This window comes from Herpailurus yagouaroundi, unplaced genomic scaffold (genome assembly GCF_014898765.1).
Source record: "Herpailurus yagouaroundi ecotype Mexico unplaced genomic scaffold, PumYag 215, whole genome shotgun sequence".
NCBI lineage: Eukaryota > Metazoa > Chordata > Mammalia > Carnivora > Felidae > Herpailurus > Herpailurus yagouaroundi.
In genome coordinates, this window is record NW_024412446.1 from 6,966,419 (window position 1) to 7,035,600 (window position 69,182).

Sequence of the window (69,182 nt, forward strand, 5' to 3'; positions counted from 1 at the left end):
TGGCAGAGGCAGCACCACGCACTAGCGGCCTCACACACTCCTCACACCCACTCACTTGCTGAACCCTCACCCAACGTCCAGACCTCCTGAGGTGCAGACATTCATGGACCCGCCATTCCAGACACCCCGGGCCCTGATTCACACGTTCACACTCAGACCCACACACCCACACACCAGGCTTCAGACAAAGGCACTAAGCCCCAGGGGAGATGTCCAGAGCGAGATGTGTCCAGACCCCAACCAAGACAGGTTCCCAACTCCCAGGACATCCTCGGATGGCGGGGCCAGGATGCAGGCTTCTCCCCTCCTCTCACTGCCCCTGGCAGGGTGGGGTTTTCAGGACTCCCTCCTCCTCCCCCCGCCCCCCCCCCCCAACATGAACACTAGGTTCTTAGTTCCCGGCGCCAAGGGAGGGCCAGGCGTGGGCAGCCAGGGGGCGGGGCAAGGACGCCAGACCCCGTGTGACCCAAGCCAGAGTCTCAGAGAGCAGCTTCCGCGTCGCTGGGGACGCAGAGAGCAGAAAACTGGCGTCCAGGGGCCCAGCCTGGTCCCGGCTCGGCTGCCCTGACCTCCGACGTGGTCTGGAAAGAGGCAACGAGGTTAAAACCTGCCACCTTCTCCCCACTCCATATCAGAGGCGACGAACCATATACTTTGAGGGACGGTGGGTCCCAACTCCAAGCAAGGTCCTGGCGACCCCACCAGCCAACCGGCTGCAGTGGAAGAAAGACCTGGACGTCGGTAGCTTTGATGAATGTTTGTTTAAGCCGGGTGGCAGGTCTCCTCGGGACTTGAAAACCTTCCTTCCCCTAGGCACAGAGCCCTCATCCTCTCCCCAACACTCCCTTGCTGCTCACTCCAGGGCCAACCTTCCCACCCGGGACCAATGAAGTTGGGGACCGGACTGCGAGCAGAGGGGGACCGGGGGCAGCAGGGTGGGGTGCCGGTCCTCCCGCGACGAGTCTGCGGCCATGGGGTGGGCGGGGGCTAAGCAGGACCGCAGGCCTGGGAGGAAGACCTCTGGGAGTGTGCAAGGGGAGAGTGCAAGAAAGGACTTCGAGGAGGGCAGAGTCTCTAGCCCGGGACCTCAGCTGCTGCAGCCCAGGTCAGAGCGAGTAGCCGAATATGGGGCCCCGGACCCCCCGAGTTTCTCCCTGGAATTGTACTCTAGATTCCGACTCCAGCGCGGCAGCGCCAAGGTGGAGGGAGGTGAACGACGTCCCAACCGGGGGTCCGGCCGCCATCCGGCTCCGTCCCTCCGCAGTGAGGACGTAAGGTGCCCCGGAACGGGCAGCAAAGTCGAGCGAAGTTTGGCGGGCAGCAGGGAAGGCGGGACCGCGGGCGGCCGGCAGGACCAACGGGACTCACCGCCCCTTGCCCTCTCCCCCTTCCTGCACGCGCCCCGGCGCTGCTAGACGCCTGGAGAGCGGCGAGGTAGCGGGCGGGTGAGCGCGTGAGTGTGTGCGGGAAGGGGGTGGCGTGATGAATTGCAGCAGAGAAATCCCATTAGATCCGGGGAGATGATTAAAGGCGAGGTCTTGGCCGGGCGCGAATGGCGGGAGCCGCGGCAGCTTCCCGCCGGTGGAGCCCGTGCCCCGCCCGGCTCGGCCGGCGCGGGGGCCAGCGCAGCCGGCGGAGCGCGGTGCTTGCGCTGGGCAGCCAGATGCGCGGAGCTGGGCGGCGGTACGGTCCTCTCTTCCCACCCTCGGGAACCCGCCCCCGCCCCTGTCCTGCCACCGGACGCCGGGGTCCCTTACCGTGAGCCAGGAGCGCCAGCAGCGAGGGAAGGAGCAGCAGGGCTACTGAGGGCATGGTGCTGGTTGCGGCCGCGCCCCGGGTCGGAGCTACGGTGGGGAAGCTGGGGGCTCGGCGGGGCGTAGGCGCGGGGGACAGAGCGGGGTCTTGCCGGGTAGAAGGAGCGGGGCCGCCGCCGCCGCCGCCGCCAGCGCCTGACAGAATCAGCACCACGGCCAGCGCCTGGCGTCGGCGCCGGGGATCGCCGCGCGGGGCTGGGGGCGGGGGCGCGGGAGGAGCGGTTTACCGTAAAGTCTCAAGCAAAGGCGCAGAGGACCCGGCGGCGGGAGCACAGGCTCCCGCGCCGCCGCCAGCTCTGGGGAAGAACTACCCTGCTAATGTGGGCACACGGCCCCCTCCCTTCCGCGCTGCCCACGCCCAGACAAGCCTGCCACCCTCTCCCCTATTAGCAGCCTGCCAAGGAGGTGGGGTTCCCACCTGATTCTCTATGAGAGAGCAACCCCCTCTCCACCTCACTCCACCCCATCCTGGTACCTGAGGGCGCCAAGGGTGACCTAGGAAGACATCCTCGAGTGAGGCAGCTGGTGAGACCCGTGTGCCCTTGTAGCAGCTCCGTCTTGGGCTGATAATGAAGATGGCTTTTGAGCGTACAAAGGACAATAAATTATTACTTTGCGCTCAATAAATGCCAGGGCTCCAGGCAGCTGCATCAGCAGCAAACTGTGCTCACAGAAAAGCTTAATTATCCTGATATTATAGTTAAAAGCCAGTGGTACTCGCGTCCTGGGAAGACATTTTTCACTTGGCAGGAGGCAACTTGGGCCAACCTGTGGGCAGCTGAAGGTAGTATCCTGGGTCCCCTTGCAGCGCGGGGTCTCCAGGACCCTGCCTTGGCCACTTCCCACCTACCCCACCATCCACAGGACCAGAGAAATCAAAGTGATGGCCAGTGAGCAGACCCTTCATGCCTGTCCCCACCCAGGTTCCTGGAACTGGTGGAGAAAATAGGACAGGCATAGGGGGTGGGGGCGTTTCCATAGGGCTATTTTAGACAGAGACTTGAAGGAGGCTCAGGGGAGTAGCCAGGAAGGTTGTACCATTCAAGGACATGGAAAAATAAACTTCCATGGCTCTGCTTGGGCTGAGGAGCTCCAATGAGTCATAGGGCAGCAAAAAGGGCAGTCATAGCTGTGTCATCCCTAAGACTGATGTTTAGGCCTATGGGTTTCTGGCTCCATGGATAGCTTCACTTGAGGAGCCTCAATGGACACAATGGGACATGACCCAGTGACTGATGATATTCCTTGTAGAGGAAGAGGGGGGCTGAACTCCCTGTGACCCCCAGGGAGAAGGAGAGCTTTTGGATTAGTTCTCTTCACATGAACTTGGATTTTCCCCAAAGCTTTCACCAGTGCCCTTCCTGACTTTGTCCTAGAAGCAGGCAGCAAGCCTTCTACCGTTAGTCTCATTCCTCAGAGAGTCTTTTGATCCTTACTACCTCCATAGTCTTCCAGCTCAGCTCATCAGATTCTCTCCAGATCCTCTTCCTGTGGGCTCCGGGGAGTTGCCTTGAGCCATCGTAAAGAATCCCAGGCAGCAGGCAGACGGTGTGTGGAATTATCTGAGGGAGTCACTGGGAGAGGACTGCTGGATCGTCCTTTCAAAAAGCTGAGAAAAAAGAGGGCGGTAGCAGAAGATTGGCAGAAGGGAGGAGTTGACAAAAGGATCAGAGGTAAGTAGAGGAAGCCAGGAAAGGGGAGAGAAAAGGGGTTGTCAGCAGAGGAGGGAGGTGGAAGGTTCTGTGGCCACAGGAAGTTTGGGGATATACTGGCAAATGGCATGAGAGGCCTCCTTTTCTCTTTAAAGGTATTCCTGACCTCCTCCTTGATTTCTGGGCCTCTCTGGACTTAGCAGCTTGGGAAAAGGAGGGTGAATCCCAGGGATGAACCTTGTATGGCAGATGATTCATGGGGTTTTGGAAACTGGTGGTAGGCTTACCTCCTGGCAGCTGGGCTGGGCACTACTCAGAAGAAGAAGGGTAAGTGGGGCCACCCAGGAACTTGCTGTGTCTCCTTCCCTATTTCCTAAACTAAGGTAGGCATTCAGGAGGGGGTCCAATGAACACTACAAGTCCCAGAATGCAGCACTCTGCCCTGAGCTCAGAGGATGGGTATGTACTGCATGATGGGAAGAATAATGCTCCAGGGTTGTCTCTCCCTCCTAAAGATGGTCAACGTGGCCTCTGTGCAATGGGTTCCCGGTTAGGTTGAGGTGGAGGCTGGGCCAGACTGGGAAGCAGTGGAGTTTTTATCGAGCATCCTGTCTATGCCCTCCAAGGGACTCATTTTGCCCAGAGCTCAGCATCACCCACAAATTGAGGACCATAAGATGCCCTAAGGGATATTCTGCAGCTCTATGCTGCAGGCTTATAGTGTACTTAAGTCATACACATGTTTGAAAGTGGCAGCCTGGAGACTTGCAGGGCTCCCTTCACTTGTCTCATTTCTCTCACTCTCTGTGCCCTCCACCTGGCCCTTTGCACTCAGATGACCCTAGTCTATGTAATCGCTTAATTGTCTGTTTTCCCCATTAGTTGTCAGCTCTTTGAAGGCACAGAACATATCTGTCTCCTCCATTCTCAACCAAGCTCAGCTCCTAGAACACAGTAGTTGCTTAATCGATGTTTGTGAATAAATGATGCTGCAGGGGTGGGGGTGGCGGGGGGGAGTGTCTAAAGGCCAAGGCAGGTCATTGGTGCCAAATGAGCTGTGAGATGGTGAAGAAGGGGACAAGTTCTCCTTTTGGGGGAGGGGAGGTCATGGCAAGCTTCAGGCAGTGGGCAGGTGGACTGAAAACAAGTCTTTTTAAAAAAATTTTTAATGTTTATTTATTATGATTATTTTTTAATATGAAATTTCAAATTGGTTTTCATACAACACCCAGTGCTCATCCCAAGTGCCCTCCTCAATGCCCATCACCCACTTTCCCCTCCCTCCCACCCCCCATCAACCCTCAGTTTATTCTCAGTTTTTAAGAGTTTCTTTTGGTTTTTAATTTTTTTTTCAACGTTTTATTTATTTTTGGGACAGAGAGAGACAGAGCATGAACGGGGGAGGGGCAGAGAGAGAGGGAGACAGAATCGGAAACAGGCTCCAGGCTCTGAGCCATCAGCCCAGAGCCTGACGCGGGGCTCGAACTCCCGGACCGCGAGATCGTGACCTGGCTGAAGTCGGACGCTTAACCGACTGCGCCACCCAGGCGCCCCTTATTCTCAGTTTTTAAGAGTCTCTTATGGTTTGCCTCCCTCCCTCTCTTTTTCCCCCCCTCCCCCTCTCCCATGGTCTTCTGCTCAGGATCCACATAAGAGTGAAAACATATGGTATCTGTCTTTCTCTGCTTGACTCATTTCACTTAGCATCACACTCTCCAGTTCCATCCACGTTGCTACAAAAGGCCATGTTTCATTCTTTCTCATTGCCAAGTAGTATTCCATTGTGTATACAAACCAAATTTCTTTATCCATTCATCAGTTGATGGTGAAAACAAGTCTTAAATAAGTTTTAGGTTTCAGTCAGTGGAGAGGAAGAGGGAGGACAGCCAAAGTTGAGGGAGTGGCTTAGGTAGAGGCATTGTGGTAGAAAATGCAAGATAGTTTGGGGTCAGTGAGAAGACTGGTTCTGGGGGAGCAGTACATCCTTGCAGAGGTGTGAGAGGAAGGGTGGGAGCAGGCCTGAGGCCAGGCTTTGTGGTCACCTGAGCTGCAGGACATCCTTGGTGGCTATACTGAAGGGTTTACCCCATCACAAAGGTATCTGCACCCGAACAAGGGAGTCTAGAATTATTAAGGTGGGTTTTCAAGCACTATAGCAAGTGGTAGTAACTGAGAGGGGCTCACTGCTGATTCAGAAGGCTGGAGGGTGGGGTCTGAGTTACAATGGCTATGTTAGGACTGAGGACCAGAGAGAGGGAAGAGGGGCTCTCTAATCCCAAGGACCTTTGCAGCCTCTGCCCAGACAGTGCCAGACATCCAGCCCACATCCCCGGAGAAGCCAGCTTCACTTCCCCACTTCCACACAGCCCATCAATTTGCAGGATCACAGGCACACTGGTGACTTATTCTGAAGTCTCTCCCTTCAAATGGATGACACTTGCTTTCTGAGTGAGAGGAGAAGAAAATTAGTCTCCTCCAAGATAGCTTTCAAGGCAGAGGAACGCCTTCTGTGGAGCCAAGGGGGTTTGGGGGCTTCAGAGAAACAGGGGCAAGAGGCTGCAGAGATTCCCAGGGGCACAGATCTGCCTGCTCGCCTCCACCCACTCCTCGGAGGGGGCTCCCAGACCTGGCAGGATCTTGAACATTGTGGGATACCATGCTCTGGCCAGGCTTCAAGGAGTATCCAAAGTCAATTCTTTGAATTTAGGGGTAGAAGGAGAATCCTACCCTGGTAAATGGGGAGTCCTGGTTCCTGGGCATTTCCTCCCACTCCAGGAGCAGGACCACACCAGCTGGTAGCAAGAGCCCAGGGTGGATGGAGACAGCAGCATAAAGTGGTTTGATGCGAGCTGCTTTCCATCTCTAAACCAAGGCCTCCAGCCTGCCCACCCCCAGCCAAGGCCTTTGATCCTCCACAGCTCCATAAATGTTTAATGCCACTGGCTGGGCAGAAATGAGGCAGGTGCTGGGACAGAGAGACTGGGAATAGGACTTAAAATCCACAATGTTGGCTAGGTTATTTTCACGGAGGAGCCCTGCGATGGGTGGGAGGAAGCCCTCCCCCTCTGTGTGACAGGAGAAGTCCCAAGGTTCAAGTTTGTGGCACTAATAAAGGAAACTCTTTGAAAACCCACCAAGGGGCTGAAAATAAAATGAATAATCAATTGCAAAAGCCCAATCCCGAGTTTGATTGAAGGAGAAAGATGGAAAGTTAAATGACAATCAAATGCAAATACAGCTCAACAAACACCACAGCAATTACCAGGCGCAGGAACCACATGGTGCTTGCAGGCAGCAGGGGTTGGCAATTTGGAAGCCTGGGCCTGTGCAGAGGTGATGGGCGTGGGGCCATTTTAATGGACAATTAAATAGATGCAAAAAACCCCTGCATCTATTTTGCATATACTGCTAATGAGTGGGGATCCAGAATCCTGGCATCCAGAGGGAGGTTATGCCAAGTTCCGGAGCTGCCTCTGCACCATTTCAGAACAGAAGAGGCCCGGAGTGCTTGGGAGGTGAGACCAGGGTAGGCACAAGGATCAGAGGACCTTGAGAGGGTCACTCAAGTCTCACTGGAAACTCCACACCAGCTGCTGCTGACCGTATGAGGGTTGAAGTTGAAGGGAGCCCGTGGGGCCTTGCAGGAAAGGGCTCAAGGTGTTGGCCCTCCAACAGCCCAAAGGCCCGGTGAGAGCAGCCTTCTCCTCTAGATTTGCATAATGTTTTGCATCTCATTTGAATGCTATTAATTTGGTGTCAGGCGAGGTTGGCACGGTGTAGAAAAGAGAACATCTGGCCTTCTCCCTCCCCTCTGTACCCTGAGGCTCACCCTGAGCCTAGCCCTCCCTAACTTGGGGAGAATGAGGTTTCCACTTGCGCCACCCACCGCAATGTTCCTTGGCACTTTGGAGAGTCCCTTGGTGAAGCCAGCTCCCAAAGGCCAAGGCTGCCTGGGCACTGTGGCCACCTGCAGAGTTATACTGAAGGAAGAAGAAAGGGTCCCTCGAGGTCACTCTCACCAGACCCAGAGTTACCAGGGGAGGGTGCTGGCAGTCTTCTCCCCGAGCAATCAAGATGGTTTGGCTTGGAAAGGGTCCAAAGATAATAAATCGGAGAGGGAGGGAACAAAGACAGGTGATAATCCCAGAGAAATATAGAGGGCTCTAGAAATAAAATTCCCTGAACTCAATATTTCTAGTGCTTGAACTTACATAAAATACATCTGTCCAGAGACATTGGGTTAATGGTGGTGTGGCTCTGGGACTGGGGGCCTGGTACCAGGATGACGGCCATGTGATGAGGGAGTGGGTCACCAGTAAGGTGAGCCCCTGAGAAAGGGGGAGAAAGCCTTTTGTGTATCTTGAGGCTGCCCCTGGCAGCTGGGCCTCAGAAAGCTACAGTGAGCTGGAGGATGGGGGTGGGAAGAGCAAAGCTTCCCAGGTGTCCCCAAAGGGGTCTTGGTTCTTTCCTATATGGAACCAGTTAGGATGCCCAAGTGACTTCTTGCCTGGGTGGTCTACCCTGGAACCTTGGTCAGTAGATGTGAGAGTATTTATGCCTAGGACAAACAAGGAGGAGGTGCCATTGACCAGAAGGTGGTCCTCCTTCTGTCAGGGAGAGACCCTCTCCCTTACGGAACCCTGGCCAACTCCATCCACTTCTGAGAACTCGGGCAGAATGAGGGTGGGGGAAACATGAACAAGTATCCCAGCCAGACTGACCTCACACCCCTGTCCCAAACAGCACTCACTCTGGGTCAAGCCATGGCTGGGGGCAAAGGAATACTCCATACCCTTTTCATGACTGCGACAAGACTGGGGGGTTGCTTTGAATAATGTGAGATGATAATTGAGTTTTTCCTTTGAGCAAACCCAGGCATGAAGCTTTGGAATTAGATTGCCCACGTAGGGGCACCTGGCTGGCTCGGGTGGTAGGGCATGTGACTCTTGATCTCGGAGTGATAAGCTCAAGCCCCACGTTGAGTGTAGAGATGACCGACAAATAAAATCTTAAAAATAAATAAAGAAGGACTGTCACATGCATTTAAAGCAGATTCATAAAACATTAGTATATTCTCAGTTGGCCCCTGAATCCGATGGGCTATTCCTGACCTCTAAGAATAAGAATACTAGCACCATTTATTATTTACTATCACTGGGCATGGAGTTGGGGTAGGTCCTATGAGGCAGGTACGTTATTGTCCCCATTGTACAGATGAGGACACTGAGGCCTTAAGAGGCTTAGTGATTTGCAGGTAGTTCATGGTGAAACCAAGATATACTAACAAGGCAGAGCAGAAAGGCACAGGTGCTGGTGGGCCTTTGCAGGGGCAGGTGTGGGAGGGACCTCAGGCTCCCTGAATCTGTGGGCTCTGTCCTGAGTTCACCTGCAGGGGGCCTGTACCTAGATTCTCTCCCTTGATGCAGTCCGGAGAGAGTAGGCTGCTTGGAATAGGCGAGGGCAGGGCTGGTCACTTATTAACTTATTCATTAGACAAATATTTATTAAGTATCCACTGTCCTAAGTGCTGGGGACACAAAGGTGAGTGAAAACAGTCACTGGCCCTGCGGGCTCGGAGCTCACAGTCTAGAATGAGAGACCTTACGCAGAACCACCTGACTAAATATAAACTGACATATCAGGTGCTCAGGGGAGGTTCACGGGGCTATGGAGGCCTACACTGGGGGTTGACCCGGTCAGGGAAGAGCACCTTGAGGAGGTGGTGATTGAGTGGAAAGCCACAGGATGAGTGGGTGTTACTTGAAGAGGCAAAGGAAGTACATTCCATGCAGAGGGAACAGCATGTGCAAAGTCCTGGAGTTGGCAGGACTAAGAGATGATTACTGTGGCTGGATCACAGAGAAGTATGTGGTGGGATGCAGCTAGAGAAGCAGGCACGGGTGTAGGGCTCCAAAGCTCCAAAGCTCAGGGCTCCCAACCTGCCCGTGTGTCCATCCATTCATCTGTCTGTGTATTCCCTCATCCTACCCAGCCACCTACCCAATTTGTTCATCACCTGCTTACTCACTGTTTACTGAATGAGGGAACATTTTTTGTGCCAGGACCTGAGGGGAATATGGACAGGCAGAGCTCTCAAGGAGCTCCCAGACCAGGGAGGGGAGATAGAGTCTCAACTCACTGTCCTGCGGCATTGTTTATCTCTATGAGTGCTTAATCAGGATAATAAAGGCCCTAGAGGCTGTCTCCCATGGTTCAAGCCTCCTAAGGCAAGGCAACATCATCTCCTCCATGGGGATCTTGCAGCCACATGGCTCCTCCTGACATCTAATCTCATTCCTTTCTGCTACAAAAGTAGCCCACTTCTTACCACCCCCAAGGTAGGGAGTATTTCTGATGTTTGTTTTCATTGACTCTTCTTTTGGGTCTCAGAGGCTTCTTAGGCTCAGGAGAACACAGAGAAATGTGGTCAGGTCTCCCCCAGATATCAGAATCTACCTCCAGACACTTCTTTTTCTGGACATGAAAATAGGACAGAAACCCCAAATGTCCCTCAATTCTAGCTGTGCATTTCTACCCTCCACTCCTCCTTGAACTACTTGTCCTCTGCTTGTGACATCACAATGGTCTCTATGGCAACTGACTGTGAGGTCACCAATCCTTAAAGCAACAGAATCTGTGGGGCCAGACAATGGCCTGGAGGAGAGAGGGTGAATACAAAATGGGGGTCCAAGAGGGAACCCATCTCCTACTGGGCAAGGGCCACCCAAGACCTATGGGAGGGAGGAGGATTCCTCTTTGAGCCCCTTTGCAGAGAGGGGTAAAAACAGTTTCTTGGTTTTGTCCCTACACGGACACTGAGCCCCTCCAAAATTGCCCATGAAGGGAGAACTTCATATAGTCTGACTCAGATGGGCTACGGAGATTGATGGGGTTGCTGAAGAGCGTCTTGGGATCACTGACTTGGCTCTTTGGACCGCTGGGAAGTGCAGGTAGGAGAGGTTCTGGTCTCAGCCCCACTGGTTCGGAGGGTCTGACCAACACCTGGCATGTGTTTGAGCCTTGGCTTCCCCATCAGGGAAGGAGTGGAGGTACTAAGGAGCCTTGTTTCTTGACTTACAGGATAAGCAACAGATTGGCTTAACGCTATTGGGCCTGTCTTCCGTGAGCGAGTGGGGGGATGTTGCTGTGAGTGGGGAAGGGTGGAGGTAGGCACATGCGGGTGTTTTGGGGTAAGCTGGGATGGCTGCTGGTTACTCTGAAGCCATGTTAGTGGTCCGCAAGAGCGAGACCCACTGGAAAGGGAGACACTGCTCATCAGGAGGCTGAGGGGTGTAAATGCTCAGGCTTGGAAGTCAGGTCCGTGTTCAAAGTGATCCCAGACTTATGCTTGTCTTGGGCAAATTCCTGAGCCTCTCTGGGCCTCCGCTTCCTTACTTATTAAAGGAAAATCATGCCACTTGCCTTTCGGAAAATTATTCCGTAAGATATCCTGTAGGAAGTCTTGGCATAGAGCAGGCACTCAATAAATGGTTGTTTTATTCATTTTTCTATCCCCTTAGCCTAGGGTTTTTGCACATTATATGTGCTTCGTTAATGCTTGGGACTATAAGCACAGAGTGAAGAGTAGAGGACAGTGCTTAGAGCGGGGGAAGTCAGTGGGCCTGGGTTCAAATCCTGGTCCTTACAGCCTGGCACATGTTAAGTGTGCAGTGGATGGTGGCAACGGGGCCCAGTCTTGAGTGGGGCTGTTTCTGCACCTGCCACACGGCTTCTGTCCACTGTCAGCTTTAAGGAAGCGAGAGTTAATCCGTGGCGTGTCCAGAACTGGAGGGTGGGTGAGCCTTAAGACAGGGGCAGAAGGATGGCAGCCTCCCCGGGAGAGGTCACCACTGTCTGGATTCCTTCAATGTGGATACTCAGCTCATGCCAGCCATAGGCGCTGGGGCCCCAGCTGGACTGGTGGTCTTTGAAGTCAGGGCCAGGCAGAGTCTCACTCATCTGTGAAGCCCAGGCCAAGGCTTGGCACATGGCAGAGGTCCTGGTAGCAGCAGTTAAGGTCAATGGAGTTAGGTGATGTCTTAATAACCACATACTGGCTAACATGTTCTACGTACTCCCCATGCCAGGCTCTGTGCTAAGCTCTTTGCATGTTGTTGAGCCCCGCAGCAACCTATGAGATAGGCGTTATTATCCATATTTGTTTAAAACGAGGAGGGGCGCCTGGGTGGCTCAGTCGGTTAAGCGTCCGACTTCAGCTCAGGTCACGATCTCTCGGTCCGTGAGTTCGAGCCGCGAGTCGGGCTCTGGGCTGATGGCTCAGAGCCTGCAGCCTGCTTCCCATTCTGTGTCTCCCTCTCTCTCTGCCCCTCCCCCGTTCATGCTCTGTCTCTCTCTGTCTCAAAAATAAATAAATGTTAAAAAAAATAAATAAATAAAATAAAACGAGGAAAGAGGGGTGCTTGGGTGGCTCCGTCGGTTAAGCGTCCGATTCTTGGTTTTGGCCCAGGTCATGATCTCACAGTGCGTGAGTTCGAGCCCCACATCAAGCTCTGTGCTGACGGCATGGAGCCTGCTTGGGATTCTCTCTCTCCCTTTCTCTCTGCCCCTCCCATCCCCCTCAAAACTAAACAAACATTAAAAAAAATGAGGAGAGACAGAGAGGCTAAGTAACACAGCCCAAGCCCCCACAGCTAGTAAGCAATGATGGGACTGGGATTTGAACTCAGGCTACCTGACTCTTAACTCCCATGGTAACCCAAGCCTCATGGGTCCTGTCCATCCATTTTGCCACATCTGCCACCACGAATTTCCTCCCCCACTGTCTTCTCCCAGCTGAGCCTCGATCCAGTGCAGCCCAGAGAATGCAAATTCTCCCCCCACCAGCCTCAGCCACCTGCCTCCCCCTGTACTGAAATAAAGCTGTGGCTGCCACGGCCGCCGCCACAGCCGAAGCCACCACCGGATCCCTTGCTCATTTCAAGTCCTCCTAAAGCTTGTTGAGTTCTTAACTTATTAAAGATAAGCACATGGAAATAGGGAGCAAATCTCTTTATTTATGACATAATCTCCAGCCCAGAAAAGCGGCAGGAACAGTGTTGCCTATATTAGGGAACCAATAGGAAAAAAAATCAATTAGATCCGCCAGAGCGCTTCGCTATTAACTTTCTTCTGATGTTTCTCTTAAGGCTGGCCGTGGGGGTCCCTGCCAGCCGCAAGCTGGAGGAGAGAGGAGAGCTTTGCAGGAACAGAGGAAGGGATGTCTCCGGGAAGACAGCAGACCGGGCTCCCAGACGGGCCTGGAAGTCTGTCCATCCCGGGTCTCCTTCACTGCTCTCCAAACCTCCGCCAGGAAGTCCTTATGTTGATTAAACCTCCATGCTCCTTGCTGCATGTCAGCTAGTGGCAGCTTGTTATTCTTTGCTTCGTGCAGACCTGAACCCCAAGTCTGATCACATTTCCTCTAGATCCTTAGAGTGGAGGATCCTCTTGTTTCTGGAAGAATGCTTTTCTGGAGGGGCTCTCGTTGACTGATCTTTAATAGAGTTGTCTTCTGCTGGGTAACACTGCTCAGGACCTGCCGCCACCCCGACGAGGCCTTCATGTTCATCCACCTGCCTCCGGGAGCAACTTCTAAGCTGTCTCCGAGACAATGGGCTCTCCCTTGTTCCTGAGAGCCTATAGCAAGGGGGACGTCCTGATTCCCATAGTAACCCAGGTTTCGTCTCCTTAAAGGCAGGGGATAATGGCTTGTGCACTAGTTTTTCCTCAAGGCCAAGCAGGTAGCAGGCGCTCAATAAATATTCATTGAATCAATAATTATGATAATAGCAACTCCATCGATTGAATGCTTACTCCGTGCCAAGGCTGAGCAAGGCAGGTGGTTTTTTTTTTTTTTTTTTTTTACCTAAAGTAGGACCTTTCTGCTTCTCCCTGAACCAGAAGAGGCTTCCGGTGTTTTGTTTTGTCTTATTTTTTCAGCCAGAGGCAGAGGGAACAGAAGCTCTGAGAAGCAAATATTATAATCCCCATTTTATGGAGGAAACAGATGCAGAAAGAAACAACTTGTCCTGGCTCGTAAGTGAACGATAGGCTCTCTCCATCCACGTTTAGCCATTGGGAAGTCCTTCTTGACTTGTTTCAAGTCTTGTTTCAGTAGCCCCAGTTCCTTCTCGGTCCCATGGAAGCAGAGAACGGCCCCACCTCCCATGCGGATTTGCCTCAGTTTAGGACTGTCCACTAGCTCTTTGCATGGAGGAATGAATATTAAACACCAAGCCTCACAGAGGCCAGCCCTGCGGGGCAGGCAATGAACCAACCCTCCTCATGCCTGTTCATTATTATAATTAATATTGAGCCGCGCTTGGTGGTGACCTCGCCCTCACCAGGTATTTGGGCTATTTTAGAAGCTTATTCAGATCAATGACAGACAGCTCCAAATAGATAAACTCACTGCCATCCAGACGAATCAATTGTAACACTGCCGTCACAACAAGCCCAAGAAATCAATCTGATTTCAGGCGACATGGTAACTCAGCACTGGGCAAGCTGGTTTTAATTTCCGTGTGGCTGAGACCCAGCTTCCTCTGCGCACGGGAACACCCCACCCTCCCAGCTGGTGTTCCAGGTACACAGGTGCCCGGGCGGGCCCTCAGAGGACCCAGGCCAGGGAGGCAGTCACAGGGAGGACAGGACGCTTAGGAGGCCGTGTGACCTTGAGGAAGGCTCTTGAACCCCCAGACCCAAGAGGAGCTGACTCAGACCCGCTGCTGGGATCCTTGTTTTGCTGGCTTCAGCTCCGATTTTTCCGCTGCCCTCTGCAAAAACCAAACCTGGAGGCCTTTCTGGGCCGCCTCCCAAATCGGGGAGCTGTAGAGGTGGTCTGCCTACCTCAGGCAGCAGGACAACGGCCCTTCTTGATCCTGGAGATGGAATCTGTTCTAGCAGCGCAGCAAAAAAGCTCCCCAGAACAGATACAGCCATTTACCGGGTGCTTACTTTATGTCCAGGCACTATGCTAAGTATTTTACACGCCATCTTAACCCTCACAACGGCCCCAAGAGATGGGGAGCCATTCTCCACATTTTGTAGAAGAGGAAACCAAAGCTCAGAAAGTTAAGCAACTTGTCCGGAGTCACACAGCTTATAAGTGATGGAGTCTAGATTTTTTTTTTTTTAATTTTTTTTTCAACGTTTATTTATTTTTGGGACAGCGAGAGACAGAGCATGAACGGGGGAGGGGCAGAGAGAGAGGGAGACACAGAATCGGAAACAGGCTCCAGGCTCCGAGCCATCCGCCCAGAGCCCGATGCGGGGCTCGAACTCACGGAGCGCGAGATCGTGACCTGGCTGAAGTCGGACGCTCAACCGACTGCGCCACCCAGGCGCCCCAATCTAGATTTGAACCCAGATCTGTTAGACTCCCTTCCTCACGCCTTAGCCACCAACACGGTCTTAAAGCTGACGCCAGAGATGCCCTCCTTCTCCGCCTCCCTGGATCCTGTCAGGTGAAATGAAGCCATTGCCTCTTCCTCCAGGCTGCCGGGGAAGGGAGACTGTCTCAGGAATTCTCACAATCAGCAACCGTTCCCTGAACCTCCACCCCGATGTTCTAGGTCCCTGAGTTGAGGCTGTTGAGGAGACGGGAGGGTCAGGGGGCCAAGCTGGCCACCTTCCCACACCACACCTCTCCCCTTCCCTCCCTCAGTCCTGTTAATGTATCTAGGTGGTGAGGAGCTGGGCCGGGGACGGGCAGCAGTGTGTTCTAAATGGCCGAGGTCAGGGCTTTTCAAATCTATTTTAGCTAAGAACCTCTCTAGTGGGGAGACACCTTACGAGGAAGGCGAGGATACCAGCAGATGAAAATGGAGCTGGTCAGATGGAGAAGGGGGCCTGGGAGCCCTCCGTCTCCGTCCTTCTCCCACGTCCAGCCCCACAGCAGCAGCCCTTTCCCCCCCACCCCGCCCCAGGTGGTTCCATCAAGCCCTGGGCCTGGCTCCCTGCGCATCAGGTTCAGCACCTTCTGTCCTCCCCGAGGGGGGGCAGGGACGTCTGGATTCTGCAGCCTAGCAATGGAGGGCGACACACAACACCACACAGCTAGCAAGTGACAAAAGCAGACTCAGATCCAGGCCTATGTGGCTGCAGAGGGCGGTGATCGCCTGCCGTCTCTCTTTGCCAGACAGCGGCTGCCCCCCTGTCACCCCCTGTCCCCTGTCCTGCATAAAACCATCAGCCCTTCCGCCCACCACCAGATACAGAACCTGGAAAGGCACTCAAACTGTAGCAGGAGAAAAGGGGATTAGACATTGGCAAGGACTTCCTGACTCATTAGCTTGGGTTAGCAGTGCCCCCTCTCCGGAGGGGCTTCAGGCAGGGTCTCAGTTCAGCCGTCCCCCTGTGGCTCCCACTTCCTGAAAGCTACTGAGAGACAAGATGACCTCTGCTGTGTGTGGCTTTGTCTTTTTTTTTTTTTTTTTTTTTTGCACAGCTAATAGCTGCACATGGTTCCGAAAATAAGGGGACGGAAGCCTAGTCAGTGAAAAGCCCCTCCCCAACCTGCCCCCCACCCTCCAGTCTCCCAGTTGCCCTCCCCGGAGGCAAGCACACATTATGTGTTTCCTGTCTAGACATATACAAGCAAATAGGGACCCATATTCTCTTTCTTTAGTCCTATTTTTAATACACAAGATGTAGCACACTCTGCTCGCTGTTTTGTGCCTTGCTTTTGTCACCTGACAATATATCTTGGAGATTACTCCGAATCAGTACATAAAGAGCTGCCTTACTCTTAGGTGTCTTTTTACGGTCACGGGCTTCTGGGGAGCTCAGAAGTAATCACATCTGGTTTGATTAGCTTCACATTTCCATTTACGACATCCCCGCCCAGAGAGGGCAGGGAAGCTCTCCAAGGTCACGCAGCAAGGACTGGGGCCGCGCGCCGGCTTCTCCCCCTCCCCTGTCCCCGGCTCCTGCCCCCAGCCACCTCGAGGCTGAGCGCGGCCCAGGGGCCCAGGCGAGGGAAGGCGAGGGAGCCGGGCGGCTCTAATTGAAATGCTGGCCGCGCGGCGCGGGCTCGTTCGCAACAGGCACCTGGCGGTGCGCGGCGCGGAGCGGCCGGGCCCGGGGCGCGGGGTGCGGAGAGGACCGGCGGCGGCGCGGCGCCACGTGGGGGCGGGCGGGGCCGCCGATTCCCCGGGAAACCCGCGCCGCGTGCTTCCCGGTAATGAGCTCCCGGGGCGGAGGTGAGCTTCCCCCGCTGCTCACACGGCAGCCGCGTGGCACCAAAGGAGACGGGTACTTTTTTTCCCTCCGTGCCTGACAGCTCATTAGAAGAATTAATTTACTCCGGCGTTTGCAGTTTAAAGGACATTATTTACTGGTTAATTGTTGTTATTACAAAATGTTAAATATCATTATTTATTTCCCAGGCCCTGACAGCTTCTCTGACAGGAATTTATTAGGTGAGACGCTATCACCGGTGGGCCCCGCCCGTGAGGGGCAAGGTGAGGTGGCAGGTTCGCATCCCCCCGCCCCCTGCCCGCCCGCCGCCGCCCGGCCTAGGTCTGCGCCCAGAAGAGGCGCTTTGAAGGTCAGGAAGTGAGGGGCTGACTCTGGCCCACCCCAGGACAAGTGGCCATTGGCTCCTCCTCTCCCATCTCTGCCCGCTGTGGTGGCGGTGGGGCATTGGGGGGGGGGCAGTTGGTGGCCGACAGGGGACACATTTGCATAAGGTAGCAATTTGGGGGTCAGGATGGCAGTTGCCAGAGGTCTGGTGGCCAGAATGAGGCCTGGACTTTGGGTCTTGCCCTTCAAGGTTACTCCAGAAACACAAGTATTCAGGCCACTTTCTTGAAATGCAGAGAATTTAAGAGCTGGAAGTGGGAAAGGAGGTGAGGGCATTTGGATCCCATACTGGTGGCCTCCAGGCTGCAAATAGGGTCTATGGATTTGTGGTTGACCTGTTCAGGAGACTTCATATAAAAATCTTGATTTCTGGGGGCCCCTGGGTGGCTCAGTCGGTTGGGTGTCTGACTTCGGCTCAGGTCACCATCTCACGGTTCCTGGGTTCCAGCCCTGCAACGGGCCCTGCGCTGACAGCTCAGGGCCTGGAGCCTGCTTCGGATTCTGTGTCTCCCTCTCTCTCTGCTCCTCCCCTGCTCACACTCTGCCTCTCTCTCAAAAATAAATAAAGATGAAAAAAATTAAAAAAAAAAAAAAACCACCTTGATTTCTGGCTGCCTTGAAAAATAAAGTCTCGCCACACTTGACCCACAGTCTTGTATCAATTGACAATGACCAGCTGGTAAGGGACATGCCTGCTACCCAGCTACGGTCTCTTCCACTCTTTGATTCCCTCTCGGCGGGTATTTGAGTTTCCCACTCCTGATCTGATCTAGTGATCACGTATAGATGAAGGAGTTGAGTCCAGGGCGGTTAAGGCTCTGATGGCCAGGACCACAGCCCAGCCCACTCTTCACCACACCATGCACCCCCCACATCTCTCTGCTCCTACCTCCTCTGGGTCAGGTTTGGAGTGAGTTTGGGCAGGGAGCTCAGGTCTTGGGGCAGCCTCTGTGCCAGGAGTGAGAGACAGCCCGGTGAGACTTTGCAAGGATCATGGGTCCAAAAATTGCATCGATTTGTTAATTCAGGAAGTAGTTTCTGAGGACCTACTATGTGACATATGGAAATGACTTGGATACAAATCTTGCCCTCAAGGAATTCGGTCTGGTGCGATTGTGTGCGAAACAGGCACCCGAGATTACAGTACTGGGAGAGGTATGAGTGTCAGAAGCATAGGGCAGCTCGGAGGAAGAAGGGGGACCAGTAGGTCTGGAGGGGATCCGGGGAGGAGGCTTTCCAGGGGAGGGAATTAATACCCCATGGAGCATGTTCTAGGCTGGGCGGGCTGCCTGTGTCCTCATACACAGATACTCATCATCTCCCGTACCTCTCATAACATGGTCAATTAAAAATGTCTGTCATCCGTCGATAAACAGTGGTTCTGCCAGGCCTCAGAGAGCCCCCTTCCTGCCATCTACATCCTCCCGCCCTGTGGCTGTCTGGAAGCTGCTCCAGCTTTGGGGACCCAGTCACTTGCCTACAGTCCATCAACCATCACCCACGTCCCATTGCCAGTCTCTGGGGCAAGGCTGATTACCCTCCTTTTATAAATTAGGAGCCTGAGGCAGGAGATAGGAGACAGGAGCTGGGGGCAGATGGAGCTGATGGGCCCAGGGAAGGAGGGAGAGGGGACTCTTGTCTGAGACCCAACATCCAGTCCTGGCAAATATGGATCTTTCGGGCTGACTTCAAACAATGGCCCGTTAGGTCTTCAGCCCCCTCTTTTCCTGCCCAGGAACCTGATGGCAGCGGGTAGCCTCAAGAAAAATTTGGAGAACTAAAGGGAGATGAAAAATACTTTGAAAAAGTATGAGAACGGGCTCAACCGAGCCATTACTGTTGCTATGCTGTAAATTATTACAAAGTTATTTCTGGCTGGCAGCCTGGTTTATTTTAGACCCTACCTCATTTCTTCCAGGTTATAGGCCCTAATTCCTTGCCTGATGAGACAGAAAGAGACTAGCACCTATTGGAGTAAATCCTGAGCAGATTCAGAAGCTATAACGACAGCTTGAAGGATTTTACAGATTCCCAGAATATCAGGGCATTCTGCCCTTTGGAGGTCTTCTCCACCAGCCCCCTCATTTTATTTTATTGCCATATTAAATTTTTAAAAATTGTATCCGTATTTTGAACAGGTAATCCGTGCCCAAGGTGCAAAATTCAAAAGATGTAAAAGAGTGCCTGATGAATAGTCTCTCTCACTCCTCAGAGGCGGCCAGTTTTCAATTCCTTGTGTTTTAATATATATATATTTTTTGAGCAGATTTTTTGAGGGGGACCAGAGGGAGAGAGAGAATCCCAAGCAGGCTCTATGCTGTCAGCACAGAGCCTGGCAAGAGGCTCAATCTCACAACTGTGAGATCATGACCTGAGCCGAAATCAGGAGTCAGACACACAACCAACTGAGCCACCCAGGCTCCCCTTACTGCATTTTAAAATAGCATTGTTTTGGGGCGCCTGGGTGGCTCAGGAGGTTAAGCGGCCGACTTTGGCTCAGGTCATGATCTTGCGGTCCGTGAGTTCGAGCCCCACGTCAGGCTCTGTGCTGAGAGCTCAGAGCCTGAAGCCTGCTTTGGATTCTGTGTCTCCCTCTCTCTGACCCTCCCCCATTCATGCTCTGTCTCTCTCTGTCTCAAAAATAAATAAACGTTAAAATAGCATTGTTTCTTTTCTGTTCGTGTAGAAAATACCCTAACTCCTGCAGAAGGAAGTAAAAATCACATAGAGTCCCACTGTTTCGGGTTGAATACTGTTGACATTTTGATGTATAATCAGCAAGACTTTTCTCTTTGCATACACACATCTCTAGTTACAAATTTGCATAACCTGAGTTATTTATTTGTTTACATTAAATACAATTCTTCAAAATAACAGCCTGAGAGGGAGGATACATGCTAAACTGCTAATAATGAGTACTTTGAGGAGAGGAATGGGATTGGGTTAGGATTCGGTGGGGGGCGGGTGCTCTACCTCTATTATCTGAAAATTGTTTTGGAATGAAAATATATTCGTATATGACTCCGCCCACCCCATATTGCAGAATCTGATTTTCAATGACTGCATCAGAAGGCTACTATGTGACCAATCCTTTATGACTGTGGTTTTAGGATGGGTTTGCCATTATCAACAAAGCTGGGATGGACATTTTTGTAGTTTTTAAATTTTTATTTAAAAAAATTTTTTTAACATTTATTTTTGAGAGACAGAGATGAGCACGAGCAGGGGAGGGGCAGAGAGAGAGGGAGACACAGAATCCAAAGCAGGCTCCAGGCTCTGAGCCAGCAGCATAGAGGTCAGCGCAGGGCTTGAACCCACGAACTGTGAGATGGTGACTTGAGCCGAAGTCGGACGCTTAACCAACTGAGCCACACAGGTGCCCCATTTTTATACAGTTTTACACACTTGTCCAGTGTTTCCTTGGAGCAGTGTCTTTTTTTTTTTAATTTTTAAATGTTTATTTATTTTTGAGAGAGAGAGAGAGACAGAGAGACAGAGAGTGAGTGGGGAAGGAGCAGAGAGAGAGGGAGACGCAGAATCCAAAGCAGGGTCCAGGCTCTGAGCTGTCAGCACAGAGCCCTACGCGGGGCTCGAACTCACAAATGGTGAGATCATGACCTGAGCTGAAGTCGGACGCTCAACCGACTGAGCCACCCAAGCGCCCCATCTTTTTTTTTTTTTAACTTAAAAAAAATTTTTTTTCAACGTTTATTTATTTATTTATTTATTTTTAAAGTTTTTTTTTTCAACTTTTATTTATTTTTTGGGGGGACAGAGAGAGACAGAGCATGAATGGGGGAGGGGCAGAGAGAGAGGGAGACACAGAATCGGAAACAGGCTCCAGGCTCTGAGCCATCAGCCCAGAGCCTGACGCGGGGCTCGAACTCACGGACCGCGAGATCGTGACCTGGCTGAAGTCGGACGCTTAACCGACTGCGCCACCCAGGCGCCCCATCAACGTTTATTTATTTTGGGGACAGGGAGAGACAGAGCATGAACGGGCGAGGGGCAGAGAGAGAAGGAGACACAGAATCGGAAACAGGCTCCAGGCTCTGAGCCATCAGCCCAGAGCCCGACGTGGGGCTCGAACTCACGGACCGCGAGATCATGACCTGGCTGAAGTCGGACACTTAACCGACTGCGCCACCCAGGCGCCCCCTTCAGCTTTTTTTATAAATTTTTTTTCAATGTTTATTTTTGAGAGAGGGAGAGAGAGAGAGCACAAGTAGGGTACGGGCAGATGGAGAGGGAGACACAGAATCTGAAGCAGGCTCCAGGCTCTGAGCTGTCAGCATGGAGCCCAGTGCGGGGCTGGAACAGTGAGATCATGACCTGAGCTGAAGTCGGAGGCTTAACTGACTGAGCCACACAGGTGCCCCTCCTTGGAGCATTTTCTAAGAGATGGAATTGCTGGGTCAAAGAGAATGTACACTCTAAGGCTTTTTGATACATCATGTCAAAATCCCTTCCTTCTGGATTGTTCTAACATCCCATTCCACCAGCAGTGCCCACTCCCTATCCCCACTTCCCACTGATATGCTCAGCACAGCACAAATGAAAGGCTTGTGAGATAGTGGGGCAAGATCATGGGACGCCGGGGTGGTTTCTTCTCTGGGTGAAGCTTAGGAAGGGGCAGTGTGTGATTTGCGAAGCTTGCTCTGGTGCCTCAGAACCGTGGGAGGTGGGCAGGAGCCCGCAGGGGACCTCAGTGGCCAAAGGGGAAAGGAGGAGGGGCAAGGAAAGAAGGTAGAACCCTCAGGGGCGTCCACCTGTCCAAATCACAAGCCTAAGAGATGTGTCTGAATCCAGATCCTTCCTCCAGGCATCCAACTATAGGGGGAGTGCAGTGTGTCTTAGAGCTCATGGCATGGCTGCGATGCCTTCTCTTAGAGCTCTTCCAGCCCATGACAGTTACATCCCTCAAGTTCAAGTGGCACATGGAGGACCTTCCAGGGTCACACATCTCCAGCTCCTGCCTCTGAGTGTCACAGTTACTCTTTGATTCCACGTGTTTGTTGTGCCCAATTCTGTGGGTCTTACCTGCAGATTTTGCACCCTTAGACTCTGGTTAAGTTGACCCATACTATTCGGAAAGCTTCAAGAGGAACAAGAAGGACTGGAGACCCACTGACTGATTTAATGCTGAAAAGATGGCATTCTGAAGGTGCCCCCTCCTCTCTGGAGCCCAGCATCTCCCCAGTGGCCGAGGTTTCCTCTTGATGGGGCGACAAGAGAAAGCCCAAGACTGCATCTCATTGGTGAGATGAATAATACATTTGAAGCAACTCACAAACTGTGTTTGATCCGCCTAAAGCTTCAACGGTTAACGTATTTCTCTTTATCCCCAGCAAGGGAGGGCTGGGAACTGTCAACATTTTTCTTTCTGCCTAATTTGTGCCTTCTCCATCAAGAGAAAAGCAGGGGCCAGGGGAGGGAAGGAGGCAGGGAAGGAGGGCGACACATTCCCTGAACAATTCACTGAGTCACAGTACTGGGGGGTGCTCCCGAGGCCTGGGAACCCCTGGGATCACCGGATCAGAGCAGGGGAGGGAGGCTCTGGGGTGAGGGGCTGTGCTGTGGGTGCTGAAGCTCTTTGAGGCCTGTCTGCAGGACTGTGCGCCCCTAAGAAGTTGATCCGGGGGAGGACCCATCTCCAGCATTTCCCCCTCCAGTGGGAGACCAGAGAGGGAAAGCTGAGGCTTGTCAGCTGCCAAGCACTGGGTAGTAGGGAGTAACGACATTAAGCGCTGACACTGACTGAGCTCAGAGGCCAGGCACTGTGTCCATGTGTAACTGACATGCTTTCAGTTTTCTTCACGTTGCTCTGAGGGGTGACCTTAAGTTCTAAGGATCTCATCCAAGGTCCCACTGCTAGTCCGTTTGGGGCTGTCTGGCCCAAAAGTTCACGTGCTCAACCACAGTGCTCTTCTCCCTCTTACGTAGTCTCCGATACTTTGCCAAACTTGTCTCCTGTTCTGGAGGGGAAGTAGAAAGAAGTGGTTAACCTCGCACCATGCCTCAGTTTCCCCATGTATAAAATGGAGATGTTAACAATAGTACCAACTTCACAGGACTGTGGTGAGGAGCGTAGGAAACACCATGTGCATTTGCTTTTACTCCCAGCTTATTTCACTCCACAGTCAAGTTGCAATCCGTTTCCCCCCCCCCACCCCCACCGCCCCTCCACTGACCTTGAGCCAATTCCATCCTCCCTCTTGGGACTGCCTATCACTACTCTGTCCCGCCAGCTTGGGGCCCCACTGCCAGGGTCCCCACACCCCCTTCTGAGAGGTCCTCTCCTTCCCAGGACTTGCGACTTGCCGATTTTCACGGCTCTCTTTTCTGCAGTGGCCGCTGGAGGAAACGCCCATCCCCTAGGTAGCCGACAGCACACTTTTGCTGGAGGCAGAGCACAGAGAGAGAAGTCTTCCCTGGGAGGAAGCAGAGCACATCGTCCCCACTGGGGAAGGAACAAGGGATGGAAGAGCGAGAGAGATTTTCCTAATAACTGACAATGTGTCTCCACCCTGAGCCATTCATTCCCGTACTTTCTCAGGCTCCTCCTCCCCCTGGGGAAGCTATTCATCGTGTCCACTCTCCAGCCCTCCAACTGCAGCGTGGACTGGGATTTCTGCAGAGGAGCAAAGAAACGCAGGAGAATTCCCGAGTGTGGGACAGGGGGAAGGAGTCGGCCAAAGCAAGGACCAGAGCCCGATTTTGGAGGGGACCTCCTCAAAGCCTGGATGTGTGAGAGGGGGCGTCCTGGGGAAGCGAGACCTCTCCCCACAGGGCAAGGCAGGCCCAGTGGTCCCTAGCAGCCTGGCCCTTGCGCCTGCCCCGTGCCCCAGAGCCCTTCTGTTCAGGCCTGGCATCCCACGGTGGTGGCATTCTGCTCAGCGGCTCGGAGCACAGACGGGAAGGCGGGCATTGCCGAGAATCGATTTGCGGGAGCAGCGGGGGCTTTCTCTTCCTCCTTACTTCTCTGCTCTTTGATCTCCTGTCCTTCCTCTGCAGTCCCGTTTTTCTCCTCCTTCTTCCCTTGATCTCTCCCTCTTTCTCTCCCTTCAGCCGAATCACAGCAGCTCCCAGAAGGGGGGGTGGGGAGCTGCAGTCCTTTGTCCTCTCGCTCCTCCTGACTCGCTGCCCAAGGTGCCAGCCTCCTGCCCAAGTCCCGAGAGGTGAAAGGAAACCCACGCACGTGCACATGCACGCGCACCCACAAAGCCAGAGCTGAAGCAGAGGGGGAGCAACCACAGAAGAGAGGGAGACGCGAAGAGAGAAAGACAGGGACAAGATTCGGGGCGTCGGAAAGCCACTGAGAGAGATGGGGAGAGTCAGAGACGACGAAAAAAGAGAATTCAGCAAATTAAAATTTTTACAACCATCCGGCAAGTCTGCAAAAATGATCTTCCCTGCGGTCTTTCATTTATCTCATTATCTGACTCCTAATGTGCTTTTTCCCCCCTTTCTTTTCTCGCCACACTTGGTGCAAAATCTTATTAGCTTTTTTTTTTTTTTTTTTTTTTTTCTGGCAGGGGCTTCATATAGTCTTTTTCATTACATTTCCTAATAAAAGCAATCACTAGGAAGGCACGGCTGGGGGATTAAAAAGCCACCTCAGCAGCCGCCTGGCCAGCAGAACCATGACTTGTTTGTGCTGCCAGGGGATCCGGCCAGGCCCCGCGGGCTGGGTCAGGGAGACCCAGGTTGTGCTGTGGAACATTCCAGGGCTGGGAGAATGGTTCTGCCCCGGCAGGTTCACAACTGTATAGGAGGTGTGAGGACAGAAGCCCTGTAGGAAGTGTGGTTCCTCCCTGGAACCGGTTCACAGCAGGAGTGACAGCAACCTGCCTGACCCCCAGTGCTGTTTTGATCCAGAGAAAAGAATATTTTGGGCCTTTCTCTCTGGTCGTTGGCCCAGCACATTCTTTTGAATAGCATCAGTGATAGCAAATCCTCACCTTTTGAGACTAGATTTGATTTTGTTATCCATGCTTTTTTTTTGGTGGTAAAATTCACATAACCTAAAATTTACCATTTTAACCACTTTTTATTTATTTATTTATTTATTTAAAAAATTTTTTTTTCAACGTTTATTTATTTTGGGGACAGAGAGAGACAGAGCATGAACGGGGGAGGGGCAGAGAGAGAGGGAGACACAGAATCAGAAACAGGCTCAGGCTCCGAGCCATCAGCCCAGAGCCTGACGCAGGGCTCGAACTCACGGACCGCGAGATCGTGACCTGGCTGAAGTCGGACGCTTAATCGACTGCGCCACCCAGGCGCCCCTTAACCACTTTTTAAAAACTTATTTATTTTGGGGCGCCTGGGTGGCTCCGTCGGTTAAGCATCCGACTTCGGCTCAGGTCACGATCTCATGGTTTGTGAGTTCGAGCCCCGCGTCGGGCTCTGTGCTGACAGCTGGGAGCCTGGAGCCTGCTTCCGATTCCGTGTCTGCCTCTCTCTCTGCCCCGCCCCTGTTGGCGCTCTGTCTCTCAATAATAAATAAACATTAAAAAAATTTTAAAAAACTTCTTTATTTTGAGAGAGAGAGAGAGCACAAGCAGGGGAGGAACAGAGAGAGAGGGAGAGGGTGAGAATCCCAAGCAGACTCTGCACTGTCAGTGCACAGCCCGGTGTGGGGCTCAAACCCACGAACCGTGAGATCATGATCCGAGCTGAAATCTAGAGTCAGATGCTTAACCCACTGAGCCACCCAGGTGCCCCCCATTTTAACCACTTTTTAAGGGTACAGTTCAGTGGTGTTAAGCGCGTTCACATTGGTGTGTAACCATCAGAACTGGCCGTCTCCACAACTTTTTCATTTCCAAACTGAAATTCTGTACCCATTAAGCACTGATTCCCACACTCCATTCTCTTAGCCCCTGGCAACTGTCAACCTATTTTCTGTCTCTATGAACTTGACTACTCTAGGTACCTTGTATAAGTGGAATCATATAGTATTTATCCTTTTTGTGACTGGCTTTTTTTTTTAAGTGTATTTTTAAAAATGTTTATTTATTTTTGAGAGACAGAGCACAAGCATAGGAGGGGCAGAGAGAGAGGGAGACACAGAATCGGAAGCAGGCTCCAGGCTCCGAGCTGTCAGCGCAGAACCCGACGCGGGGCTCGAACCCATGAACTGTGAGATCATGACCTGAGCTGAAGTTTGATGCTCAACCGACTGAGCCACCCAGGCGCCCCTAAGTGTATTTATTTTGAGAGCGACAGAGAGAGTGTGCAGGGTAGGAGCAGAGGGAGAGGGGGACAGAGGATCCGAAGTGGGCTCCACACTGACAGCAGAGAGCCTGATGTGGGGCTCAAACTCCTGAGCTTCAAGATCATGACCTGAGCCAAAATTGGATGCTCAACCAACTGAGCCACTCAGGCGCCCCAAGCGACTGGCTTATTTCACTCAGCACAATGTTTTCGAGGTTCACCCGTGTTATAGCATGTGTCAGAATTGCCTTCTTTTTTTTTTTTTCAACATTTATTTATTTTTGGGACAGAGAGAGACAGAGCATGAACGGGGGAGGGGCAGAGAGAGAGGGAGACACAGAATCCGAAACAGGCTCCAGGCTCTGAGCTGTCAGCCCAGAGCCCGACGCGGGGCTCGAACTCACGGACCGCGAGATCGTGACCTGGCTGAAGTCGGACGCTTAACCAACTGCGCCACCCAGGCGCCCCAGAATTGCCTTCTTTTTTAAGGCTGAATGATATTCCATTGTATAAATATATCCCATTTTGTTTACGTCACGCTCTTTAAAACACAGAAACATTTCTATCCGTATAAGGAAACTGAAAAGAAACAAAACCCCACCCAGATACCCATCACATTAATGTCACTATTCTCCCTCTTGTGTGTTTCTCTCTTATGCTAACAGTTATATCTCCACCCCCTCGGTGAATTGTCGTGTCCTCCAAGGGCGGGTTCACACCACTCTGAGCTAGCAGCATGATGGAGGATATGGTGCTTGGAAGGAGCCAAACGTTACCAGGAAACAGGTGTGATAAACACCTTAAGGCAGAGGAAGGAATCTCTATCAAGCAATATGACATTTTATTGCCTGGGTTATAAACTGGCCATGAAGTATTTATCAAATTGCCCTCCAGGATGATTTATGCCACATAGCGAGTGTCAGTGGGTTAACTACAAGACCTCTCAAGTGGGTGACTTTGTTTTGTTTTGTTTTTTTTTTTTTTAACGTTTATTTATTTTTGAGACAGAGAGAGACAGAGCATGAACGGGGGAGGGTCAGAGAGAGAGGGAGACACAGAATCTGAAACAGGCTCCAGGCTCTGAGCGGTCAGCACAGAGCCTGACGCGGGGCTCGAACTCACGGACCACGAGATCATGACCTGAGCCGAAGTCAGACGCTTAACCGACTGAGCCACCCAGGCGCCCCTCAAGTGGGTGACTTTGAAGAGAACGATAGTCATTTGGGAAGATTTGACTTAGTATGTGTTAACATGAAGATACAAAACAATCTGATTAAAAGTGACTTTTAAAGGTCTTGCTGCTTTGGGGATCACTGAGGCCATCCCTTGGTTAACTGCTGAGTCCCTTAGGTGCTCTGCCAGGACTGGTGGAATTGGTCCCGACCAGCACTTCTCAGAGACCAGAAAGCATCACGGATTTAGGAGACCCGCAAGAGAAGGCGTTATTGCAAAAGTGTGCACACCAGTATCTACGGAACCACAGCCCGCTGCCAGCAGGGGTGCTTCAATCTCAGCCACTGGTTCGGTTAATAACAACAAAGCCTTGGATCTCTGTGGTCCTTTGGGAATCTTGTACCTTTTATTTTGTTCCCACTCTCTTCTCTCAGTCTCTGCCACTCTCTTTCTCTGGCCCAGACCCTAGAAGTTAGCAAATTCCGCTCAGGGAAGAGTAGAAACCCAGAGGTTACAAAGACCACCTTTCTTCCATCTTGTGTCAGAGCCCCTGAAACAAACTGCGATTTCACTACTTTTCCTCTCTCTACATGAGCAGAAAGTATTTATTTTCCACGTGGCCTTAAAAACTGGATCTTTTCCTTATTCTCTCTCTCTCTCCCTTCCTCATACACACACGCACACACACACGTGCACACACCCTCTCTGTTCCACTAATATCAGCCTTTTCTAGATCACTTCCCTTTCTCTTCCTGAGAAGCTGCCCCCTCCCTTCCATCAATGCTCCAGGGGGCTTTTATTTTTCTTTTATTCTCAGCTCTCTATCAATCAAGGGGAGGGGGGAACACTTTATCTGAACCCTTAGTGAGCAACAGCAGCAACCAGCAGCTGCCAGGGCAGTGGGAACTTCATTTCCGGCGCTGACGTTTATAAATGTGGCACAGAATACCAGCAGGGACCGAAATAAATCAAACAGCTTCTCCAGAGGTCCCTAGGGGCTGCTTTAGAATTTCTTCCCATTGGGGGTCATGTTCCTTCTCTTTCTTTGCAGGGGAGGGGTAGGGAATGCTGTGATTTGCAGCATGGAATGAGCCACCTCCTTGCCCTTCTTCAGAGAAGCACTGAGCCCGGGACGCAGGATGCTCTGGGATGAGAGCATTGGACCTGTCTCTGGATGGGGAGAAAGGCTTGGGGCCTGAAGTCCTGGGTGGGGGTTGGGATGCTGCCTCTGTCACCTACTAGCTACCAGTTTCCTTGTCTGCAAAATGGGGGTAAAAATGCCTTCCCTGCCTACCTCGCGGGGCTGTTGTGAAGGTTGAATATCTATAAAGTGGGCGTCATGAAACTTTTGATAAGCTTATGCAATGTGGCGAGGGGTTATTATTGAGGGGCAATGACAAGGACCAGGGTTGTCCAGGAAGCCTTTTGGATGGGTTCCAGGCAGACCTTCCCCAGCCCATTCCACAAACCTTGGCTTTTTCCTTTCGTTCCAGAATTCTGGGCAAGGAGCTCTGATAGTCTGTTCCAAACACAGCTGGACTCCTCCCAAAATGTTTTCTAAGCCTTCTTTCTTCTGCTCCTCTAAGTACTAAGAAAATAAAGGTGGACAAGTATGAGAGCGGTAGAGAGAGAGGGAGAAAGGCAGAGAGAGGGAGAGAGGGGTGGGGGTTGGAGAGACACGGAGAGAGACAGAGAGAGACAGAGAGAGGGCTGCCAAGGACGAGGCAGGAAGAAGGAACAGTTGGCTGATGCCAAGCTACTGTGAGCTCGGCATGGATCCTTCCAAAGTTCTGTATGAGAACCCTGCTCAGAGATGGGACCCAGCGTGGGCTCTACAATCTCACCCCTTTTATGCTCCCTAAATTCCAGATGCTGCCTACCACCTTTCACCTGTTCCCTGGCCTTTCTGTGGATTTTGATCCTACCCTGGCCAAACGCTGATTGCGGTTGGGAGCTTCGATGCAAGCAGGATGCTGACAATGCCCTGAGCCCCCTCAGGACAGCAATTACCTGTACAGCATTTTCTTCTAAGCCTTTTTCTGTAACAAGATTCCACCCAGCTTCACTCCCCAGAGGCAACTTGTGTTGCCAGTTTCTCGCTGTACTTAGAGAGAGAAACTGATTTTCTTTAAATATTTGTTCAACATTTGATTTAAAGAGGTTAGGCACTACAAAGAAGAAGGATGAACAGAGGACCACGTTTCTCTATTGTTCTGAGCAATGCAGCCCTGATAGGCAATTGCATGCTTCATTCTTTAAAACAAAAGCTTGTTCGTAAGCAGGACCCGCTTTCAGCTGAAGGCCGTTAACTTTGGAGGTCATAGCCTACACCTGTATCTTATGAAAATAGTCCTCCTTTCAAACAAGTATGGGGATTCCCTTGAAGCCACCTGGGCCCCCAAATTCTATCTTATTCCGATTCACGATGATGCTTTAGGGTCACATGTACACCGGCCCTTCAGCCAAAGTCTGGCTGGTTCACCCCTAAATCTGGTTCTCTGGTAGCTGTTATGAAATTCTCACTCTTGCTGCCCTCTGGGGGAGGTAGTCACTCTTTGTATCCAAGGAGGAGGGAACAGGGGAGTGTAAATGGAGGAGGTACTGGAGAGCCGATGTATGTTGGGTACCAGTAATCTGATTGCAACTGAGGTTGGAAACCTGGTAATGTGAGGCTGAATTATTTGGACCGACTATCCCAGTGAAATCAACTAAAAGGGCTAGATAAGATATCAAAAATATCTTAAAAGCTCCAATGGGTTGATAAAATACCAAGGAATTAAGAGGCCAACATGGAAGAGAGCATCTGTCAATCCTAGTAAATCTGAACTTTCATTTTGATCACCTGGGAGAGTGAGTGGGTTAGAAGCCCTTGCTCAGTGTCTCCATGTGGTGGGGAATCTCATAGAGCATCTTCCCCTCAATCCACTGAGACCCCAAAGGACTCCTGCATGATCCAGAGGACCTCAGACCAGGCACTCCATTTAGATAGCTTGGGACTGGTGGTGCCCCTTGTATCTGATGGAAGTAAGCACAATCTTCTCCAGAGGAAAGCCCCTTTGTATTCTGAGTATTCCTATCTATTTGGAAGAACACGTAATAAATTAATGTGCAATAAGCAATAATTTGTTCAAATGCAGTTACCAGAACATGGTTAAAGATAGACAAGCTTAGAAGAAAATAAGGTTTCACGTTTCTCGTAGAGGCAAGAGATAAATGAAAAATACCTGAGAAGACTTCACACGTTAGACCGATCGGACATGGACTATAGAACAACCATGCTTATTGTGGTCAGAGAAATAAAGGACAAGCTTGAAAATACTTACATAGAATAAAAAATTACACAAGGGAACAAAATAGACTTAAAAAAACCCAAATATCAATTCTAAGCGAAAATGAAAAAAAAATAGCAACTGCAGTTAAAATCCAACGCATTAATTTAAAAGCGGCCACGATGCAGTAGAACAGAGAATTAGCAAAGTAGAGGATAACAGTGAGGAGTTACCCAGCATGCAGTGTGGAGACAAAAAGGGGAGTGGGATGGAGAAGACAGTAGATACAGTGGCCAGAGGCCTAGTATATGTTTAATTAGCATCCCAGAAGAACAGAAAAGAACAAATAGGGGAGAGGCAAATATTTGAGAAGAGATAATGGCTGAGCGCTTTCCAGACCTGATGGAAGCCGCTTGTCCACAGATTCAAGAGGCCAGTGAATCCCAAGCATGAATATCCTGTCTAAATCAGCAGCCATAGGAGAGAGGAGGGAGGTGTACAGCGCTGTGATGTCTTTCCGGCCCCAGTGGGCTTACACGTTCCATAAAATACTCGATTAGGAAAAAGAGGACTAAGGCTCCCACTAGGAAGCAGAGCTTTGTGGCTTTGGTGCCTGAGATTCCCTCCTCCCTTAGGCTCCCCTCCCCCTTCTACTGCCTCGAGGCCTCTCCCCCAGCCAGGTCCTGGTAGCCTACTATTTCTCTGCAAAGGCCCTCCCTCATACCCCTCTGTCTTGATTTCAAGGACAGGAAGGAGGCCCAAGGCAGAAACAGAAAAAAAGAGTAGAATAAGAACCTGAGAGAAAAGCCGAGTAAGGGAGATGAGTCTTACAGACATTAAGACTCAGGATTTGGGCCAGACTGGCTTTGGAGGCCAGCCTGGAGGCAACTAGTGGGAGATGGGGAGCGCAGATGATATAGGAGTTGCTATCTAGAATTTCCCTCCCCTTCCCTTTCCTCCTTTCCCTCAGGCTTCCCTCTGATTCTCTGCCTCCGTTGACCTTACGTTTGGCAGGATAGTGTTGGGGGGACCCGAGCTCCACATTCCCTAATGCACAGCAACATCAGGCTGCCCAGGTAGGAGAGGGAAAGACCATAGCTCCTTGAAAACGGGGGAATATTAGAGCACTGAATCCCTGGAGCTGGTCTTCCTGCGTGCTAGTGAATTTGGGTTGCTATTTGTCACGTTAAACCAGCCCAATCCATGTGAAGGCCACCTGACTCTTCCTGCCCCCATTTCTCACTGCAAATTCCAATCCCAGGGTGTCCTGAGAGCCAGGCTAGGAAGCATGGTAAAGCCATGGAAGAGTCCCTCCAGAAAAGGGAGGAGAGGCTCCTGACAGATGTCTCACATGTTGTTTCCGTCCTAAACACACCCTCACCGCCAAGGGGCAGAACGGGGACGCCAATTCTCAGCACTCTTTGATTTGCTATTTTCCCCTAACGTCTACTAAGTTTTAGTGGGACCTCTCCAAAAGCACAGTGGTGGACGTACACCCACGCAGACATGCACAGGTATCAAGATGCCTCCTTAAGGAGCACCTCGGTATGTCCCAGAGCACCAGCGTCAGATGGGTGTGCACATGTGCACACATATTTGTGTATAGCTGGGATAGCAAGACTTCGAAACAAGATTGAGAAGATTCCAGTATTTGGGGCGCCTGAGTGGCTCAGTTGGTTAAGTGTCCCACTCTTCATCTCGGCTCAGGTCAGGATCTCACAGTTCGTGAGTCTGAGCCCCACATCGGGCTCTGCACTGAGGGTGCAGAGCTTGCTTGGGATTTCCTCTCTCCTTCCCTGTCTCTCTGCCCCTCCCCAGCTCTCTCCCTCTCAAAAGAAATAAAAAATAAAAAAAAAAAAAAAAGAGAGAGAAGATCCGAGGATTTGCTTTTTGTCTGACATCTTAGCGAGGCTGCAGGGGTGATGGTACTCTCTAAGCTTCTCAGTGCTGCCCAAGGACGACAAGAAAAAGATGCTGGAAAGTTGTCCAAAAAAGACAAAGACCCAGTGAGCGAATCTGGGGGCAAGGCCAGAAAGGAGAAGTGGTCCAAAGGCATAGTTCAGGACAAGCTCGATAACCTGATCTCATTTGACAAATGACATATACAAACTCTAAGGAAGTTCCCACCTATAAGCTTGTAGCTCCAGCTGTTGTCTCTGAGAGACTGAAGACTCAGGGGGGCGGGGGTGCTGGTCCCTGGCCAGGGTTGCCCTTCAGGAGCTCCTTGGTAAAGGACTCGTTTTTTTTATTAATGTTTATTTTTGAGAGAGAGAGTGTGCATGCATGTGCAAGAGTGGGGTGGGGGGCAGAGAGAGAGGGAGACAGAGGATCCGAAGTAGGCTCTGAGCTGTCAGCACAGAGCCCAACGCGGGGCTCGAGTTCACGAACCATAAGATCATGACCTGAGCCGAAGTTGGATGCTTAACCGACTGAGCCACCCAGGCGTCCCTGGTTTCAAAGCCCAGAGCTCAAGTCACTTACACCAGAAACAGCAAGGGTGGAGATGTGCCAGCTGCTGGTGAAGATTCATGAACAGATCCTGCCAACTGTCCACTTTGGAAAATAAAACTTTATTAAGTAAAAGAAAAAAGAAGATTGCAGTGTTCATCTTCAGAGAAGTTTTCCCTTAGGACAATGACAATGCTTCTTTCCCCTCATTAAAAAAAAATTTTTTTTTTTAACGTTTATTTATTTTTGAGACAGAGCATGAACAGGGGAGGGGCAGAGAGAGAGGGAGACACAGAATCTGAAACAGGCTCCAGGCTCTGAGCGGTCAGCACAGAGCCCAACGCGGGGCTCGAACTCACGGACCGTGAGATCATGACCTGAGCCGAAGTCGGATGCCTAACTGACCGAGCCACCCAGGCGCCCCTCTTTCCCCTCATTTTTACTGCATTTCCCTTTGTCCTAGTAGGGTCTGAGGTGGATGCTTCCTTCCCAAGCTAAGTAGTGATTTAGTTTTTTACTCACAGGACTTTCTTCCTTACCCGGAGACTGCATAGCAATGGGATGCTTGTATCTTGGGGATGCAGAGTTGACTGTAATATCTGCCACTTGACAAATGCAAACACAAAAGGATGGCAGGAAGGAGAAGCCAGGGTCTCTGGTGTTGTATCCCCTCTACCTACAGGCCTGAAGATGGGCTCTGTCAGCCTTTGATAAACCTCTCCAGGCCAGCCTTGATGAGACCTCCCCACCCCGAACACCCAATACCAGATGGCTGGCGAGCCGCGCAAGTCCAGGTGCCTATGGCAGCCAGAAAAACCTACCATACTTTCAGCAAACGTGTATGGGTGCCGGGGCGCCGGGGTGGCTCAGTCGGTTAAGCCTCCGACCTCGGCTCAGGTCATGATCTTGTGGTTCATGAATTCGAGCCCCACATCGGGCTCTGTGCTGACAGCTCAGAGCCCGGAGCCCGCTTCAGATTCTGTCTCCGTCTCTCTCTGCCCCTCCCCCATGTGCTCATGCTCGCGCTCTTTCTCTCTCTCTCTTTCTCAAAAATAAACATTAAAAAAAATATGCATGGGTGTCTTCTCTGTCCTAAATGCTTTCTCCGTGCACGGAATACTCTGCGGCCATCAGGAATAATGTTCCGGCTCCATCTGACTCATGTGGGAGCCACGATACAGGAAATGGAAACAGCAAGGTGCTGTGTAGTGTGCTACTTCTGAAGTTAAAAAAAAAAAAAAAAAAGAACGTGCAGTTTCTTTCTTTTTTTTTAAAAAAAATTTTTTTTAACGTTTATTTATTTTTGAGACAGAGAGAGACAGAGCATGAACAGGGGAGGGGCAGAGAGAGAGGGAGACAATGAATCTGAAACAGGCTCCAGGCTCTGAGCTGTCAGCACAGAGCCCGATGCGGGGCTTGAACTCATGGACCGTGAGATCATGACCTGAGCCGAAGTCGGACGCTTAACCGACCAAGCCACCCAGGCACCCCAAGAACGTGCAGTTTAAATGTGTTTGCACACCCATCGAACGTCTCAGTACTGCATGGGATGAGGAGAACAGAGTGACTGAGGGTAGGGTGGTGAGGAGACGCCCTCTTCACAGTGTTCTCTGCTGAACAATGTAACCGTTGCTCCGTATGTGTGTATTACCTGTGGAAAATGACAATCAAAAGCAGACCCCTTCCTCTTCGGGAGCTTCGGGGGAAAGGCAGACACGCAAACAATTACAACATACTTGGCTCATTGTTATCACGGAGACTAGACAGAGAGGGGAGTATAGGAGAGAGGACGTCCAAGTTGGCTTGGGGGTGTCGGAGAATTTGGAACGATCACGGCGAATGCTGGAAGCTCTGTCAGCTCAGCCTTGCCAGGCCCCGAAGAGCACAGTGAGAAGGGACCCGTGCTAGAGCTGCGGGAGCCAGCAGAGGCCAGAACGCAAAGTGCCTTGTGTGCCAAGAGATTTTATCGTAATAGGAAATGGGTGGCTGTTACAGAATTTTCAGTAGGGGACTGGCCTTTCAACTTGCTGTTTAGAGAGAGGACTCTGGCGGGAGCGTGGAGGGCTAGATTAAGAGGGGCAAGGTGGGGTACCAGGAGCCCGGGGATGAGGTTAATGCAAGAATCTAGGTGAGTGAAGTCAGATGGTTGACCTGGGGCAAAGGGAGCGGGGAAGGGGGGTAGCGATGGGGAGTCAAACCGGAGACATGCAACGGGGCCACAGTGTGTATGGTGACCATGTACAGATCCAGTTCTGCGGCTCCTGGTTTTCTCACTCTGGCATCTTCTGCACATTCAGGGCCCCGGACACCCCTGGCAGCTGGCAGGATGGGTCTGGAGGGGCCACTTCCCGGTCTGCCTGCCTGCCTCCTTGCCCCAGGCTCCGGCTCCTTGGCAAAGAGGGGCAGAGGAAAGAGAACAGAAGATTCTCCCTCGCCATCCAACTCCTAGGTCTCTCTTATTTATTCCACGCTCTCTCCCGATTTGGGTCCTCTCATTATTTTGAGCTGTGCAGCCTGCTGCTTCCCTGGCTGGGCTCTCCCTCCCCCGTCTGCGAAGTGTCAATCAAGCCATCAGATGAGCAGTTCAGCCTCACATCCTCGGTGGCTCTGCCCCAGGACACGAGCCGCAATTGCTGACACACAGCCGGGCGTGGGGTAGGGCTGCCGGCTCTTTCTTTAATAGTCTTCCGATCCAAAATGGGTGTTAAAATGGAATTTGAGGGGATCTCTTCTCTCCGCCTGCCCCTGTCAGGACAGCCGCAAGGACGGGGCAACCCTGAGAGAGAAGGGGAAGACTTCAGAAGCCGATTTCCTTTTCATTTCAAGGTTGGGCCACGGCCAGTGTCTGCTTTCGGAGGAGCTGTTTGAAATTCTTAACAAGAAGCGGATGCTTGCGTCCAGGAATCCAGGGCAGCCTTGTGAAGTGACGGTGGGGGAATGGAATTGTCATTTTATTTCTGAAGGGATAGTACGTTAAACAAAGGAGAGGTGGGACACAGAGCCGCTTTGTAGCTTCCCTGGAGAACGAACAATAAGAGGGTTGGGGAAGGGGGGAGGGGGTGGGCAGCAGGAAGAACTGAGATTCGAACAAAGAAAGAACTTCCCCCAGCCCTGGAACCAGTGACCGAGGAGATCTGAGGAATCTGCTTCCCCGGGGGATTCCTCCCTCTCCTTTTACAAATTGTGAATGGAAGCTCAATTTTGATAGGACGTGGAAACTAATGAGCATTAATCTCAATTACTGTGCCGAATTCTCTTTAGATCTTTGATAACACGCACACACATAACTCCTGGTTGCGATCCGAGTGTGTGTATTTGTGCTCTGTTCTTTTTCTTAGGATGATCTCATACATACGCACGTTTCGATGTAGCCCACAGTCCTCAGCTTGTCATTTTGAATCGCTCCATAGTATTCCGTTGTGTCAACCCGCCAGATTTGCTCAGATATTCCCTGTGGCTGGGTTGTCTCCAGTTTTCTATATTGTAAGAGCATGGCTATGAATGTCTTCATGCAGATGTCTTTTTCTTCCCTTGGATATTTCCTTGGGGTATAGTTCCCCAAGTCAGATTTCTAGGTTGGAGGGTTTGAACCATTCTACTGTCCCTGAACGCTGCCCCTTACTCTCCCGAAGGCCCAGACAATCCGAGTCGCCACCCTATTCTCTCCCCTTCCCCACGGCACTGACAACATCAGATTTTGTCATTGTTACTTATTGTTGCTCATTTAATAGGCACATAATCGTACCTTGAAGTTAATAAATTCCTATCTCTTTCATTGCTAGTGAGGCTGGGCACACTTCCATGGGAGGATTTATTTTCTGCTTCTCCTTGTGTGTAGACGGTTCATCTCCTCTGACACCTTATCAAGAGAAATCTGGGGACTGACCTTATATATTTGTATCAAGTCTTTACATACTTAAATAGTACACTTTTTCCCGTTGTGTCTACCATTCTTTAAGGGAGCCGTCCAACTGTGAGGAGGGTTGGGGTTGGGGGTGAGGGTGGAATTGAGATGACTTTTGGATTCTAGAGTGGTTTTTTTTTTTCCATAAGAAAAAAAAGAGGCAGTCATATGGTACCCCTCTTCCGGACCCCCATTTTCCTAGTAAAGGAGGGGCTGGGCTGAGAGGACAGCCGGTTGCCAAGGCCACTCTGGGGCATCCTTTGCTGGGGGCGGGAGCAACCTGGGATCACATGATCTCCTGGTCCAGTGTTTTTTCCCACTCACAGTATGGCCATGAAAGAAACAGCAAACTGTTATTTATGTATGTACGTATGTTTATTTATTTTGAGAGAGAGAGAGAGAGAGAGAGAGAGCGAGCGCTCTTGTGCACAGGGGAGGGGCAGAGGGAGAGGGAGAGAGAGAATCCCAAGCAGGCTCTGTGCTGCCAGCATGGAGCTCAATGCGGGGCTCCGTTTCAGGAACCGTGAGACCACGACCTGAGCTAAGATCCAGAGTCTGACACTTAACCGACTGAGCCTCCCAGGTGCCCTGAAACAGCCAACTATTTAAATCAGAATCATCATTATGAGTTCTGACCAATCCCCAGTACAGCACAGTGGTTAAAGGAACAGGATCCGGAGCAGATGACCCTAGGTTCACATCTCGGTGCTTATGTTTACCAGGCATGTGGCTTTGGGTGAGTCGTAACCTCCATAAGCCGTAATGTCTTTGGCTGTAAAAGGGGTGTTTTAGTCATGGCTGCATAAAAAGCTACCCCAAAACTTAGTGGCTAAAACAACAACTGTTTTATTCTATCTCACGATTTTGTAGGTCAGGAATTCAGATGGGGCTTGGCTGGGTGATTCTCTTTCATGTGTCATTAGTTGGGTCACTCAGCGGTATTGAGCTGGCAGCTGGGCTGGGCTGGGGGAGGGGGACATTCAAGATGGCTTCGCTCTTTTTTTTTTTTCTTAACATTTATTTATTTTTGAGAGAGAGAGCGTGAGTTGGGGGTGGGGGCAGAGAGGGAGGGAGACACAGAATCTGAACCAGGCTCCAGGCTCTGAGCTGTCAGCACATAGCCTGACGCGGGGCTCAAACCCACGAACTGTGAGATCCTGAGCTGAAGTCAGACGCTTAACCGGCTGAGCCACCCAGGTGCCCCAAGATGGCTTCACTCTTATGTCTGGCTCCCCTGCAGTCTCGGGGCCTCCCCGCAGGGTCTTTCCCGCAGGGCGGTTGGACCTCTAACATGGTGGCTCAGAGCTCCAAGAGGGAGTCTCCAGGACAAGAAGAAGAAGCGCTCGGTGTCTTATTAAGGCCTGGGCTAGAAAGTGTCCCAGTGTCATTTCTGCCTTACTCTATTGGTCACACAGTCACAGAGCCTCTGATGGGAGGAGTGACCATGAATTTGGGACCGTCTTTAATGTGCCCAAAGTGGGGATAAACACGTGTCCACGTGTCCTTCTAAGGCTGCAAGGGTTAAACAAGGAGATGCTTGCAGAGGCCGATTTACCGTGAAGCTAATGACACTTCAACCACGGGGCTCCTTAACTGGATGGTCTCTTCCTAGTCCTGGCGTCTAATTTTGTATTCATGACTTTTCTTTTCTCTTCCTCTTCTTTCTTCCTTCCTTCCCTCCCTTCCCTTGCCTTCCTTCCTTCTATTATTTTTGAGAGAGAGAGAGAGACAGAGAGAGAGAGAGCAGGGGAGGGGCAGAAAAAGAGGGGGACAGAGGATCAGAAGTGGGCTCTGTGCTGACAGCAGAGAGCCTGATGCGGGGACGGAACTCACAAACTTCGAGATCATGACCTGAGTCAAAGTCAGACACTTAATCAACTGAGCCACCCAGGCGCCCCTCCTTTCTTTTTCTTAAAGAAGACCCCCAAATTGTATAAGAACCAGGCCCTACAAATCCTAGCTCTGTCCTGAATACATGTAAAAGTACTTACTTAGCACACTGCCTGGCACAGAGGGCGCGTTCCCTACAGGGCCCCTCCATGCCCCGGGCTGGTGCCTGGTCCCCTCTCTGTGCCTCAGGACAAAGCTCCACCTCTCTGTCCTTTCCATTTGTTCCGGATAATTTCTTCTCCTTTGTAAAAAGTGAAAGTAAGACATGCTGAGAATAATTTCATAATCACAAAACTGCCCTCCCGTTTTGTTTCCTGCGTCTACCCCCGACCTTGCACCCCACCGGGGAGGTGGGTCTTACCCTGGGCAGAGTGCCAAGTTCTTAGCTTGGCCGTCTAGAATCTCCAAAGGAAATCAGGCGGGAGGGAGGGAAGCCAGCAGGGGGAGGCAGCATTCCTGGTGCCCAGCTCGGTCTAGGAGGCATTGAAATTCCAGGGCCGATGTCCCGAGACAAAGATCATAATGAGACAGGAAGGTGGCATGGGAAGGAGCCATTTGCATGACAATAATTGAGCCAAGAATAGAAAGCTAGAGGGATACAAGGGTGAGGCTGGCAGCTGAGCTGGGCTAAACCTCAGATCAGACTACCCAGCTCCACTCTGCAGGAGAGGTGGGGACTGAGCCCTATGCCAGGTTTTGCGGGGAGGGAGGGGTGGGGAGAAGGATGCAGCCCAGGGGATTGTGGGAATGCTGGCCAGGCTGGACTTTGCCCTACTCCTCCTCCTTCAGCCCAGAGGCTTCTTTGTGTGCGGGCTTTGTGGCTGTAGGACTAAGTGGGCATTATGGCTGCTCAGAAAGATCTCTGTGATGCCATTGTGATCGGGGCAGGCATCCAGGGCTGCTTCACGGCATACCATCTGGCCAAACGCAGGAAGAGGGTCATCCTGCTGGAGCAGGTACTATGTTCCCCCTGCACTCCTGACCTTAGGGACGGTCCCTCTCTCCTCCCCTAGAGAGAAGTTTCCGGAGCCAGCAGACTTTGGAGTGAGGTCTGATTGTCAAATTCTGTGCAGTTTGCGGCTTTGCTGCCTAGTGTATTTCTTGACAACGCAAAGAAACTTCCACCGTCCCTAAGACCCACACTGGGTTTCCAGGCTCATTGCCTCCTCTTACTGCCTCCCGGTTCCTGCCCTTGACGGAGAAGTGTCCGAGGCCCTGTTCTCTTCCTTCTTGCCAGTCAGTTTCTTCTGTGCCTTTTAAAATGGTTGACCCGGCCCGGAAAAATAATCAGTTCTGCTTTGGGTAACCTTAAGTAAAAATAATTTTGCCCAGAGGCAAAAGCTGATTTGCCAGCCTAAGAGGTAGGATTCTTCCCTGCGTATTCCTGGCCTCTCACGCTGGAACCCAGCAGACGCTTCTGTTGCTCCTTATTTTTCCCTGTGGAAAAGGTGACCCCACGTGGGGCAGTGTACCCTGACCACGGCACATGTGGGTGGGCCCTGTGAGTCTCCAGGGTCCTTCCCTGGGCAGGTCCACCCAGCCCACCTTCCAGAGTCCTCTATCCTCCCATCCTCTCTACAGCTATCCAGATGAGTTTTGATTTACCCTTCTTGGTAAATGAGCTAGATTGGTTAGAAACCTTTTTCAGCTTCTCTATCAGTTTTCTCAAAGCCTGAGGGATTCCTGGTTTAACCTTGCAGGAAACTCTCCATCCTCTGCTAAATCCCAAGGTGGCTCCCTTGTCCCGAGTGATCTGAAGCCACAGAGAAATAGCATCTGCTTCCTTGTCCGTAAGATGAAGGGGGCTAGACTGGAATGATCTCAAAGGTTCTTTGTGGTTCTGTTTCTCTAGGAGACTAGGTGGGGTGGGGTTGCAGCAAGATGACCAAAGGCTAACTAACGAAGGGACTTTGGGATGTGAATAATGTTAGCAAAAGGGAAGCTGAGTTGGTGCTACTGAAAACTTCTGTGCCGATGGCTAAATCAGTAACTTGGTCGTGAAGGGAGACTGAATGGAAAGATCTGAACGTGACGAGCTGGCTCCAGGGGGTGGGGATGAGGGGCGGGCAGCGTAAGGGGTAACAGCTTTGGCTGTCTCTCTTGTTTTCCGTCTCCAGTTCTTTCTACCGCACTCCCGAGGAAGCTCCCATGGGCAGAGCCGGATAATCAGAAGGGCATATCCTGAAGACTTCTACACCCAGATGATGGATGAGTGCTACCAGATATGGGCTCAGCTGGAGCATGAGGCTGGGACCCAATTACACAGGTTTGGGTGTGGGTGGGAGAACTCCTTGAATCGTGGGGCCCAGTGCCTGGGGGTGCTTGGAGTCTGTGAGGGGGCACCGCCATCAACACTTGAAATGTGGTGCAGGGACACAGGGCCCAGGGGAGTGCCAGACACGTGGAAGTATTGTGCCCACTGTCATGACGATTGCCCCACAGGGCCAGCTGGCTCCTGCCTCACTCTGAGCTCCAGGACTGGGGTCAGACACGTGTTCGAGGCTGGCAGAGGTTGTACTGGGAAGACTGCTGAAAAGGCACTGGGAGCAGATCTCCAGAGCTGGCTCCATGGAGCCATCTGAGATTCTTTTAGGGCAGAGATTGAAATCAAGGAGGAGGCTGCTGTCTTGATTTTTTTTTTTTTAATGTTTATTTTTTTCTGAGAGAGAGAGAGAGAGAGAGAGAGAGAAAGCACTAGTGGGGGAAGGGCAAAAAAAGGGGGAACAGAGGATCTGAAGCAGGCTCAGTGCTAACAGCAGCGAGCCCTACGTGGGGCTGGAACTCACGAACCGTGAACTGCGAGATCATGACCTGAGCCGAAGTTGAATGCTCAACCGACTGAACCACCCAGGGACCCCTGTCTGGATTCTTTATATTCCTGCTAATATCATAGCCCTTCATGCTGGATCCTCATCCCCAGAGTGACCCCTGTAATCCATGCATTCTCTCTGAATGCCTCTTCCTATAGGCCTCCTCTTCAGGCCCCGTTGCTTGCTGGAGATCTCGATTGTTCCCGTGGCTCTCTAACCCTTAAGACACTGTTGCCCCCCCACCCAACCTCCACTGACCTTTCAAACACCCACGGGGAGGAAGGCAGACAACCCATCATGCGCAGAGAACTTGAACCACCCACCCCACATCCCCTCCCACCTTCTCTGTGGCTCTTAACTGAACTTTCTACAAAATCACGGCTCTATCCTACAGGGTGGCAGTTATTTTAATGGCCAGGAACCAAGAGGTTACTGTTCTGTTGCAAAAACACCATTAACTTAAGAACAAAGTGAAATCCATTATGCAAATACGGCTAGGACAGCTAATTACAGATTTATTCCAGAGGCAGCTAATGCACCCAGCACCCAAATAAAGGAGCATGTCTTGCTGAGGGGTGGCCTGGCAAAGGGACCCCTCTCTGTCAGCCATCTGTGAATACAGTCTGGTAGTAAAAGAAGTACCAAGGCCGTGGAGGGACCACTTCTTCCCAGCAGACACGGAGGCAACTAAGATGTTGGGAGAGTGATGTTACGAGAGTGTCTGGAACCTTTCAGAGGGAACATGGTTCGGGAGACAGGCTTGGACTTGACTTTGTGCTCTACCTCTTACGGACTGCGTGACATTGGAAAGATTTCTATACCTCTCTGTGCCTCATTTTTTCCTCACAGAGCTTCGTGGGGATGAAACGAGACTCTTAGGAAGTACTTGGCATAGCGCCTAGCACCTTCTGATAAGTGGCAGCTCCTACGACCTCTTCCGGGTCAGCGGTATCCTATCTGCATTGCACAAGGCAGGAAGAAGGGCAGGAGGAGACACGTGGGGCGTAGCAACCGTGGACAAACCGCTGCTGGAGAGAGGGAAAGGAACCGCTGGGTAGGAGAGTCTCATAATCTCACAATCCTTTCCTTGGCAGGAATCTGGAAGGGCTTTGGGACCAGGCCGACCTGCTCTACACGTCAGCTCCGACACATTTAGCTATATGGTTTGCAGCAAGCCGTTTAACTCTACGAGACTCAGTTTTCTCATCTGTAAAGTAGGGGTATCTATTTCATGGGGCTGCTGTGAGGATACGTATGTGAAGGGCTTAGAGTAGTACCTGACAAGTCCCTCGTCATCATTGACACCATCATCACCTATTTAATGCTTGTGATAAGAAACTAAGGCTGTTTTAAAAGGACTCAACACGGGTTAACTCATTTGTTTCTCCCCGCAGCCCTTTGAGAGATTTGTTACTGAGCAGTCAGGGTCCTATTAGTGCAAATCACAGGATTACTATACTCCTAGTTAGTCTAGAATAGGGCTTGGCGAACTTTTCCCGGAAATGGCCACATAGTATTTTAGGCTCTGCAGACCATATGGTCTCTGTTGTAACTATTCAGCTCTGCCAATTACCCAACTCCTGCCATTGTAGTGTGAAAGCAGCCACAGATGATATGTAAATAACTGAGCGTGGCTGGGTGCCAATAAAACTTTATTCACGGACACTGACATTTCATATTCTCTTCATGTCATGAAATGTTCTTTTTTTTTTTTAATCAACCACCAAAAAAAAACAAAAAAAAACAAAAAAAACCACAAAAATCATCTTGGCTTGTGTGACAAACAAAAACAGGTGGTAGACCTGATCTGGTTCCCGGGTCATGGTCTGCTGGCCCCTGGCTCAGCAGATACCACAGACTGGTTACTTTGTCCATCCCCTCTGTCCCAATAAATTCATGTCTAAATCATCCTGGGTGGAAAGACTACTAATGTTTATTTAAAGATAGGGACAGGGGCGCCTGGGCAGCTCAGTCGGTTGAGTGTCCCACTTCGGCTCAGGTCACGATCTCGCTGTCCGTGAGTTCGAGCCCCGCGTCGGGCTCTGTGCTGACAGCTCAGTACCTGGAGCCTACTTTGGATTCTGTGTCTCCCTTGCTCTCTGTCCCTACCCGCCCCCTTTTTCTCTCTCTCTCTCAAAAATAAATAAACATTAAAAAAATTAAAGACAGGTACATATTGGGGCACCTGGGTGGCTCAGTTGGTTGAGCTTCCGACTTCGGCTCAGGTCATGATCTCACGGTTCACGAGTTCGAGCCCCACGTCGGGCTCACTGCTGTCAGGGCAGAGCCTGCTTCAGATCCTGTCTCCCTTGCTGTCTGCCCCTCCCCCACTTGCACGCATGTGCGTGTGCATGCGCTCTCTCTCAAAAATAAATAAAAACATAAAAAAAAAAAAGACAGGGACGTATGATAGCCCCTCTTAAAAGACCACTCTGATGCCTAGAATCCCCAGTTATGAAAAAGAAAGAGTACAATGAATGTGCTTTGGAAAACCTTCCGAGTTCTACAGAGTGCTAGGTATGTTGCTATTATTATTTGAATCATTATCACGTCCTTTCTTGTGGCTAATCTGATTGACTCGGGCAGGCTAATTGCTTTGGTTCTTTTCTTTAGGAACACAGCACAGATACTTCCCGTTCCAATTCTTTTCGCTTTTATTCTTAATTCTGGTTTTCTACAATGACGCATCATCTCTGGGGTTCTTATTCTCCGAGGTTCTTCCCGGAGAACCAGCACAACATCATGATCTAACCGACAGATACAGATGTATTTACTTAAGGCCACCGCACAATGATGAAAAAAGCAAACAAACAAACAACCAAACATCTTCAGGAGTTGCCGGGGAAGGTGGTTGTCCGATTCTTTTCATTCTGTTCTGCCTCTTCCTGTGACAGTGGCATACTAAACACGGGTGGGCTCAGGATATTTGCATATATTCTGGGTACAGACAATGACACAGGTGCCGGATCACAAGGTCCGAGTCTTTTGTGACGGGTACAGCCAGGACGCTGATACCACCAGCAAATCCCAGCTCTGGGGCCCAGCTCTTGCTTGCCCCGCCTTCTCCCTTTGAGTCCTAATATCTAGCTCCTGACCCAGGCTGCCCCCGCTTAGCTGACAATATCAGACAAGATCACAGCCGTAGGCAGTACAGCTGCTGGCAGAACCTGGTGGCCCCCTCCGCAGCTGCTGCTTCCTGTGTCTGTGAAGTGCCTGGCTTGTCAGCCACATCCCCTCCCTGGAGCAGAGTCTTTGTTAACCAATTCCACCTCGGCCCACTGAGCGGATGATGAAACGCCAAGAGCTCCTCCAAAACCAACAAAGACAGCAGCCATTACCGAGTCCCCTACCCAAGGTGACTCTGGGAGCTGGCTTGCCGTGCACTTTAAACCCCCGAGAGGAGAAAACGGGCGCCTGGGATGGGAGGTGGCTGAGCTGCCTGCCCCTCCCGATTCCTGCTGGCTCCATCCGGCGCCCTGGCCTCCTATAGAAATGGATGGAAATCCCCTATCACCAGCTCCTTACATCGTGTCCGAGCCTTTAGTCGGCCAGAGGAGTCAACAAGGCCCTTGGGAGGATTCTTCGATTACCTCTTCCTAGTGCTGGATCCGGCTGGGGTTGGAGGAAGACGCCCGTTCACACCACACGCTCTGCACTCAGCTGACCGCGTACTGGGAGCTGGGAGCTGCAGTCCTTCCAGGGTTCCCTGACAACCCAGCCTCGCTGCAAGGTGCTCTCTTTCTAGGCCAGCCCTGACCAGGCATTTCCTGGACAATTTTTTTTTTTTTCCTTGCGACGGCCTTGTCTCCTCTCATGCCTCCCCTCCCCTAACTTTGTAGCCTAGATCTGAGCAGAAAGAGCACAGGGAGACCCAGAGCACAGGGGTGAGAAATTGATGCAGAACTAGCCGGTCTGTTTATTGGGATCTAGGAAAAGCCATTAAGAAAATAAGCATTTAAATGATTTTCAATCCGCCCATGGAAGTCATCTATCTTCATACTGGGGGGAAAAGGCCCATTCTCTGATCCTGGTTTTGACTGACTGATTTCCAATTCTCTAAGCATTTCCCACAGGAGCCTCTCACCTATCTCCCATAATGACAGGCCTTTGCATTTCCAGGCAGTGTTTTACATTTATTTCCGATTTGCTCATAATGGTCAAAAATCTCTCTCTCCAATCGGAGGCATTTCTCCAGCCGTGCGCGGTTTCCCTCAGGCCAAATAGCTCAGCTGTGATCCACGGAAAATGAGAATTTCCCAAACGCATCTTCGGACCAGGGGAGGGTCCAGCATCACAAATTCAGATGGAAAATTTCCCACTGTTAGATCAATATCTGGGCTAAGAAATAAATGCCACAGGGGCAGAGAGCTGGAGCAAAATGATTACAATTGGCACAATTACACTCACCGGCGGAATCAGCTCACTGATTACTCCTAGGGACGGGAGCGCCCGCTTCATCCACCGCAGGATGGCTTGGGAATTAGAACATCACTCAGCGTTTCATAATTCGACTGATTTGCCCGTTGTCTTGGCATGAGTTTGTTTTCCCCATACAGTACATTCCTGTAAGAGGGCTTCTTACTTCAAGGGAAGAAAGAGGGAAGAAAGGGAGGGAGGGTGGGAGAGAGGAAGGGAGGAAAGAAAGTGACTGAGTCTCCCAGTCTACGGGGAGAGACCGAGAGACGGGGAGAGACTGAGAGACGGAGGTTGCTCTGTTGCAGGCAGGGGTTGGAATACGTTGCTCTGACATTTCTGAGCCAGGGATCTGACATTGTAACCGCGGAGGTGAGGGTTCAGCCAGGTCTTTCCCAGAATTCTCCCCAGCCACAGCCCCAGAGGGTAGAAAGGGCTCAAGAACATATCCTTGCATGACTTCTGAATTATCCTCTCCACTGAGAAGTCTGCCAGGCAAGTTTTCATTCCCTGAGAACCCATCTGAAGTCCTTTTGGGGGCCACGGGGAAAGGACCCGGCTGACGAGTGGGGATTCGACAGCATCTTTCCTCTGCTAAGCTTTGAAGAGGCAGAGGCTCTCACTGCTTTCTCACCAGTGGTGGATGCCGGGTAGGCGGGGGCCGTGGCCAATGGATTGGCCACGCTGCGCGGCTCTGTGTACTGACACCGGCCCTGGGGCCTGCTGTGTCCCTACCCCCTCCCAATCTTCTCTTTAATCCCCCCAACCAGATAATGTGGGATTTGGAAGCATGTAATATCCATGAGACTCCATTATAGGCTATTACGAGCTTTATACACAGTACCTGGGGGATGTACCAGGCTGATGCTGGTCACTGCGGCTGCTGAAAGCAAGAAGGGACTACAGCAACAGTCCCGAGGTCCAAAGTGACCCTTCTATGGTTTAGATCAGTTTCCACCAAAAGGGAGCTCTGGTCTCTTGTGACAGAGAGACAGGAAAGTATTCAGGAGAAACAGATTTCACTCCCCCAGAGAGTAAGAAGCATAAAAGGACGTATAGGGAGAGACAAAACCATAAAGTCACTGAATTAATTGCTGGAACCCTAAGAGACCATCTACTGGTGTTTCTGCAGGAGGGTGCTATTGGCACTGGGGTAGGATCTTCCTGAGCATTGCAGGTTTAGCGTCCCCGGCCCCTGCCCACTAAATGTGAGTGGCAACGCCTAGGCACTGTGATGACTAAATAAATGGCCCACGCCATTCACATGCCCTAGGGTCTGGCGGTACCACCCTGGGGTGGCACCACCGATGGTCCAACAGGCACGTGTTCCAGAGGAACGTGGGGCCTGGAAGAGTGTGTAACAAGAGCAAGGTCCCGGGGATGTCCCAGGACGGGACCCAGAGCCAGGTGTCCCGATTTAGGATCCTTTCCACAAGACAGGCAGCCCCCAAGGAGGAACCAAGCACAGGCCAGCGCAGCAGGGGACAATACATCATATGACAAGAAAAGGGACAAAGGAAAAGAAACAGCAGGGGGTGGCGTGGGGGCAAAGAGACTAGAGATCAGGGGCACGTGGGTGGCTCAGTGGGGTTAAGCATCGGACTCTTGATTTCAGCTCAGGTCATGACCTCACGGTGTGTGAGTTTGACCCCCGAGCTGGGCTCTGCGCTGACAGCACTAAGCCTGCTTGGGATTCTCTCTCCCTGGCTCTCTGCCCCTCCCCCGACTCACACTCTCAATCTCTCTCTCAAAACAAATAAACAAACTTAAAAAGAATACAGATCACAATAGTGAATGGATCAAAGGAGGGAGGAAGGAAGAGGAAGAAACACCTTTCCAGGTGAGGATTTCAGATGTCTGCCCTATGGAAGGACAAGCAAACCAACAGTGAGAGCCCAGGGTAGACTTAGGAATGGGCTGGCAGCCCGCTCAAGAATACTGACCTCGACCCTAACAACAGCATTGAGATGACTTTACCCGATCTTTTTATTGTTAATTTTTTAAATCTTTTTAAGTAAGCTCCACGCCCAGTGTGGGGCTTGAACCTACGTTCCGGACATCAAGAGTTGTGTGCTCTGCTGACTGAGCCAGCCAGGCGCCCCTGACTTTACCAGTTCTTTGAACAGGAGGCTGAGACCTCCTTGATGGGACCCTTGCTGAAGAATGAGAAAGAAGGGCCCAGGACCCTGACTCATACCCTCACCCACGTGCCTTTTTTTTTTTTTTTTCCTTTTCTTTCTTTCTTTCTTTCTTTCTTTCTTTCTTTCTTTCTTTCTCTTTCTTTCTTTCTTTCTTTCTTTCTTTCTTTCTTTCTTTCTCTTTCTTTCTTTCTTTCTTTCTCTTTCTTTCTTTCTTTTCTTTCTCTCTTTTCTTTCTTTCTTTCTTTCTTTCTTTCTTTCTTTCTTTCTTTTCTTTTTACAGGCAGACGGGGCTACTGCTGCTGGGAATGAAGGAGAATTCAGAATTAAAAACGATCCAGGCTACTTTGTCTAGACAGGGCGTGGAGCACCAGTGCCTTTCAGCTGAGGAGCTGAAACAACGTTTCCCCAATGTTCTGTTGGCTAGGGGAGAAGTGGGGGTCTTGGACAAGTCCGGAGGAGTTCTCTATGCAGACAAGGCCCTCAGAGCCCTGCAGGTAGTGTGTGCGGCTTTTGGGGCAACGCAGCCCCTGCGGTGGTTCCAATCTGCCGTCTCCCAATCACCTTGGCCGGATGAGGGCCTTTGCCCTGCTGGCTTCATTCTCGACCTTTTGGGCGGGGCGGTCTTATATACCCTGCTAGGCCCGGTCTTTATGGGACAGGGGGTCTGGAGTCGGAGCCCTCTCTTCCGCCCTAAGTGAAGGACTTTGTTCACCAGGGTGAAACACATAACTATGTAACTAACTTGCCCTTCCCCGCTGCCGCCCTTTTTAGGATGCAATTCGACATCTGGGAGGCCTAGTGTGTGATGGAGAGAAGGTGATGGAGATAAAACCAGGGTTCCCAGTCACGGTGAAAAGTATGGCCAGGAGCTACCAAGCCAAGAGCTTGGTCATCACAGCGGGCCCTTGGACCAACCAGCTCCTCCGTCCCCTGGGAATAGAGCTGCCTCTGCAGGTAAGGGGAGCTGGAAGTCTGAGCATTGGTGCTTAAGAGAAGAAACCTTGGAGTCAGACGGACTCAGGTCTGAGTCCTAGATCTGCTACTTGCTACCAGATGACCTTGGGCAAATTAGGATACCTCATGAGCCTCAGTTTTATAACCTGTCAAATGGGGATATGACTGTTGGAGAATTAAATTATGTAATAAATATGAAACCCTTAGGAAATGGCTTGACCTGTAGTAAGCGTTCAATAAATCTGAGGTATTATTAACTCCGGGAGAGAGAGAGAGAGAGAGAGAGAGAGAGAGAGAGAGAGAGAAGTACGGCTGGGTGTAAATAAATATTAAAAAAACAAGACTGGAAGAAGAGACAGATGCAGAGATCTTTGTACCTCATATCAAAATGTAACATGTCGGGAGCCTGGGTGGCTCAGTTGGTTGAGCGTCCGACTTTGGCTCAGGTCGTGATCTCACGGTTTGTGACTTTGAGCCCCATATCGGGCTCGCTGCTGTCAGCACAGAGCCTGCTTCAAATCTCCGTCCCCCTCTCTCTCTCTCTGCCCCACCCCACTGGTTCTCTCTCTCTCTCTCTCTCTCTCTTTCAAAATCAATACATAAATTAAAAAAAAAAAAAATGGAACATGTCAATGACGTGAGAATTGGGTGAAACAACGATGGACGAGTTAAGAGGGGGCACCCAGCTTGTATTCAAGAGCTACAGGACCCCAGAAGAAACTGTTCTTTTATAGAGTTTCAGGGCTTCCCCCCCCCCTTTTTTAATGCTTATTTATTTTTGAGAGACAAAGAGAGCTTGCGTGGGGGAGGGGCAGAGAAATCAGGAGACACTGAACTTGAAGCAGGCGCCAAGCTGTCAGCAAAAGCCCGACCCGGGGCTCCAACCCATGAATCGTGAGATCATGACCTGAGGTGGAAGTCGGACCTTAACCGACTGAGCCATCCAGGCGCCCCCATGGCTTTCCCCCTTTATCTCCCACTTCCTCTCTCTGCTTCAAGACCCTGCGAATCAATGTGTGTTATTGGCGAGAGAAGGTTCCCGGAAGCTACGGTGTGTCCCAGGCCTTTCCTTGCTTCCTAGGCCTGGGCCTCAGCCCGGCTCCCCACCACATCTACGGGCTGCCCTCCGGAGAATACCCAGGGCTGATGAAGGTGAGCGGAAAGGCCCAGAGAAGGCTGGCAGGGGCCCATGCAGATTTGGTCCAGCTGCTCTAAGGTCCTTTTCAACAGATCCCTCAGAACCCCCCTCCCTTTCGGGGAGCAAAAGGAGCAGGAGAAGAATACTTCACCATTCCTTATTTGCAGCACAAGACCCCCAGCTGTCCTGAGGCGGCAAAGGGAGCCCTTCCTTTGCAAACACAGGGTTGGAGGGGGAAGGAACAGCTAAGGCAACCTCGAGTGGCAACACACACAGCATCGGTCAGGACTGGGGAAGGCTGGGATGATGGATGGGGGCCCTCGGTGAGAGCCTGCCCCCCTGGGCTGGGGGTGTGCAGGAAGGCCGGCCCTCGCAGCTCACACCGCTCTGATTGGGAGCTAGGTCTGCTATCACCACGGCAACAATGTAGATCCTGAGGAGCGGGACTGCCCGGAAGCATTCTCAGACATCCAAGACGTCCAGATCCTGGGCCGCTTTGTCAGAGATCACTTACCTGACCTAGAGCCCAAGCCTGCCCTTTTGGAGCCCTGCTTGTACACGGTAAGGGTGTGGGCGGTGAGGCAGGCCCCTCTCACAGCCCCGGAGAACAGGGGAAGGAGACAGAACTCAGCACTGCTCAGGCTCACATCTAATTGACCCCTGACATGATATGTGACTTGAAACAAATGAGCTTATTTCCGTGGGTCGGTTCACCTCTACCGGAGAAGCCCCGCTAGAGGTTATTCATATTCCTTTTCATTAGCACACGAGGCTGATGTCTGGCTGCCCCTCGCTATGTTTCCCAGAAGAGCTCTAAAAGATTTTTTGGCAAGATGTTCTAGTTGAACAGGCCTTAGGGACGAAGAGAAGAGACAGATGTCACCAGGGCCTGAGGCATCTTGGCTAAAGTTAGTTTACACGCATTAACTGAGCACCTACTGTGTTCATAGCTCTGTCTGAGAAGAGAGGCAGATGGACAAATGAGAAAGGCTGTCGCACCCGGAGGGGGCACTGGCGTGCAGAACACATCCTTGTGCCCCGTTCCCATTTTTTCTGGAAAGCAACCCAGCCTGGTCCCCTCCCTCCCTTGCCTGCGGCTCTTCCTCTTCTTTCTATCCTCAGAGGACACAGGTGTGATCGTTTCTTTCTAGAACACCCCTGATGAGCACTTCATTCTTGATCGACACCCAAAGTATGACAACGTTGTCATCGGTGCTGGATTCTCTGGTGAGCCTGAGCAGGGGAAGACGTGCCTTAAAGCTGACCTATCTCCGTACCAGGCAGAATGTTGTTTTCTTTTTCTTTCTTTCTTTCTTTCTTTCTTTCTTTCTTTTTTTTTTTTTTTTATGTTTATTTATTTATTTTGAGAGAGAGAGAGAGAGAGCTCAAGCGGGGCAGGGGCAGAGAAAATGGTGTTTTCTGCGTTCTTGGCCGGCCAAAGTCTAGACTCGACTGTAAAAAGGTGCTGGGTGGTGCAATCAGAGAAGAAAGGATAGCTCTGGTGGGAGGCAGCTTCCAGTTTTGGGATGCGGACCAAGAAGAGAGGTGGCCTTATTTGGGGACAGGGTAGCGGACATGCAGGGACCCCAGCCACTGTCTCTGAGGAGGCTTGACAACCTCCTCTCCTTTCCCTAGGACATGGATTCAAGCTCTCCCCTGTTGTGGGGAAGATCCTGTATGAATTAAGCATGAAATTAACGCCATCGTATGACTTGACACCTTTTAGAATGAGCCGCTTCCCAGGCCTGGGCAAAGCCCACCTCTGACCCCTGGCCAGCGCCTCCTTTTTGTACACTGGAGCCGGGAATAAAGCCCTCTGGCTGTAACATGCCCTCGTGTTCTCCCGCCTCTCTTGAGTCCCCTGTCAACGCCGCATGATTGAATCGACCTTCTCTCCCTGGCCAGCTCTCCAGTCCTCACTACTTTTTTGCTTCCGGAAGGTCAACCAGATATTCCACAATCACAGAGTAGCAAGGACCTTTGAGATGGCTGTCTCAATAAGGAGGACGCGTAAGGAGTGGCTCACGGGACCAAAGCAGTTGTTGAAATTCTCTTCGCTGAGGCATTTGATAAACCTGGGGTGGATGTGACTAACGCTGCCCAGGGGAGGGCAAACAGAACGACGTGTAGACCGCTGCTGCCCTTGGAGTTCCTTTTCCGAAAGCTGGAGCCACCGTCCATCACAAACTCCCATAAAATCTGGCTCACCTTGGGTGCACAATAAATGTTTGTTGGAAAAAATGTGTTGAGCAAACAAATAAATAAAAAGCTGCATTGCACTAAAGTCTGCGGTGGGCTGTATTTTCCATGCGACCTTATTTCTCAGAGACTTTAATTGTCTAACTCAGCACCCCAGAGTCCATTATCCCAGGAATCCTTGGGGTCTTTATCCTCTCAGGGCACCGCGCCCTCTCTCCCTGGATTCTTTGTCTGGTTCTCATCCTCTCTCTGGTTCTGCGAAGACGCTTAGCTCCCCAGTCTCTCATTAGGGTGTATTGTCAGGTCCTTATGAAGATGGAGTTGTTATACCAGAAAGGAAGAGAGAGGCACACTCGCTTAGAAACCCTGTTCAATGTTTGAATGTTAAATGTGCCATTTTATTATCATTAGGATTGCTCCCACTTAATGAAACGGCATTAGCACCGAGTCGGCTGGCCTCCTCGCACTAATTGCTTTGGAAGGGAACAGGCTCATAACTACCCCAGGGTGGGTGGAGGGGTGAGGGGGGTAACAGGGACTCGAGCGGGGCCCATCGAGCTCAGTCGAAACCCCAGCAGGAGCAGCTCCAGACCGGGCCAGTGTGACTTGAGAAAAGGCCTGCTCTGGGGAGAGAAAAACTGGGACCAGCTGGGGGGGGAAATGTCAGGAGGAGGCAGTGAGTGGGAAGAGAGGGAAATGGGAATAGGAGTAAAAATATCCCCAAAGGAAAGACAACACAGAGGAAATTGCCTCGTAGGCCTAGGCACACGGATCGGCGCTGACTTCTCCGGGGAGTTGTAAAAGCCAGCCAGTCTCCCGCGCCCCAGCCAGGTCTGCTTCTTGGGTGCTCTCCGAGGCTCCCCTGCACCTCAGCCTCCATAAAGTGGGAATAATCACGTCTGCAGAGTAGGAATAACGCTAAGGTGATGCCAAGCGCCGGGAGCCAGACAGACGCAAAAGGACAAACACTGGAGGATTCCACCCACAGGTGACGCTTATGGCAGTCAGATTCACAGGGACGGGAAGTGGATGGTCGCTTCCGGGGAGCTGAGGAGAGGGGGGAAGGGGGAGTTAGTGTGTAAGGGATGCAGGGTTTCGGTTCGGGAAGATAACAAAGTTGCGCAGATGGTGGTGACGGCTTCACAACACCGTGGTTTAACACATTACAAACGCAAACGTGGTTTAAGAGAGTGTACTCAATGCCACGGAACGGTGACACTTAAAGATGATTAAAATGGGCAGCGCCTGGGTGGCTCAGTCGGTTGAGCGACCGACTCTTGATTTCGGCTCAGGTCATGATCTCTCAGGTTTGTGAGATCGAGTGCCGAGTTGGGCACGTGCTGCCAGCTGGGAGCTAGCTTGTGATTCTCTCTCCCTCTCTCTCTCTGCCCCTCCCCTGCTTGAGCACTCGCACGCACACCCTCTCTCCCTCTCAAAAATAGAATAACAGGATACTTATTCTATTGAGTATTAAGTATAAGTATTCTGTTATTTATTTTTATAAAGATTTCCATTTTTATAATGTTTATTTTCTTATTTTCGAGAGAGAGAGAGAGAGAGAGAGAGAGAGCGAGCAGGGGGGGCAGAGAGAGAGAGGCAGAGGATCCAAAGCAGGCTCTGCACTGACAGCAGAGAGCCTGATATGGGGCTCAAACTCACAAACTGTGAGATCATGACCCGAGCCGAAGTTGGACCTTACGCGACTGAGCCCCCCAGGCACCCCAGTAAATAAACGTTAAAAAATGATGACAAAGGTACGTTTTATGTCACGTATATTTTATCACAATAGAAAAATGGGAATAATAACATTGACCAACTTTACAAGGGTGTGTGAGGATCGAAAGAGATCACTTGTTCAGTGTACAATTTTTTTTTTTTTTTTTGAGAAAGAGAGAGAGAGGGCACACGTGAGCAAGGGGCAGAGAGAGAGAGAGACAGACAGAGAGACAGAGACAGAGAGAAAATCCCAGGAGGGGCAGAGGGAGAGAGAAATAAAGAGGGAGAGACTAGTGGAGCTGGGGTTGAGCTCACCCCACGTGGGACGCGAACTCACGAACCATGAGATCATGACCTGAGCCCAAGCCAGATGCTTGGCGACTGAGCCACCCGGGCGCCCCAATACCCGTTTATTGAAATTCTGCTATGTGCCGGGGACTGTGCTAGGCATCCTGGATGTATCTGTGAACAAAACATGAAATCTCTGCTCTTGTGGCGTTCACCCAGTCCAATGTGAAGACCTATAAACAGTACGCATGAGTAAATTTTATCATAATTTAGAAGGTGACAGGTGCGTTGGGAAAAAGACGGAGCAGGGCGGGGAAGATAGAGAACTCTGGCAGAGGCGGGTTGGGGGACGCTGCCCTTTGCGATGATGGTGATGGTGATGATGGCGGTCAACCTGGGACTCAGTGAGGAGAGGCATTTGAGCAGCCCAGGAAGAGGGGGGAGGGCACCATGCACATAGTGGGATATGTAGAAGAGAATGCAGTAAACTGTAAAGCGAGGTATTGTGTCATTGCTGAGAGAGAGAGAGAAACGGGGTACAGAGAGATCCGTGTAAGATCCTGCTGTCTCCCAAGCTGGCAAAGTTGGGGAGAAAGGGTGTTGGGAACCTCTCCCTCTCATTCAATGGCTGCCCGCAGCTCCCTCTGCCTCTGCTTCGCTCAGTGCCGCCCTCCTCCCCCAGCCAGCTGCAGATCCCCTTCCAAAATATCCAGTCTTATTCAGCTTGCTGGTGACAGTAAAGGAGGGGACCAATGTCTAGAAGAGGCTGAGAAAGGACAAGTGGGGGATGCTGACAAGCCCTGCCTGAGCTGGTGTGTCCTAAAAACGGAGTGTGAGGAGGGGCGGGGGCGTGTGGGGTAGGAAGGGGTGTGTGTGGGAGGGATGAGGTCAGGAAGGAGTGGAGGGAAAAAGGAGCCGCAGAAGAAGAGACTGGTCATGTGCAGACCAAGAAGGCAGGCGGGGACCTCCAGGGGTGCTGCCCACCCCCAAAGCCAAAGGAAGCTGGTCCAGAATGCCCAAGAGGGAGGATCCGAGCACTTCGTATTGGGGCTTGGATGGGGTCCTGGAGGGGATGTAGGCAATGAAGAGTCCGTGGGCACAGAGGAGAGGAAACACCATTGTTGAAGGTGGGGGTGGGGATGGACAACTTGAGGGTTTTAGAAACATTGAAGGATTTACCAAAACCGACCCACCTACATTATCTCCCTGCTTCCCTCCGGCCTGAGCGTGGCCAGGCATGCCCCTTCAGGCAGACCCTACGTATCTTCAAGAGGGAAGGAAATCGCAATAGATCGGGCAGGCAATAAGAGACCTCTGGAAAGGCCGCTAGGGTCTGCACAGGCTGCAGGGGAGAGATAAAGGCAGCGGAGAGAAAGAGGCCAGCATGGTTGCCAACCAGACGAAGGAAAACAGAGGCAGGCTAAAAATAGGTTGGGGGTGGGGAGGGAGGAAAGCCAGTCCAGAAAAGAAGGGAAAGCAGAGGCAATCGATGCCATTGTGACTCTGACCCAATTCTTCCTCTCTCAGCCTCACCAAACTGAAAAACTAGGGGGTGACGGGGGAAGAGGGAAAGCTCTGGCACAGAGAGCGGAGAGTCAGAAAGTCATGTGAGTCCTAAGACCTGGGCAGCTGTGGAGCACAAGTCAGTAATCGTGAGGTGGAAAAGAGGGGGTAAAGTGTGGGTAGTACTAGTTAAACCCTTCCCAGAGTTTGGTGCCCCAGGACAGCCTTAAGAGCTTAAGGAGTGTGAGTGTAACTTGGAAGGAGGAGGTTCAACTGTCTACAAAGGCGAAAGGAGGCGATGAGGATGAGTTAGTCTGGAGACAGTAAGCAGGAGTCACTTGACAACTGGAGTTTTGCTTCTCAGAAAGGTGATTAAAGAGAATTTGGCTACTGGATATTTTATTTCTTTTATTTTTAAAGCTTATTTATTTATTTTGAGAGAGAGAGAAAGAGAGAGAGCATGAGCAGGGGAAGGGCAGAGACAGAGAGGGAGAGAGAGAATTCCCAGCAGGCTCCACACACTGTCAGCGCAGAGCCCGATGCGGGGCTCAAACGCACGACCCGTGAGATCGTGACCTGAGCCAAAATCAAGAGTTGGACTCTTAACCAACTGAGCCACCTGGACAGGCATGGATATTTTACTTCGACGGTGGGCTTCCAGTACAGCAGGAGGGATTTAGGTTAGACCTCAGGAAATCCAGCCCGCTAAGTAGATTTGTGAGACATTAAAACATGTACAGAAACACTCTTGTGGTATCCTTTCCTTGGACATCTTTAAAAAAAAATTTTTTTTTTAACATTTATTTATTTTTGAGACAGAGAGAGACAGAGCATGAACGGGGGAGGGTCAGAGAGAGGGAGACACAGAATCTGAAGCAGGCTCCAGGCTCTGAGCTGTCAGCACAGAGCCCGACGCGGGGCTCGAACCCACAGACCGTGAGATCATGACCCGAGCCAAAGTCGGCCGCCCAACCGACTGAGCCACCCAGGCGCCCCTCCTTGGACATCTTTAACAATGAGAGGCCCATCTATCTGGGCCTGCGCCTGTATAGGTTTTCCTGAAGGCTAGGGCCTCCCCAGAAACCTCTGGGAGACTTCCGGCTAGAGAGGAGATCTAAGGTTTTTATTACCCTTGAGGTAGGGTCTAAAATGGGTTTCTGGATCCGGGCCGATGGCAGGGCAAATGTAAGCACCTGGGCCAGCAAGGGGAGGCATAAGGTGGGCTGAGTCTGTAGGGCAGGGAGAAGCAGCAGAGACAAGGGGCGGGCTTCTAACGGGCAGGGCCCAGTGGCATTTACATAGCTTTGAATAATGAATGAGCCCAGCTCTGGGGCTCCTAGTCAGCATGCTCATCTGCATCTTTATTAAGCTTTATAAATGATTCAGCTCCCTACCCCTTCCCCCCCAGCCCCTGCCCAGCCTGCCCCAAGCATCAGGGGAGCTGATTGCTCATTATTTTAGACTAGATTTGTTTCACCAACATTCAGTGAGGCATGGAGTGGGGGACGCAGGAGGGAGGAATGTGGCCAAAAGGCAGGTGGAGTTGAGGGGAAGGGGACAGGACAGCTGGGAGCTAGGGACCTGGGCATAATTCTCTAAATGGCTCCTGGGGCCAACATCTTTAGGGACGAAAAGTTTCTTAAGATTCCCCAAAAGGTGCTGGGTTCAAGTCCCATTCAATCCCCGGTTTCCCTCGCACCTGCTGCCAAGCCCCCCGCAGGCCCCTCGCTCAGCTCCATTGCGATGTTGAGCCACTTGAGCAGCCAAATGATGAGTACAGCCCCCAGGAAAGCTCTCACTTTTTCCTGAGGCAGGAATTTTGATATTTTCACACACACACACATACACACACACACACACACACACACACACACACACACACACACAATCTGCTACGCTTGCAAGGTGAGAACAGGCATCAGGCATTATTAGGGGAGAACGAGACAGACACAGACACACATGGTATGTGGATATGTAGGGACAAGGAAGCCTCCCGCCCACAGAGTTCGAGCCCACCTGGAGGAGAAGGCTGGAGAAGACGCGCAGCCTTCAGTGTGTCCCGGGAGGGCATGTTAGTGCCAAGTGCTCTGGGACCTGCCGGGTCTACCAGCTGGAGGCAGGGAGAGGTATTAAAAGCCTAGACAAGGAGGAGTTGGCAGGAAACTGGTAGGGGGAAAGGTAAAGCATTTCTCAACCCTGGCTGCACATTAAAACTACCCAGGGAGCTTTAAAAAATATGATGCTTGGGATCCACCCAAGACCAATTAAATTGGAATCCCTGAATGAGAAAGCCCTTAAGCACAGTATTTTTTCAAAGGCTCCTCAGTGTTGTTTCGATCCTGATTGGAACACATTTTTAAATTTTATATATAGACAGTTTATTAAATTATTAATATATAAAATCAGAGAAATCTAAACATTGGATATTTGGTATTAAGGACTTATTGATAATGTATTTAGGTGTGATATGAGTATTGTGATTACATTTTTAAAGTATCTTTGTCTTTTCTTTGAGGGATATACACTAAGGTATTTCTTGAGAAAGTGATATGTCTGGGGTCTACTTCAAAATAATCCAGTAGGGGGAATGGGAAAGTGGGTGGGGGTGTAGATGATGCAAGATTTGCTCAGTGTTGATAACTGTTTTGTTTTTAATTTGTTTTAAGTTTATTTTCCGGGGGGGGGGGGAGAGAGAGAGAGAGAGAGAGAGAGAGAGAGAGAAGCATGAGTGGGGGAGGGGCAGAGAGAGGGAGAGAGAGAATCTCAAGCAGGCTCAGCACTGCCAGCTCAGAGCCCGATGTGGGGCTGGAACCCACAAATCCCATGACCTCAGCAGAAATCAAGAGCTGGTCCCTTAACCGACTGAGCCACTCAGGCGCCCCCAGTGTTGATAACTGCTGAAGCTGCTTGATAGAGAAGTTCCTTGTATTATTCTTTTCACTTTTTGTATACAAAACAATATACGGAGTTCCTTGAGTGTTTCTAATATGCAGCAGGGTGAGAACCATAGAGCCAGGCACTCAGCAGAAAAGGGGTCACCATGGCACCTCTGTGAATACAATTGGCTTCAAGCAGAGCAGGTTTGTGGGACCCTAAATGATAGGTGAGGGTCCTGACTGCAGGCAGAGCTGCAGAAACCACTTGGGGGGGGGGTGGGAATGATACGTAACAGTTAGAGATGCAGTTGGGGATGGGAGGCGTCCAAGCCTTCTTCCCCAGCCAGCACAGTCTCTGGGGACTCAGTCCCCATGCTCTGTGCACCAAAGTGCAGGGCGTTGGGAGTGGTCACTGGACGGAGGGTCACTGGGTGCCTGAGGCACCCAGAGCAAGAAGCCAGCTTCGCTCCTCTTTCTCAATCCCCACCTCCCCTGATTCCACAGGAGCTGGACCCCATCTCAGCAGGCACCCCTCTTCCCCAGGCACCTGCCTTTCTTAACTGCCATCACCACTGCTTCCCTGCGCTGTCACTCCCCTGACGGGCTCATCTGCCCGTGCCAGGGAACATTAGCCCAGCTGACTTCATCAAGGAGGTGAGGGAAGGCAACACAAATCCACAAAAGTATGGGCACCCAGGTACCCACCCCCAGTGGCTGCCTGCCGGCAGAGCTATCCTGGGCTGCTGAGAGATTCGAAGAAGAAGCTTGGTTTCATTTGCATATCACTCCTTTAATAAACAATTCAAATGAATCCCAAATTTTCAGTTTTCTGCTATCCACTGGTGGGATCTCCTCACATTTGTCCCTGACACAGAGCAACCATTCCCACGTTCTCCACGTGCTCTTGTGAAATAACTTCCCGGCCAGCGGAGGGGAATGATGCCCCCACCCCACTCCGCGCCCCTCCCATACTGAACTTAGCCCCCTTCCCCAGTCCCTCCCCCCACCCCTGCAGGCACCACCAGCACGGCATCAGGCTCAGTTTGGGGCTCTCGATCTGTCTTCTCCGCTCCATTACCTTCCCCTGATGGCCTCTAGGGGCTGGGGAGGGGAGAGACTTGGAGGGGGTCTATTTAAGAGATTTTTGGAATCTGTGCCTGCGCATCACCCGCTGCCATGAGTTATTTCAGCGCCGATGTTTGTCTCGAGCTGATTATTCCAGCCCGAGAACAGGTGGAGCAGCCTGCGGTGGCTTATTCGTCAGCCAAGGCCATCTGTTCCCAACAAGCTGAGATTTGTAGCTGATTTCTACTGGGGAGCAAGGAGTGGGGGTGGGGAGGGAGATGAAACTCACCCTGACGCCCCAGGGGACTTACTCCTCCTGGACCTTCTGCAAAGCCTGAACCCCCAGACATCCCCTTCTGACACCTATACGTGCTCATTTTCTCAGAGAACTCACTGGTCACTTGATGCTCTGAAACAGCAAAGATACTTTTTCCTTAAGGGGCTAAACCTTCTTAGATGGTCAGGTATGAGAAGCACAAATCGATCAGCCAGGCACAAAGTCTGGCCGTTGAGCCATGTCGACCCACAGAGATCTTAAAAAAAAAAGTATACAACTGTGACACGCATATCCTAAATGACCTTTTGACTCTTGGCTTCTCCTTACCCATTCTGCCACACCAGTCCCCCTTCACCAACAGGAGTACAAGAGTCTCCTCGCCTCAACCTGTCTCCTGAAGGGCTCCCAGCTACACGGGAGGGCAGGTCTAGATGCTCCCCTGACTTCCTCTCCCCTAAATACCCTGTTCAAGTTCCACCCTCCAATCTGCTCCTTTTCCAGCTTCTACACTCAGCCGTGCCAAGAGATGCCTGCTGCTTTAAAAACGGCTTTCCCGGAGCAAGGGATCTAAGCAGTTTCTAAGCAGCTTTGCCACATGGTCCCCCCACGCCCCACCCCCCCTTTGGCTACTATTTCTATCTATGAAATGCCAGGAAAGAAGCTACTCTTAAAATCACACTAATATGACAATTTGGGGCTTTCTTTGGTGTTTGGCACAGATATATATCTGTACTGACTTAAAAAAGAAAAAAACCGAGGGGAGACTGGGTGGCTCATTTGGTTAAGCGTTCAACTTCAGCTCAGGTCATGAGTGGTGGTTCATGAGTTCAGTCCCGCTTTGGGCTCGCTGCTGTCAGCGCAGAGCCTGACAAGGGGCTGGAACTCACGAACTGTGAGATCGTGACCTGAGTCGGATGCTTAACCGACTGAGCCATCCAGGCGCCCCGAGGTCCCTTCTAATGTTTATCTAACATCTGTGCTTTCGCGTGTACTTTTGTCACGTGTGCATGTTCCCTTAAGAACCCATTCATAGAGCTGTAAGACCGCCTCACTTTCTAGTTGGTTCTCTAGGGTTATTTTGCCGGTTCCTGGGAACAGACACTCCTTCTCTGCTGTTAAATCTTGCCCAGTTGGCTCAGTATGTGGCCCACTGGAAAGACAGCCTCCACAGATGAGCTCTAGGACCCTCCAAGGCAGGCCGTGAGTTCTGTGCTTCTCGTGAAGCAACTTCCAGGGCAGTGCCACTCACTAGGGTCACTCTTCCCTCCTCTCCAGAGGATAGTATTCCTGTGGGGGCCAGAAGCAGCCTTCAGGCAAGGGTTCCAACCTCCAACTGCAACTTGCCAGTCCCCAGAACTAAATATGAGCCACGAGGCCTATTGTACCACACACGATTTTGTATTTTGCCTATTTACCAGTCATTGACCTATCTTTCAAAGACATAATGTTTCTAAGGCTATTGGCTGCCTCTAGTTGTTCCAGAATGTGTGTGTGTGTGTGTGTGTGTGTGTGTGTGTGTTTTAAACTCCTTCTTTTCTGATTCTGTGCTTTCAAATTCCCTAGCGTCCTCTTTTCCTCAAATCCATTTGCTTCTTTCTCTAATCTAGTCAGGTCATAGATGTGGCACAAAACATATAAAAATTTATTAAAATGTGGAAACTCTTTGACTCTTAAGCCACCTCAAATATAATTTGCCTGAATGGTGTGAACCTTAATATCCTTTTTGAGGTTTTCTCTCTCTCTCTCTTTTTGGTAAAACTGTCATAGCTGACTTTTGATATCTAAAGCAAATTCTATCTGCACATTTAAGTATTCCACTGGGAGATTTATGTCACTGACTTCAATCGCAAAGCACACATCCTCTTTGGAATCTCCCTCATGTATATGACCCATCACTGGGGTTTACACTACAAAAGACTCAATTTCTCTGTGAAATTCCGTCTAAACAAATCTAGCATCCTTGTTAACTCCAAAATGGCTATTGCTCTGGAAATCACTCCTCCCAGATCAAATCCCAGAGAATGGTCTGGATTTTTCCATCGTGCTGTAATGAAATTAGACTGAGGTGAATATAGCTTAATATATGCATTCCGGGCCATGTGGAACTGTTACTCATATTGTTGGCACAGTATATGCATGAAGCAGAAATGTGATAATGTATGGAGGATGCTCTGAAAATTTTAAGGAGCAACATAAATGTAAGGTTGACATTTCCCCCCAAAATGCCAAGAAGTGTTTCCTTACTTAGGCCAGGCCTTGGTGAATACCAGGCACACAGAGATTTAGAGATGAGGTTCTGGACAATGCTTCCTGGCACTCTCACATGTCCCTTTACCCTCTGACAAGGCCAGAACAGCCCGGAGGCTCCAGGGCAGTTGCTGGAACCAAGCTGAGGACCCTGCTAGGACACATATCTCCTCTTTGAGCCTCACGGAGAGGACACTTCCGGGTTGTGATGAAGGGGAGAGGATTAGAAATGCTCAGCAAATGGGAATATAGTAAGTAGGTGCTCAGCAAATGGGAACTATTGTTAATTTTATCATCCTCCTCATCCTACGGGTCACTCCTGACAGGCCGGGAAGGGCAGCCTCGTTCCCAGCTTCTGCCAGGGACTTCCAAGAGCCCTGAAAAGGCGGGAAACAGTATTGTCGGTCTGCTGAGCTCCGAGACCAGGGCCCGCGCCCAGGGAATCCTTGAAGGGCAAGGCCCACGGGCTCCGCCCAGTCAACTGCTTGAGAACCTTTTGAGCGTAGTGGCTTCCGGAGGTGCGGGAAGACCCTTCGGGCGGGGCGGAGTCGGAGGCGAGGCGCTCCGGAGGCCCGGGTCATGCAAATGAGATATGAATATGCTAATACAGGCGGGCTCCCCACGATTGGAAGGGCGTCTGCCGCAACCGGCAGAGCCCGCGGGGAAACGGGAGAAGAAATGCAGAGAGGAAGCGGAGGCGCACCCGGGCTGCTGGACGCAACCGGCCCCAGACCGACTGGCGCTGGGAGAAGACGTCCCTCCCCCGGCACCGGCATCGCGCTGCCCGACTCGCGCCGCCAGCCGGGCCCTCCGGCTCCTTACCGAGGGTGATGAAGGGGTGGGGGTGGGAGGTTCTGTGGGCAGCAGTGAGGGGCTCCCTCCGAATTGAGAAGCCAAAAGGTTGTCAGCGGTACCACCTTGTTTTACAGATGGGAAAACTGAGTCCGAGAGATTACTGCCCCTTCTCCAGGGTCTCAGTGCTAGCGGCAGAAGCTCTCCGTGGAGTAGGTTCTTGTCTCCTTTTGTTTTGTTTTCACTCCGGCACGTGGACACCACTCTGTAGGTGAAAAAGCAGCAGCCCTAAATGCAGCAGAACTTGGTGCATTATCAACCATGTCCCGGACTGCCCACCAGGCTGGAGGATTTAGAATAGAATACTTCCTGGGGAAAGATGAAAGGAATTGGGGTGGCAGCCAGTAGCAGCAGCAGCAGGCAAGGACAAATTACCATAGGCCGGTCTGGAATGTGTTGCTGCGTGAAAGGTGAGGAAGTGTTCCAGCTTCTCTGAGAACTAGCTCAGAGGAAATGAAAGGGGAGCAGAAGGATTATGGTTAGATTTAAGGCAGTGCTTTCTCCCAGGGATGATAATGGGGCCCCTTATTCAGTGACCCAGGAAGGCTATGGACCCACCCCCCTCCCTCGCTTCTGAGGGCTTTGGAACCCAACTCCCTCTAGTCCCGCAGGGCCCAGCATGGAGGACAGGAATGAATGATTGACTTTGAAAAGTCCTCACTATTCAGGTAGGAGATCCTTTCCTGGGATGGGCCCCCTGGGCTCTTTGCTGAGGATGAGGACAGCAGACGCGCTGGCTCGGGGGCCCTGAGGGGAAAGCAGCAGTCATGGCATCTCTTGCAACACGCTCACTGCCAAATTGATTCAAATTGGCTTGGATATGAACATATGATTAAAGGAGCGGCGCGATTCATTTATCAGGAGAGATTAAAGAGCGGCATCTGCGCAGCCTAGCTGGGGGACAATTAAGGAGCAAATCGCTAAGTGTCTGTGCCACCAGGCATGGGGGTGGGGCATGGTGGGGGGACAACTGGGATAATCTGCCAAGAGGACACAGGACACAAGGAAGTAGTTCAGGAGTCACTGTGGGCCCCTGTTGTCTCTGGGCGTTGACTGGGCACCTTGGGGAGCCTCACAAGGCTTTGGGCCCCACCCATGCCTCTCGTTAGACAGGAGATTCTATGGAGGCAGCTTTGAGCCTGGCACAGGGACAGATTTGCAGCCTTTTTTTTCTAGAATCATTTACATCTTAGGGACCAGAGGTGCCCTGAGTGTACAGGTGAGGGCGGAACTTATGGAGCTCTGAAGGCACACCCAAAATGATTGGCCTTTGATGGCCCTACAATCTCTTGGACTCCCCCGGGGAGATGGTGCTGAGGGAATCGCTCCTTTCCTTCTTGGAGCCCAGCACCCTGGCCAAGGGGCTTTGCTGCAACTTGAAGTGTTGGTCATGTGAGGTGATTTCCTGCTTCCTTGGCCTGTGGAGATCCCTACCACCACCTATCTTTCCCTGCCTCAGGGCCTTTGCTTAAGCTCTTTTTTTTTTTTTTTTTCTGGTACACCTGTAGAAGCCTTTCTTCAAACCCCAGCTCAAAATACCAGCTCCTTTTAGAAGGCTTCCCATCCTTCTCCAACCCCCTCCCCCATCATATTCCCAAAGCAACCTATTTGTCCTTCTCTTATGTCTCATGTAATTATTTCCACATGGGTCTGTCCCAATCTATGAGCCCCTAGATGACAAACACTATAATTTACTCCTCTCTACTCACCCAAAGCTTGCAGATATTAGTAGATGCAGTGCCTATATTGTATGTCTAACTCCTCCACGAGAATATCTGCCTTATGAAGGAAGAAAACTCATCTGTCCCCAGCACTTAGAACAGTGCCTAGGCCATGGCAGGCAGTTATGAAATATCTGAATGTTGATTGAATAATTAATAATATAAGCTTTCTGAATTGAAGCCCCAGGTCAGACAATTCGACAATGATGTTGGACTTTCCAGTTAACCTGAGGCCTGAGTCAGCGCAGGTCAACAGAGTTGGGATCTTGTCTGCAGATGGGAGGGACTCTGTCACCCGTTCCTGGGAGAAATAGAAAATGCACCCATCTATTTGAGAGCATGAGTAAAAGATGAACATGAGGAGCCAGCAGTTTAAAAAAAAAAAAGTAGGGGTGCCTGGGTGGCTCAGTCGGTTGGGCGTCCAACTTCGGCTCAGGTCATGATCTCACGGTTTGTGAGTTCGAGCCCCGCGTCGGGCTCTGTGCTGACAGCTTGGAGCCTGGAGCCTGTTTCTGATTCTGCATCTCCCTCTCTCTCTACCCCTCCCCCACTTGTGTTCTGTCTCTATCAAAAATAAATGAATGTAAAATAAAATAAAAAATAAAAAAAAAAGTAACTTTACTTTTATTGCCTTTTCTATTCGACCTTGCAGGGGCAGTGGAGGGGGGGTAGTCTTTTTCATTCAAGATGGGTCCATATTATACTTCTCTCCCACTCGTTCTGGGGGACTTTCCCCCCTCCTTCCCTTTCTTGACCCTTTCTGGGAGGCTGACATCGCCAGAGCCTTGGCTTCAGCGCTGTCTGATACCCTTTCCTGCCTACCTGTACAAACCAGGGGAGCCCGACTGACCAGCTGTAAAAGAAACTTTATGTGTGCCAGGATTATAACTGGTCACATTACAGAAGGTGGAGGAGGAGTCGTCGTTTGTTTTTTACCCTTCTGTAAGAGCTGCCTCGTAGCTGTCAGCGAGCAGACCAGGTGTGGACTGAGGCGTGAAGGCAGAGACTGGGCAGGGCAGAGAAGCCGGAACGCCCAGCCTACTCAAGTTGGCCTGTGGCCAAAGGCGTTGGGGGCCAGAGAGAGTTCTGGCAAGTTTCGATCAAAAAGTCATATTTGGAATGACTAAAATTAAACTTAAACTTTTTTTCTAGAAGGACTTGAAAAAAAAGAGAGAGAGAGAAGCTAGGATCCCTGTAATTGGTGAAATTTAGTAATCAGAGGACCTCAACATTTCTGAGTGGAGGCCAGTGTAGGATGAGGCATGAATGGCTCTGCCTGATTGCAATCCACAAGCTCTTAAAATAAAAGGTGGGGTTTGTCTCCCTTGACCAATCTTCTCATTCTACCTTTGCCTGCCCCCAGGTGACCTGCCAGAACTTTCTTTGTGGCACTGATCTGGCGTGGGAGTAGGCCAGAGACCCGGCCGCTTCCCCAGGTCCTTACCAGAACCCTGCCTCTGCTCCCCACTGACCATCTGGGACTTCACCTGAGCCTGAAGTAACAGGCAGAGCCAGGAGGAGAAGGACGTTTATTTCCATACATCAGGTAAACAGGGAAGAGAGAGCACAGCCCAGTGAGTACAAACCAATTGCGGGAGAGAAGGTGAGGGGGACAGCAGATGGGAGCTGCACCAGGCACTGCCCTTGGGTCCCCAAGTCTGGTATTATTGGTGGGATGACCTTTAGGGTGGGGCTGGGACTGTCCGGCCACGTGTTGTCTTGTCTCTCGGGGAAGTGTGTGGGGGCAGGGCAATTGGAAGAAGAAAATGACTCAGGCTCAGGACACAGGGTGCGGACTCGTGTCTAATACACCATCAGTACTGACCCAAACCCCCATCTTGAGTTTTTCTGATCACAAGCTCCCAACCCAAGGCCTTCCCTCTCCAGTTGGGCCCACGGTCCAGGCAACTTGGACAGAGGGTCAAGGAGGCAGTGCTTGGATAAGCCCCGAACTTATCGGCATAGGTGGAATGGGTTTAGTCTTAAATAGGTCATTGCACTTAACACACTGAGACGAAGGGGGTGGGGGCTGAAAGTGCCAGATGGTACATATGCACCCCTGTCTGTGTAGGCTTGCTCCACCCAAACCCAGAAGCACCTGAGAGCCGCTCCCCATGCTGACAAGAATCTGGACCCAGCTCCGCTCACCGGTCTCTCCAGCTGCACAGAGAAAGGACTGCTCTCTGAGGAGCGAAGCGGGAGATGAGATTCCCCTAGTCAGTCATTCCTGGAAACCCCAGCTGCCACCACAGCCCCCTCCCACTCTCAGGGATGCAGCTGTGATGGAGAGGGTGGGTATTTAAATTAAAAGTAAAAAGACAGCAGGCACTGAGAAGAGAAAGCCCTCACCCCAAGCCTGGGGGCGGGGAAGGAATTGCTGTTTCTGCCCCCAATTCCTCCCCATGGACCCAGCAACCTAGAGGGTCCCAGCAGGCAATCTGTCCACCGTCCCTGAGCAGGGGGCTGAGATGGAGGTCAGCTTGCTGGCTCCATGCAGTGCCAAGCCACCTGCCACTGCCCACAGTGCGGCCCAAGGTCGAAACCAAAAGTGTGGCATTTTGGAGGCAGAAGGAGCATTAAGTTCTCTTTTCAGAAACTCCTCTTCCCCCCCACCTCTTCCATGTGGAGATGTCAGACACCCACAATTTGGAAAGCCCCCCAACCCCCTTGGGTCGGGTGTTTCCCATGCAGATCAGCAGTCAGGTGGGGGAGACCTGTGCCCCATCATTTCCTGGGAGAGGCGCTGTGGCAGTAGCCTTTGGGTGCCAGAGGTTCAGACCACTCCCCTGGGCTATGCGTTGGTCTCTGTCGGCTTGGCCTCTGTGTCGCTGTCACTCAGATAGTTATGGGAATATCTTGGCCTGGAGGTGCTGTCCAGAGGGTCGTGTTCATCATCTGACCGGTCAGGGGCAAGGGACTTCCAGTAACTGGTGGGGCTGCAGGGAGAGAGGAACAAGGTCACAGACGAACAATGCTCTTAACTCGCGGCACCAAAGCCTTTGGGTCTGGGAGGCTCCCAAAGCCCTGTCATAGCAGTCCCTAAAAGCCACAAATTGAGAAGTAAATTCAATCCTATCTTGCTTGAGAAGCAATTCCATCTTCCCCAGAAGACACTCAGAGTAGTAAGAGAAAGGAGCACATTGTTTCGATTCTGAAACCTTTTGAAATTCCCAGGAAAGCAACACTGTAGAGCAGTGGGTCTCAAAGCCGAGTGTGTTATAAGGACTCCTGCATCCTTCCCTGGAGAAATTTTGATTTGCTAGCTTTTGAGTGGAACGGAGGAATTCCCCATTTTCAACTCCTCCCCAGAAGATTCTGATGGAGGTGGTCCATGGACCAGGCTGACTTGGAGAATGGCAGTCTGGTGATTATATGGCTACAACCTAAGGGAACCTCATTCCTAACACGATTCCTTCTAAGAAGGAGGAGCCTTCCCCACGGAATACTACCAGACCTTAACACTTTCTCCTTAGGCTTTCCTAAGGCCTGTGAGAATTTCTGCCCTTGACCGTGGCATCATCTATTCACCGCAAGGATAGGAGACTCAGGATGTAGGAACTGGCAAGACGTCCATTTCAGGGTGGCATAGTTATCCCTTTCTTGGTATCATAACCCAGCCCTCTAGAGTTTTCATCAGGCCACTGGGAACCTCCAGCTTCCTCCCACCAGGATGTGAAGAAACATCATCCCCTGGATGGAGCAGGCTCATGGCATTCAGCAAGGATGGAACCTTCTGCTCCAGTCATCTTTTTTTTTTCTTTCTTTCCCAAAGCCTGAGAGCCACCTTCCCCTGCCCCTCCCACCGCTGCTGCCTCTGCCGGTTCGAGTGCACCATAATTTCAACACTCTTGAACAAAATGCAGCACAGAGAAGCTCCACCCCTACCAGTGTCCAGCACTCAGAGAGTCCCCGTCCAGTGCTCCCAGGGACACAGCTCTGCTTCCGGATCCTAGAGAGCTTCCACTGGCATAAACAGGAATTCGGTGACCCCTCTGCCCACAATTCTGCTTTAAGAATCTGAGGCGGGGA

The 69,182-nt window shown here is 51.3% G+C and overlaps 4 protein-coding genes, 1 long non-coding RNA gene and 1 pseudogene across 24 annotated transcripts in view; 2 read left to right on the forward strand and 4 right to left on the reverse strand.

The window, feature by feature from the left end:
- The window catches only part of SEZ6 (seizure related 6 homolog), a 45,778-nt gene extending 43,783 nt beyond the window's left edge, over positions 1 to 1,995 (reverse strand). For all 4 annotated transcript variants that reach the window (XM_040455384.1, XM_040455383.1, XM_040455382.1 and 1 more), the window contains exon 1: positions 1,758 to 1,995. In XM_040455384.1, coding sequence (XP_040311318.1) covers positions 1,758 to 1,812 — 55 coding nt within the window. In that variant the 5' untranslated portion in view covers positions 1,813 to 1,995. The remainder of the gene's footprint in view (positions 1 to 1,757) is intronic.
- An 8,128-nt stretch (positions 1,996 to 10,123) lies between these two features.
- On the forward strand, positions 10,124 to 52,693 carry PIPOX (pipecolic acid and sarcosine oxidase). Of its 2 annotated transcripts, none has more exons than XM_040455386.1 (8): positions 10,124 to 10,416; positions 41,071 to 41,219; positions 48,598 to 48,811; positions 49,089 to 49,271; positions 50,271 to 50,423; positions 50,812 to 50,970; positions 51,561 to 51,636; positions 52,045 to 52,693. In XM_040455386.1, the coding sequence occupies exons 2-8, from the start codon at positions 41,155 to 41,157 to the stop codon at positions 52,173 to 52,175; spliced, it is 981 nt and encodes a 326-aa protein (XP_040311320.1). In that variant the 5' UTR covers positions 10,124 to 10,416; positions 41,071 to 41,154; the 3' UTR covers positions 52,176 to 52,693. The 2 variants fall into 2 exon arrangements, with proteins under 2 accessions (XP_040311320.1, XP_040311319.1); XM_040455385.1 differs by lacking the exon at positions 10,124 to 10,416 and adding an exon at positions 39,737 to 39,909.
- LOC121017049 (40S ribosomal protein S25-like) lies at positions 32,634 to 33,288 on the forward strand (annotated as a pseudogene).
- LOC121017235 (uncharacterized) lies at positions 45,552 to 47,380 on the reverse strand. Its single transcript, XR_005784679.1, has 2 exons — positions 46,171 to 47,380; positions 45,552 to 46,029 (listed from the first exon to the last, which is right to left on the reverse strand). It is a non-coding gene; the product is annotated as an uncharacterized LOC121017235 (long non-coding RNA).
- A 13,972-nt stretch (positions 52,694 to 66,665) lies between the features above and the next one.
- Positions 66,666 to 67,374, reverse strand: LOC121017239 (TGFB1-induced anti-apoptotic factor 1; the record flags this gene model as incomplete). The annotated part of the gene is given in 3 exon segments (XM_040455403.1): positions 66,666 to 67,187; positions 67,190 to 67,238; positions 67,240 to 67,374. Coding segments are annotated over 3 exon segments (297 nt in total), but the record flags the coding sequence as incomplete, so codon positions are not given.
- A 349-nt stretch (positions 67,375 to 67,723) lies between these two features.
- Positions 67,724 to 69,182, reverse strand: part of MYO18A (myosin XVIIIA) — a 106,483-nt gene continuing 105,024 nt past the window's right edge. For 9 of the 16 annotated variants that reach the window (XM_040455387.1, XM_040455393.1, XM_040455392.1 and 6 more), the window contains one exon: positions 68,002 to 68,089. Coding sequence is in view for 7 of the 16 variants with exons in the window: in XM_040455398.1 (XP_040311332.1) it covers positions 67,945 to 68,089 (145 nt within the window). In the remaining 9 variants the exon portion in view is untranslated. Of the gene's footprint in view, positions 68,090 to 69,182 lie in introns of all 16 variants that reach the window. The other 7 variants (XM_040455398.1, XM_040455397.1, XM_040455395.1 and 4 more) reach the window with 1 other exon arrangement.

Coding starts and splice junctions, on each gene's coding strand:
- PIPOX (XM_040455385.1), top strand. CDS start 39,796: ATGGCTGCTCAGAAAGATCTCTGTGATGCCATTGTGATCGGGGCAGGC. Junction 48,812..49,088: donor AGGCCCTCAGAGCCCTGCAG/GTAGTGTGTGCG, acceptor CGCCCTTTTTAG/GATGCAATTCGACATCTGGG. Junction 51,637..52,044: donor CATCGGTGCTGGATTCTCTG/GTGAGCCTGAGC, acceptor TCCTTTCCCTAG/GACATGGATTCAAGCTCTCC.